Genomic DNA, 72,089 nt, shown 5'->3' on the forward strand with positions numbered 1-72,089 from the left:
GTTTTTGACATTAGAAGTGAAAGCCTGACTACATTTTAAAACTTTTTGCCAAATACTAAAATTACATTGATATGGCCAAGCTTAAACTTTCTATCTCCTTACCAGGTATGAAGACTACTACCAAACAGTCTTACCAAAACAACATTCTGAATTGAGGGGGTGAGATCCTATAGGGTAGTGAAAATCACTGTGAGTTAAAGTATCCTGCCTTCAAAAGAATTTTTCAATAACTGCCACTGCTCTTCTTCTGTGAATTCTTTGTTTATATATTCATTTTGCAAAGTCTTCAACAACTAAGTTTCATTTTTGTCATCAGAATGTAATTTTGCTCAGACCACTCTGTCAATGAAAACTAACCAGCACATAATCTTTTTGTCCACTGAACTAAATTGCAGATTCTTTTTGTGTCGGTGTGTATCAAATAGTGAATGTTTATTAACTGTAAATATGACACCTTCTCTACTCTGAAAAATTTTTGTTCAAATACTGGGGATTTTAAATACAGTTAAATACTATAAAGCACTTTAACGTATCACTTTTGCCTAAATGGGGTCAGTGATGAAACATGTCTAACTCTGGATTTCTGTATCTAGCTGTGGAATTCAAGACAGTAAATCACTCATGAATTTTCAATAGAAAATTACTATGAGTTTTTTTCATATAAACATTTCCTGCAAACAAAAAGCTGGATGGGCTGATAGACTTTTTATATATATTCCTTCCTGGGTATCTGAGGGGTAAATTACAGATGCGAAAAACCTGAACTTTCACTTCTTTTGTTTCCTATTGTGGAGGAAGTATCTGCTATCATGGCTGTTTTTTAGAAGTGTTTTTATAATTGATTGTATTTTTTTTAGTCTCTCTCTCTTGCTAATTTAATTCCTTCATTATTGCTTTGTGATAACATTACATCACCTGTGCAGGATGTACTGGAGTGGTCACAATGGGAAAATTACTGCAAAATTGTTACTACTCAGCTTTATGTCAGATTATAATACTGCCTTGTTGAAGAGATGGGCATGGGAGGGTTTAATCATTATGTTTTCATCTCCTGCACTCTGATCCAAGTCAGGAACAGAACAAATTCACAAGTACGGTGAAGATGACTGAATGTGAAGACACAACATATCCTTGTATTTGGAATTATTCCAAACCTATTTGGAAAGGTTTTCTTTCTGAGCATTTTAGTAGCTAGCCTCGTGATTGTAAACAGCTCTCTTTAGTGTCTCTCCAGTTTGCAATGCTCTGTGAAGCACCTGGAGATCTAAAGAGTAGATGCTGTCTTTGTCATAAGAATGAATCAGAACATTTTCTTGCAGCCTAGAAAGAAAGGTTTTAATGAAATCACAAGGTATCATTAAAGGAACTGCAGAGGTTCTGGCAGAGATTACATGAATGTCTAGAAGAAGTTCTCTGTGAAATGAATGATTGATTAGATGAGAACTTTTTACATCCATGTTGTTATGTAGGCCTTTGGTTTTTTTTCCATGTTATAATGCAACAGAACTAGGATTTTGGTCAGCATGGTGTTTGAGTCAGCTTGCTACAATGAGTAGTGATCTACAGAACTGATACAATGTGTTTGTTTGTTTGTTTGTTGCCCAAAAAGCAGAACTGCACCTGACCACAGTTTTGAACTTTTATTTTTCTTTTTAACAGGCAGAAAGTACAGCAAAACATCATTTTATCAAGAGAATTGATAACTTTTTTGAAAATAAATCACTGCAGTGGTGGTTAATGATTTCTACACAATGGCTGATACTTTATCATTAAGAAAAAAAGACATTCCGAAGAAGTGTTTCTTCCTTTAAAGTGGATAATTTTTTTAGTCTATTTTTTGTTTCAATTTTCTTGTGAAGTGATACTTCTATTTTCGGCCCTATATATTTTTAAAGTTTTCCCATTCTCTATGTATGCTTGTAATATAAAATTTCCTTTTGTTACAGTCATCAAGAGGATATTCTGCTTCTCAATGTGAGTCCAGTTACTTCCTTCAATAAAAAAGTGATCAGAAAAAGCAGCATGAAGATGTGCTGTACCAAAAAATTGCCTTTGGCATTCTTACAACTACAAGAAAAAAGCATCTCACAAATTCTTCATCACACAGGTGTTCATATATTGACAAGATCTCTGTGCTGTTAGTGTCCCATTCATGCAACTACACTAATAACATTCCTTTACAGTATAAGAGGTACTGTCTTTTCTAGTATAGATAACAGCTAGAAGTATTTGCAAGACTGCAAAGTGTGTTCTACCTCCATGAATTTTTGACATTTACTATGCCAAAAATTTGTGGAGGCAGAACATGTTTTGCAGTATGTGGCATAGAAATTGGCAAAACCCTAGGCTACAGAAAGTGAATTTATATTTTGTTTGCTTAACTTCCAGTTTTCTAACTTACGGCTACTACACATATATATATATCTAAACATATATGCATATATATATATGTATCCACATATAAAAATATGCTGATTGCAGAGAAGAAATATTCTGCTCAGTGCAGCTGTCTTGGTCTCCCACAGACTCATGCTAATATGGGAACATGTATAGCTCTCTGTGTATGAAAAGGGAACTACTCATATCCCTTTTCTGCTTTGTACTACAGATATTTCACAACTTTCAAGTACTAGTTTCTTTCTTTCTTTTTGCTTCTTTCTTTCTTTCTTTCTTTCTTTCTTTCTTTCTTTCTTTCTTTCTTTCTTTCTTTCTTTCTTTCTTTTCTTTCTTTTCTCTCTTTCTTTCTTTCTTTCTTTCTTTCTTTCTTTCTTTCTTTCTTTCTTTCTTTCTTTCTTTCTTTCTTTCTTTCTTTCTCTCTTTCTTTCTTTTTCTTTTTTTTCTTTGTCTGTTATGTCAACTATAAATAAGGAAGCTGTCTTGTTTTCAGAATAAAGCTCTTATTTGGGTATCATTTGTGTATCTGTCAAAGTAGTGTTTAGTTTCACAGTGTGATTCTATAGGCCCATAAAAATTTATTAGTATATGTGCATGCGTGTGTGTGTTTGAACGTCTGAGGTGGTATGCCCTCTGTTGAAATGGCATTCATCTCTGAAAGCATACTCTATAGATCAGACATTCAAGGCATCTGTCCAAGCCAAAGACTGCAGTTTTGATAACGCAGTACATACAGTAAAAGTTCCTTGTGATATAACAGTTATGAAAATATTATGACAGCTTTGAAAACATTTTGACAACCAAGAAAGCTATTTAAAAGAGAAGAGACAACCTGATTAAATGAAAAACTGAGGATGGCCAGCTTGACAAGCTATGCTGAGAGCTGTGCTCTTATTGCTTTTCTTTTGTTTAAAGAAAAGGGAGTGACTACAGAGATGTTCAGCCATATTTTCTCTAATGAAATATCACACCACTGATGAAATGACCAGAAATGAAGTCTGGGGTTAAAAGAGATGAAAAGAGGAGATATTTTGTCTTTGTAGTGCTGACTGGGAAAGGAGTATGAGCTGGGTGCCAGTTGCTTGGCTGTCTTTCAGATTCACCTGTAAGAAATAGAACTCAGGAAGAGGACACCAGAGTCCCATTTAATTGGCTTCTGTATATTTAATATCTGTAACCTTTTTTCAGACACCTAAGAAGAAATTAGTTACAAATTTTAGGTATACTCTGAGGACACATTTTGTTGTTTCTAATTTTTCTCTTGCAATCTGTTTCCAATTGTGAAATTACAAATCTGGTCTTTTCTTTGCTAGAATGACCTTTCAATGTTTTCATTTTCTTAAACTTGTCAGATATTAAGTGTGAATTCAGGTGGCAATGAAAACACTTGCATTCTGAATGCATTTGTTAACTTTAATAGAAAGAAGTCATGGGTGCAAGCAACCCCTTTGTGGGGAACACCAGGGGGTCCTGGAATGAAGATGAAGTCAGCAACATGGAATTTGTAGTACTTTCTGTATAAGAGTTACTTCAACAGCTTTATTTCTGCTCAGGAAGGAGGTCTGAGAAATGCCCCTTGTGCCTATGTTGTATAGTGCACTTTTGTGCACTTCCAAGATAATCTCACAGATCAGGGCCTAGGAAACTGAAAATGTGACAATTTAATTTTTGACTGCCAGTGAGTGCTTAATTTATACATTCTTCTGCCTGGTCCTAGTCCAGATCTTTTACCAGGGATGCTGTGATTCACGAGAATGCTATCTAGATTCTGGGTTCTGGTTTAGATCCTCAGTTTAAAGGATCTGAAATTTGCTTCAAGCAAACATCATCACAACTTATCAGTAGATATTTTTCTGTTTCAGCTAAACTGTTCATGATATTTTTGGTGATGAGTATTCCACACTGCCAAGAATAGATGACTAAGCAGAGAAGAAACAAAGTCTCCTTACTCAGGGAAATTTAATACTCTACATATAGTCCATTGAGGACATTTTTCTTTTTCTCACCCAGTCACAGTCCCACTGCCAGGTCTTCTTCAAAGCTCTAATGTCCTTCTGCTTACCTTGAGGAGCTCTTGAGTTCCTGTGACATCCTCTACTGCATAACAATAAGTCATTTGTGTTTTTTGTTTAACAAATTGGCTAGACTGTTAATGCTTTGCATCATTTCCACTCTTACTAGCATATGACAGTTTTGTTCTTACTGCCATTTATTCAGATGTCTTTTCCCCCTCCTTGCAGCTTTCTGTGATCTTCTCCCTCTGCTTCCTGATTTTAGCAGTAGATATATAATCTAATTCATGTCGTTCTGTGTGCTGTAACATCCAAAGAAAAAGTGATATTTTAGAAATTTTATTTCAGTGGGAATATAAGCATGAACTGTAATTTAAGATATATTTGTGTATACATGCATTTTAAATTAATTTCAGTCTGTAAGTACACATGAACCTGTTGAAGAGAAAACTACAGTAAAATGCAGTGTTACTGTATTGCCATAAGACTATAGCATACATATATTCAGATATCTAATGATACAGTTGAAACTGATTCTGACACTTACTATTAAGCCATGTTTGGTTTTTTTTTTTTTTGGTGGCTGTGTGAACTGCTCTATACATTTGACCCTGTTCTGAGTGAGTCTGATGTGTGCTCCTCCTGAAACAGGAAGCTACATTTGGCAGGGTAACAGGTATTCTTTTTCCCCCTTCCACTTGCAATTTTGCTTAGTGCCTTCCATGTCTAATTTAACATTTATTTTAGCTCATTGTGATAGGATCTGTGCTTGACAGATTTGTCACAGTATTTTTCCTACTTCTATCAACTGTCAGACTCCTTTTCTTTTTCTTGTTTTCTATATTTCTTTTGTCTCAGTACGTGCTAGTCACAATATTTGTCTCACCAGAATATGATGACTTGAACTAAGATTTGTCTCATCACTGGAACTGATCTTATTCAGAGTATATTTTTTTTTTCAGAGCACTTTCACAGTATAAGCTGTATAAATAACTACTGGAATATCAATCCTTGTCCTATTATTTTACCTCTCAATTTAGTTAGAATATTGGGCTGTTTAGGGCTGCCTTTAAAACGGAATTAAAAAAAAAAGAAAAGGAAAAAAATATACACCCACAGCAAAATACTTTTATTTTGTAATTTCCAGCAAATAACCTATCCAGTTTAGACAGCTGAAGTATTAGATGAACAGATTCAGATTTTATTGTATAGCTTATTGTGTATTGGCACTTTTCTCTTCTGAAACTAGAAATGCCATGCTGGTTATTATGTGAGTGTTTGCTTTCTGTCTTTCTTTTTTTTTTTAGATAATTTTTTTTTCCTTTCAGGTCATGGTTTTGACCTGTAAATTTAGGTTCCATTTCTCTTCCTCTCTTAGTGACCCATAAGAATAATTAATTTTTGCTCACTGACTGAAAAAGCCTGAGTTTTACATGTATCTGCACGATGTTGTGCAAAGTCAGAGCTGCAAGGCAACATGACTGAATGTAAATCACAGAATCATAGAATAGTCCCTAATGAAGCATCCCTCTCCAGCACCCTTTTAGGCCCCCTTCAGATACTGGAAGGCTGCTATGAGGTCTCCATGCAGTCTTCTCTTTTCCAGGCTGAACAGCCTCAGCTTTCTCAGCCTATCTTCATACAGAAGGTGCTCCAGCCCCTGATCATCCTCGTGGCCCTCCTCTGGACTTGTTCCAACAGTTCCGTGTTCTTTTTATGTTGAGGACACCAGAACTGCACACAATACTCCAAGTGAGGTCTCACAAGAGCAGAGTAGAGGGGCAGGATCACCTCCTTTGACCTGCTGGTCATGCTCCTTTTGATGCAGCCCAGGATACGGCTGTCTTTCTGGGCTGCGAGTGCACACCACCAGCTCATGTTAATGTGAATATGTGAGTCTTGCTCTGAACTCTTGTAAGTTCAGAGAGGAAGCTTTAGAGCAATGTGATCTCTTGCTTGTGGAACCTCAGTGTGGTTTTTCATTAGTGTTCAGATCGAGAAGAAGCTTCACCTTCAGTTATAATACCATATTGTTTAAGTAGACACTTCTACTGCTTATGTTTTAAAAGGTGTTTTAAAACACACTGCCTGGGAATCATGTTGCAAGGAATAAATGGCACTTTTACCCTCCCATGCAAATGATATTTTATTTACAGGAAAGATCTGCCAAAAAGTATCACTGTACATATTCTACTATTTAGAAAAAGGAAGTTTTAGAGTACTGGCATAAGACATTCACTAGGTAAAAAAGATAGAACAAAATAGGTCATTGGGAAACAGCTTATCTCTAACTATTTATGTCATGGATATGTACTACTGGGCAGAAGCAGCTCCAGCATGAATGGGATATGGAGATGAAAAGTATGATGAGGACATAGATTATGTGCTGTATTATAGTGCATATAGGGATTTCTGTGTTCTTCAGACTTATGTTTTCCACACTCAGAGGAATATTTATGCCTGGTATTCCCAAACACTTGATAAGGAGGCTGTTTCTTAGACCTCCACATTTTAAAATATCTTGTAATCTTGACCAGGTTTTGTAAAATCTAGTGGTTTTTAAAATTTAGGTTTCGTTGTTTTCCCATTTTTTTTCTTAATATCTCTGTGCTCTTGAATGAATACTGTCAAACAAAATGCTCAGAGGGAAATGAGAAATAAAAGGAATCAGATCTTAAAATGAGGTAACTTAATGCTACCAGAAGAGGCGGATAGTTAGAATTCAACTATTTATCAACTGAAGTTTGCTTCTGACTGCCAAATAAACATTATTCTATCATAAAAATGGTGGTGTAAGAAGTTAGCGTGTATCAACATGTGTTTCTTTCTCACTCAAGGGCAATAATAACATTTCAAGACTGACTTGATCTAGGAAGGAGACTTGGGTGAAAAGTTAATTGGATTCACTCTTCTATTTCTTAAAAATGTGCCTGTAGCCTATGGTTCTATGCTCCTGACAAACTTTGTAGCACTGATGTCTTGCCATATGTTGATGTGTGAATATGCCTGGGAGGTCCTTTAGCACATGAAACTATTGTTGTCATAAAATGTAAAGTTGTATGAGCATGTGCTACTACACCTTCTTCTTATTCCTTGCCTGAGAGAGAAAAGGAAATTCTAGTTAGCCAGTAAGATACAAAAGAAATCTTAGGGGTTAATATTTGCAATCACACTAACTGCTTATATGTGGCTTAGATTTACAAGACAGCAAGTTAATGTGATTTTAGCTGGTTATCTTTTTAGATGTATTAGCCTCTTTAGGATAAGAAGCATCACCTCCATGAATTCAGTGAGTTGTGCCTCAGAAGTTATAAGCCTTTGAAAATACGAACTTCAGAATTAAAAAAAACAGAGGACAAATAAAAATGCAAGTAGTGTTATTTTTAGCCTTCATGCTTGAGGAATATATGATTATACATTAAACAAAGAAAAACAGAAACACAGATACTTCTGCAGTCAGAGCCTTAAGAAAATATCAAGTTTTATGATTTTATGATACCCAGGATCAAATTGAGAGGCTAGCAGAACAGGCTAGGTGTTAAAAGACACATTGGATTTGTCGTGGTTTAAGCCCAACCAGTAGCTCAGAGTCACGTGGCTGTTCGCTCACTACTCCCCTTCTTCCTTCCCCCACTCCTGGGGGACTGGGGAGGAGAATCGAAAGAATGTAACTCCCACGGGTTGAGACAAGAACAGTCCAGTAACTAAGGTATAACACAAGCTACTACCGCTACCACCAATAATAATAATAATAATAATGATAAGGGAAATAACAAGGGAAGAGAATACAACCGCTCGCCACCTGCTGACAGATACCCAGCCCAACCAGGCCAGTGGTCTTCCTTCCAGGTAACTGCCCCCAGTTGGTGTACTGGGCATGACGTGTTGTGCTATGGAATACCCCTTTGGTTAGTTTGGCTCAGGTGTTCTGTCTCTGCTTCCCCCCCAGCTTCCCCTCCTCCCTGGTAGATCAAGAGCCTGAGAAAGTCTGTGATGGAAGTAACCATTATTTAGGAACAACTAAAAACAGTGTTATCAGTGTTGTTCCCAGGCTGAAAGTCTTAACCACAGCACTGCAACCAGCACTGAAGGAGAAAAATGACTGTCTACTGCTGAACCCAGGACAGGATTATACTGAACATGTTTCCTTTCTGATTTCTAAAGTCATTGGTTTTCCTAGTCAGCTTCTAATTTTGGCAGTTCCTTAAGGAGATAAAAATTAAGCAAGATCTCGGTCTTGCTCAGAAAAAAATCCAAAGCCATAGGGACTTCCCTGATAATATGATTTTATTCTGAAGGTTATTTGTGATTCATTTGAATCAATACTTCAAAAATGTGTGTGTGGAACATCAGATTTACAAGAAGTACCTGTATCTCTAACCTGTAAAACATATATGGCTATTTTACTTTTGTGTTATTCAATCTCAGATGTCAAATTACCCACTAAAATATCTGCTGAAAATGAAATCTGAAAGCAGAGAAGTTGGTTTGTTTCTAATTAAAAAAAAAGAATTCTTTTAAGCACTGAAATTAAGTCTTTTGACACATTTCTGATCATAAAAAGGAAATTCTTAAAAAAATTTACTTAACCATAGTATCACAGAATGCCTCTATTATATTTAACCAGTTATATTTGTTTTTATTTCTGCTATTGCTTACAAAAAGTAATAAACAGATAAAATATGCTTTAATAAAATTAGAAACAACTAGTGGGTTATATTTTTGAAATACCTGCACACATGCATCCCAGAATCTTTAATAAAACTGAATTTGAAGACAGCTCTAGCATGGAAAACATGGTATTAATTACATATACATAGCACGAGTTACCAAAGGAACATATTCCTTGACAGGCCCAGTGGTTTAACTGGTCATAGTGTCACTGTCTTGGTGGCAAAGTGAATATAAGTGTTCATTTGGCAGGTGTCTTGTGGATACCAGTATCATCTTGTCAATAACAACAATGAAAACTAAAAACAGTGTTTGAAAACACCAGCAATCTCTCTTTGATTTTTACCCATGATTTTTACCATGAATTTTCCAAAGATTTTCTGCTTTCTAGTCATACACACAAACAACTGGTTTCTGAGCATAATCTGTCACTTACAGAATTTACATGCTTTCCATCTAAACTAAACATCATTTGGGACTTGAGCACTAGTCAAAGAGGAAGAAGGATGTATGAGAAGGCATAATGCCAGTGGAAAACAAGGGCATGAGTGGAGGCTGCCAAAAGACCATGAACAATGAACATCAAGCATTATTAGCGAAGATCGAAGTCCCAAATGGGGATATCCAATCTGATCTTCAATTTTAGCTTCTGGCCCTATCCATTCTGTCCAAAACATATGTGCAGGCATGTATCTAGATGTGTAAAATTACATAAATCTTCTTTTACAATATTTTGATACAACTCGGCTCTCCATAGCATAATGTATTAACAAAGAATAAACTTTGCTTAATACAGTTAATTATTATAATTATCTACTCATTGTTATTTTATTATTTATTTTTTTGTTTGTTTGTTTCTCTTAAGGCAAATCAATATCAGGAAAGAGAAAGAAAGAAAACTGTAGGTTTACATTTTGCCAGTGTACGACAACCAGCTTCTCTGACTATCACTGGCTTGTATGGAATAGTGTACAAACCTATGGCATTGTAGCTTGCAGATATTTGTGATAAACATTGTAGGTTACTCATGTTAAGCTGTCCTCCTTCGAGGATACATAATTTGGGCCTTCATAAAAATCATGCTCTCAATGACCTTGCTCTTTATTTTACTGCAGGAGATTTATCAGTTCTTCAGGGGATTAATAGCATGAAGGGGAGTAGTAGTTTCATTCTTTTCTTATGATCCTAAAAATTAATCCACTTCCAATGCATCAATCAATAGTCACTGTAGTGGTCTGGCTGTTCTCATTGTAATAGAAAGAGTCTCATTTAAATTGATTGATAAACTGAGAAACTTTGATAAAATATGGTCTGCTTTTATTAATCGCTTGACTTAATAATGAGCTGTCTGATTTCTTCTCTCCATTCACCCACCCTCTTCTTCCCACTTCTCTCCTTGACATATACTTCATTGCAAGATGTGTGACTGTGTGACTGTGCTTGAGGATTTTTTAGTTCCATAGCTTTTTTGGTTATAATTTTATTTTTCCTTGTGTGTTTGAACATTGTTTCTCTGCATTTTTGTCCTGAGTGCAGCAGTCATTTTTTCTCCTTCTTGGTAGCTGGTGCAGTGATGTGTTTTGACTCTCGGGTTGGGAATGCTGCTGATAGCATGTATGTTTTGAGTTACTGCTCAAATGTTTGGTTTGTCCAAGGCCTTTCCTGAGCCTCATGCTCTTCCAGGAAGGAGGGAGGCTGGGAGGAAGGAGAGACAGTACACCTGACCCAGGCTAGCCAAAGAGGTATTCCATACCATAGCACGTCATACCCAGCATATAACCGGGAGTGACCCAGAAGGGCGAGAGTGCTCTGGGGGGATGGAGGAGGTATCGGTCGGTGCTTGGTCGGGCAGGGTGGGGTGAGTTTTGGGTCGGTGGCTGGTGAGATGTTGTATTCTCTTCACTTGCTATTTGTTTTACCATTATTGTTTGTAGTAGTAGTAGCAGTAGTGATTTGTGTTATACCCTAGTTATTAAACTGTTCTTATCTCAACCCGTGGGGGCTACATTCTTTGGATTCTCCTTCCTAACTCTCCGGGAGTTGGGGGAGCAAGAGTGGGATGAGTGCACAAGCTGTGCGGATTGGTTTAAACCACAATTTTATGTACTGTCATTCTGCTATATGTTGGCTTAGCCATGCAAAAAAATCATATGAATTACTACAATGAATCAGATCACTGATATACCTGCACTGGTATCACCTCCTTGGCAGTGTCTGAAGCACCAGTCCTCAAGATCAAATTGAGGGAGCTGGCAGCACAGGCTAGATTTTCACAGAGGAATGTTCAAGAAAGACCCCTTCCTGCAACTTCATTTGAAACGTGAGGATTATTCTTGTTGTAAGAAAATAACCTTTCCATATTTTCAGTTCTTCTTGTACTTCGATTTTTTTTTAATATGTATAATTATATAACAATTTATTTTTAATTCTCCTAAGCTTTGGTCTCAATCGTATTTTGAGAAAAATCATAAGTTGCTGTGTCACTGTATTCAAAATGAAGACTTTGCTTTTTTGTATTTTTTGCCTTTTTTGTGTTAGAACTCAAGAGATAGCAAATGTAAACATCTGATTGACTTCTTTATATCAAATGATTGTTTTTTCTAGTTTTGACCTAGAGCTTCTTACATATTTTCTCTCTGAGAATTCCTTTTCATATTTTCTTATTTACAGAAGTTTTTCTGTTTCTACAGCCTTGAGTTGTTTAGTTAGACAATTGGGGCACTTCAACTATTTTGGTTTATTAGAAGCAGGCTCTATTTACTACTTCTTTGCCTCTATTCTTCCACAGATCATCAGTTCTACCCCTGACAAATACTGCACATAGTTGAGTGCATTGCTTACTCCATGGTCTGCTGGGTGGAAAAGTGTCTAGATGGGTGACCAGCAAAGTATGACTATCTAATCTCTTCTTTTGGCTGCAGGAGGGCCAAAAATATTTCCTCAGTCACCGACATAACTCACTGTTTAGCTCCATGCTGTTTTTAGTTCCCTTGTGTGTGCTTGTGTATGTGTGTGTGTGCACATCAAACAGCAAATAAGTTCAACACAGAGCTCAGTCATTTTGCAATTGAATTTCTTTTGCTGGAAAGAATTTTATGGCCCAGGAACTTGAACCATTGGTCCAGATGAAATAATATCATTGATTTATGTAGTGATATTATAATATCTTTCCCAGCCCATAAATAGCATTATATTTCATTTGTTTCTTAGAACTTCAGCTGTCATCTGGGGTCAAGGACACAAGTAGTTTAATTGGTGTGACATACCTCATTAAACAGAAAAGACTTAATAGATGCAGGTGCCAAAAGGTACAACATGGTGATAAATGATGTGTCTAAAACTTGCAGGTGATTTGGGCATCTTGCATTTTTCGAATTCGATAGAATAATTTCAAGTTTCCTTTCCTAGTGATGTTATCAAAACAGTTTGCATATCCGCACCTTTTGAAAGCTGGTGAATAGATTTATCTGAACTCCGACCTTAAAGATCTATAGTCCTGGCTTTGCTTTTGTACATCATACAATTTCCCCAAATGTTTCTGAGACCTGAACTGTGCTGTAAACTTCTATGACAAAGAAACAAAACTTTACAGGTTTTCCATCATATTAATTATCCATCATATTCATTTTTCTATCATATCAATTTAAAAAAACCCAAAATTTTATTGATTTCTGTATTTCACAGATAATTTCCTAGTGAAATAATATATCTTTTCTAACAAATTACCAAATACTGTGAGCTTTCAACTGCCAAGCCCCTATCTCCTGAAATGAAATCAGATAATTTGTTGTACTAAAAAAGGTCAACATGTCACTTGATGTTAACCAGCAAACATGTAAATGTATAGATTTGCTGACCTTGGACATTTGATTTCTATTTTTGATGTTGGTGTTTCTGGAGCTAATCTGCCAAGCTAATCTAATTCCTTATATTTTGCTTCTGGCAGACTTCAATTCCATTTGTTAACCTCACTTTACAAGAGAAGGTTAAGCAAATAGAGCTGTGATGTATTTTTCTGCCCTCCAGACATATTTTGCAACTCTCAAATTTGACTGTGTATGCATATAATTTAGATGACTAGTCTTCTTTCTTTATATAGTTGACACCCTTTATATATATACAACTATATATTTATTTAGATTCCAGCGTATTATGATATAATGTTGCAGACATGTAAAAAGTATAGGTTATTTACTCAGAACAAGTACAGGAGCTTTGAGTGAAAATCCCACATCTCCCTTTTCTCTTTGACATTTTATGTTCATTTTTTTGCATCTCTGCTTAAATTTTGAAGTTAAAGGACATTTTTATCAAGGTCTGTAATTACTTTTTTTGCTTTTGAACTCATGGCCTTGAATATTACAGCTACACTTTCCTCTTACAGTCATGCTATGTAGTTGTTCTGTCTTCATTCAATCTCAGATATGGCTATTAGAGACGTACTTGGTGACTCCTTAAAGATGACAAGGGGATGAAGAGAATTAATAAAACCAGCAGGTGAATCCTGCCAATTCAGTATCAATTCTGCAATGACATACTTGAGCTCAGCAATGAGCATAACCTGATGGGACCATGTTGTGATGCAGATCTTTGATGCCCGCTGTTATTTGTGAAAGTTGCAAGTGAAGGGAAGAAAAGCAGCCAGAGCAGTGGATTGCCTCCAAAGTAAAGTTCACCTCAGTCCTCCAGCACATCAATGAAAGAATGAAATTTAAAAAGTACATGGTGAAAACTGTGTGAGTCAGGATGCTGTCAGTCATAAAGCAGGTGGATGAACATTTGTAAGTGCAGTGGTGGCATAAATATACAAGTTCACAAAAACATCACTGGTATTTTGTTGAGTGAGGATAAAAGTATGACAATATATAAGGAATATAGGCTACAAAGTAAGAGGCTTCTTGAAATCACAAGAGATGGCAGGTAGCATTCCTGCCCATTATAAAACCAGGTTTGCACAGAAGTCTACATACAGTGGATTACTGTTAAACACGTGAATTGTTAAACACATGTAACGCAAGTAGAAAATTCCTACTATTCAACCTTGTTGTGTGCCCAGAAAAATTATATTAGGTGTAATACTTACAGTTAAAGAAGGTTAAAGTCAAGGTGTCCTGGTTTGAGCAGTAGCAGTAATTTTTTCTCCTTCTTGGTAGCTGGTGCAGTGCTGTGTTTTGACTTTTGGGCTGGGAACGGTTGCTTTGTGAGTGGTTAAAAATCTACCCAGGGAGCGCGGTTAACAGAGTGGGCAAACACAGCAGGTCGAGGCAGTTTGTGCGGCAGTTCGCGTGGGCAGGCGAGCAGGATGGTGAGCACTTGCTGTATGACCAGGGTCCGGTCTGGGAGCTCTGCCCCGGCTGCCCCAGTGGTGGCCAGCGTAGACACCCAGACAGAGCCGGTAAGTGGGGAAGTTGCGGTGCAGAGCTTAGAGTGTAGAGAGTGCCTGCACTGGTCTTGTGAGGGAAAGGTGCAGAATGGGCAGGCCTGCGCTCGCTGCTGCCTGATGGAGGTCCTCCTCCAGCAGGTGGCTGAGCTACAGCATGCTGTCAGTAAGCTGCAAGACATCAGGAAAGCTGAGAGGAAGCAGGACTGCTTGTTCCAGGCCGAAACAGCACAGAGGCCTCAAGATTCCCCTCTAACTCATGGAGAAAAGAAGGGGGCTGTTGATCAGGGAAGCTGGGAATTAGTAACAAAAAAAACCAATCAAAGGAGGAAGAGAGCAATTAAAAGCCAGGGGCTTCCTCCTAAATCGGCTGTACCCACCCAGAACTGCTTTGCTGTCTTGCAAGGGGCTGATGAGGAAATGCACTTGCATCAGAAACAGTCGGCTGGTGCACTGGTACAGAAGATCTCTACTGGTGCCGCCAGGAAAAAGAGGTGGGTTGTAGCAATAGGGGACTCTTCCTTGAAAGGGACAGAAGCGCTCATCTGTCGGCCTGACCCGGTCGCAAGGGAGGTGTGTTGCCTACCTGGGGCATGGATCAGGGATGTTGCAGAGAGGCTGCCTGCTCTAGTAAGTCCCACGGACTGTTACCCGCTTCTAGTGATACATGTGGGTGCTAGGGATACAGATAGTAGTAGCCTGAGGAGTATAAAGAAGGACTACAGAGCTCTGGGAGAGGTGGTCAGGGGTTCTGGAGCTCAGATAGTCTTTTCAACAAGTCTCCAAGACACAGGGGAGGACCTTCCAAAGGCAAGGAAGATTGGACAGGTTAATAAATGGTTAAAAGGGTGGTGCCATAGTCAAGGGTTTGGGTGTCTTGGACATGGGGCCCACATTTGTAGGCCAGGCCTACTGGCGGCTGGTGGAACTGCTCTGATAAAGAAAGGGAAGAGTGGCTTTGCTGGGAGGCTTGCCACACTTGTCAAGGATGCTTTAAACTAGTTGTGTTGGGGGAGGGGGGATCATTCCATCCCAACACACCCAGTCAGTTGCCAGCACCTATAATAAATACTCTGAGCAATGTAGTGATATCCTAGCCGCTCCAGGCACTGAGCTGGCTTCATTTGGAGCTCGGATCAGATGCCTCTATACAAATGCCCGTAGCATGGGGAATAAACAAGAGGAATTAGAGATGTGGGCACATCTACAGGACTATGATATAATAGGCATCACCGAAACATGGTGGGATGGCTCCTTTGACTGGAGTGTTGGAATGGAGGGTTATAGGCTTTTTAGAAAAGACAGGCCCAGTAGGAGGGGAGGGGGAGTTGCCCTTTATGTTGGGGATAGGCTAGAGAGTATGGAACTCTCTCTGGGGACAGGTGATCAGTTAACAGAAAGTTTGTGGGTCAGGGTTAAGGGGAAATTGGTGATGGGACGCATTACTGTGGGGATATGTTACAGACCGCCTGATCAAGAGGAACCTGTGGATGAAGAACTCTACAGACAAATAGGAAAAGCCTCACGCTCACAGGCCCTTGTTCTTATGGGGGACTTCAACCACCCTGACATCTCTTGGGGCAACCGTACGGCCCAGCACAAGCAATCCAGGAGGTTTCTCGATTGTGTGGAAGACAACTTCCTTCTGCAAGCAATAAAGGAGCCGACGAGGAGAGGTGCCCTGCTTGACCTCGTGCTCACCAACAGGGAAGGGCTCCTTGGAAATGTGACTCTCCAGGGAAGTCTTGGATGCAGTGACCACGAGATGGTCGAATTTGAGGTCCTCAAGACAGTGAGAAGAGCGTGCAGTAATCTCCCTGCCCTGGACGTCAAGAGAGCAGACTTTGGGCTCTTCAGGAACCTGCTTAGCAAGGTTCCATGGGATATAGCCCTAGAGGGCAAGGGGGCCCAAGACTCTTGGTTAACATTCAAGGATCACCTGCTACAAGCTCAGGAGTGTTGCATCCCGACCAGAAGGAAGTGCAGCAGGAGGGCCAGGAGACCTCCTTGGATGGATAAGGAGCTGCTGAGAAAAATTCACAAGAAAAAAGAGGCTTATAAAAGGTGGAAGCAAGGACAGGTGGCCTGGGATGAATACAGGGATGTTGTCAGGGTATTTAGGGACCAAGTTAGGAAAGCTAAGGCCCAATTGGAGCTAAACTTGGCAAGGGATGTTAAAGATAATAGGAAGGGATTCTATGGGTATGTAGCGGCTAAAAAACAGACTAAGGACAATGTAGGCCCCCTCCGGAAACTTTCAGGAGAACTGGCTACACAGGACTTGGAGAAGGCTGAGGTTCTGAATGGCTTCTTTGCCTCGGTCTTCACTGGCAAAGGCTCTGACCGCAGCACCCGAGTCTTGGAAGGTGGACGCAGGGACTGTGAAAACCTAGAACTTGGGCCCACTGTACATGAGGATCTGGTTCGAGACCATCTTAAGAACCTGAATGTATACAAGTCCATGCGACCTGATGAAATCCATCCGCGGGTCCTAAAGGAGCTGGCAAATGAAGTTGCAAAGCCACTGGCCATCATATTTGAAAAATCATGTGTCATGGTTTAAACCAAGTCCCCCTACTCCCGGAGAGTTAGGAATGAGAATCCAAAGAATGTAGCCCCCACGGATTGAGATAAGAACGGTTTAATAGCTAAGGCATAACACAATAATAATGATACAGCCAATAACAAGCGAAAAGAATACAACACCCCACCAGCCACCGACCCATAACTCACTCCACCCTGCCCGGCCGAGCACCATGTGCTCCCTCCTCCATTTTCCTCCAGAGCTCTACCCCTCCTGCTCTCTCTCTCCCAGTTGCATCCTGGGCATCACGTGCTATGGTATGGAATACCTCTTTGGCTAGCCTGGGTCAGGTGTCCTGTCTTTCCTTCCTCCCAGCCTCCCCTCCTCCACCTGGCTGGGGCACGTGCTCAGAAAAAACCTTGAACAAAAATACCCTCAAAAAATGCTCGCTATCAAGCAACTGTTCCCAGCCCAGAAGTTAAAACACAGCACTGCACCAGCCACAAGAAGGAGAAAAATGACTGCCATGGATGAACCCATGACATCATGGCAGTCAGGTGAAGTTCGTGATGACTGGAAAAAGGGAAATATAACCCCCATTTTCAAGAAGGGGAAAATGGATGACCCGGGGAATTACAGACCAGTCAGTCTCACCTCTGTGCCTGGCAAAATCTGAGAGCAGTTTCTTTTGGAAGGCATGCTAGGGCACATGAAAAAGAGAAATGTGCTTGGTGACAGCCAGCATGGCTTCACTAGGGGAAAATCCTGCCTGACCAATTTGGTGGCCTTCTATGATGGGGCTTTGGAACTGATGGACAGGGGTGGAGCAGTTGACGTCATCTATCTAGATTTGTGTCTCTAAATTGGAGTGTCATCAATTTGATAGGTGGAACGCTCGGTGGATAAAGAACTGGCTGGATGGTCACACTCAAAGAGTTGTGGTCAACAGTTCAATGTCCATCTGGAGACCAGTAACGAGTGGTGTCCCTCAGGGGTCGGTGTTGGGACCAGTCCTTCTCAACATCTTTGTCGCTGACATGGACAGTGGGATTGAGTGTGCCCTCAGCAAGTTTGCCAATGACACCAAGCTGTGTGGTTCTGTTGATATGCTAAAGGGAAGGAATGCCATCCAGAGGGACCTTGACACATTTGTGAGGTGGGCTGATGCCAACCTCATGAAGTTTAACCATGTCAAGTGCAAGTTCCTACACCTGGGTGGGAGCAATCCCAGGCACAGCTACAGGTTGGGAAAAAGGAAATTCATGGTAGTACTGTGGAGAAGGACTTGGGGGTGTTAGTCAATGAGAAAATGAACATGAGCCAGCAGTGTGCTTCTTTCCCAGAAAACCAACCGTATCCTGGGCTGCATCAAAAGGAGTGTGACCAGCAGGTCAAGGGAGGTGATCCTGCCCTTCTACTCTGCTCTCCTGAGACCTCACTTGGAGTACTGTGTTCAGTTCTGGTGCCCTCAGCATAAAAAGGACATGGTACTGTTAGAACAAGTCCAGAGGAGGAGCACCTCCCATATGAAGACAGGCTGAGAAAGTTGGGTCTGTTCAGCCTGGAGAAGAGAAGGCTGCATGGAGACCTCATAGCAGCCTTCCAGTATCTGAAGGGGGCCTACAGGGATGCTGGAGAGGGACTGTTCATTAGGGACTCTAGTAATAGGACAAGGGGTAACGGGTTGAAACTTAAACAGCAGAGGTTTAGACTGGATCTAAGGAAGAAATTCTTTACTGTTAGGGTGGTGAGGTACTGGAATGGGTTGTCCAGGGAGGTGGTAAATGCTCCATCCCTGGCAGTGTTCAAGACCAGGTTGGATGAAGCCTTGGGTGATATGGTTTAGTGTGAGGTGTCCCTGCCCATGGCAGGGGGGTTGGAACTAGATGATCTTGAGGTCCTGTCCAATCCTAACTATTCTATGATCCTATAGCAAGCATGTTTTGAGTTACTGCTTGGTTGTTTGGTTTGTCCAAGGCCTTTTCTGAGCCTCATGCTCTGCCAGGGAGGAGGGGAAGCTGGGAAGAAGGAGAGGCAGGACACCTGACCCAGGCTAGCCAAAGAGGTATTCCATACGATAGCACGTCATACGCAGGATGTAACTGGGAGAAACCTGGAAGGGCTGGAGCTCTGGAGGGATGGAGGAGGTATCGGTCGGTGCTCGGTCGGGCAGGGCGGGGTGAGTTATGGGTCGGTGGCTGGTGAGGTGTTGTATTCTCTTCACTTGTTATTGGCTGTATCATTATTATTTGTCGTAGTAATGGCAGTAGTGATTTGTGTTATGCCTTAGCTATTAAACCGTTCTTATCTCAATCCATGGGGGCTACATTCTTTGGATTCTCCTTCCTAACTCTCTGGGAGTCAGGAGAGCAAAGTGGGGGAGTGTGTGAACGAGCTGTGTGGACTTGGTTTTACCTCGACACAAGGGTAATTGAAGCAAATCAAAATAATCCTTCAATATTTGCTTATCACAAAACCGCAGTCTACTATCTACAATAAGAAAATAATGGGTCTTGAACTCAATTCAAGTCTTCATGTTGTCTTCTGTTAAAAAGTGTTGGCTTAAGGAGTGTGTCTTTGATCCTGGCTTTGATACTTGTAATGTAAAACAGTATGTCTTTTTAGATATTACAGTAAAATTTCCAAATAAAAAGGACACTCAGTGTTTTTAATCCACACCCCTAAGAAATGTCACATACTGATCAACCTTTGAGACAGTCTATGAGGATGGAAGGCTGGCTTTTTTTGATTAGATGCAATTACAGATTCTTGCTCTTATCTGAAAATTTCAGTGTATCTTTCTTTGATTTTTGTTTTTCACTTTCTAGATGTCAAGCTGTGTTCTGAAAAACTAACCACCTTGATTATTGGTGTATGTTTTGCAAGGAACAGAATTTTTGGAACTGAGTTCTCCAAAATATGTTGCTAGTAGAAGTTAAAATTTAATGTATTTGAAATTGTATTTCTAAAAGCCTTATACTGACTTCTAAATCAGTATGATATTTTATATTTGACTAAGGTAGCATTAACCTAAAATTTTCTTTAGCTTTTATGGCTTTGATTCTAATTCCAGCCAACTGCCCCTTTAGCCTGCTTCTCTGTGATAGTGGAGCATAGTACAATATCTGAAACTTCTCGTGAATGTCAGAACAAGTGGCAGCAGTAAGATTTGGTGCGGGGAATGTCACATTGTTGAGTTTAAAGTGAAAATAATTGATAAAAGTTACAATGAAAAAGAGATTGATTGGTATTTTTTGTGTTGCATCTGAAAGAAATATGTTAAACTTAGAAGCATGGGAGAAAATCTTGAAAAAATCTGAAGGAAGCTAGTAAGTTACCTCTTATGTAAGATTGCCTTTTTTTTAATAAATATTGTTATAAGTAAAAATGATGTTATATGAAAAAATGTAAATATTTGATGGTGTGATAACTGTTTACTAGCTATGAAAAGCACTTTTTTATTTTAGATGGATGCTTTAGCAAAATTAAAGTAAAGCAGAAACCACTGGCAAGCTGTCTTAAATACAGAATATATCTGTGAGTGCAAACTTCCCTAATTCTATGTTGAATCCAAGATGTTATCATGGTGGCAATGAAGGAAAATGTATTGAAGTTCTAGCTTTCACGCAGAAGTAGCACTGGAGAAGTCAGCTTTGTTTATTTCTTACAGAAAATTTCTGAAACTTTAACCTTAAAAACCACGTTGAATTTGAACGTTCACTTGTCTTTCATCAATTTATTCTGAAAAATTTCAAGTGTAAATATTTTTAGCGACAGTTTTACAGGAGTGCCTTGTGTGCAATCAGATTTGATATTCAAATACCATTCTGTGCTACCCGGGAGAAAGGTTAAAAACGAAAGAAGTCAAGATCTTAGTCAGACACTTGGAACCTACTTCCAGAGAAGGAAATAAAGCTCTACTACAGCTGCATCAGTTGCTCCAGTATCTCCAAGCAAAACACACTTCAGACAACACCATTAGCAAATAAACGGGTTCCGTAAGCCAAAGTACCATCTACATTATTATTAAATTCCCAAATGATGGCTCTAGCATTCCTTTATTTTTGCCTGTACTTACAGTCATGCTCCACATTAATGGAAAAATTTTAATATTTAACAAGTCTGACATCTAATTGGCATATGCTTAATTTCTTGATCATGTTAATATAGATACCGCTTATTTCACTGTGTTTCTGAGTGCTGTCAGGGGAAAAGTTGATCCTGTGATATAAGAGGATTTGCCATACTGCAGAACCGTGTTTGACTTTGCTCAAAGGATGATGGGTGTTAAAGTGGTCTCAGAAGAGCTAGGCACAGAGTCACAGGACTTTTTTATTTTTGTCTTCTTTCTCCAATTAGGAATACTCTCACTTGGTTCATTAGCGTCATTTTCAGACAGTGAATCAATGAAAGTTGCTAGTGAGCAGCTTGTTTGGAAGAGTCCTGCCTTTGTGTCTTTTAATATGAAAATGAATGAAAGATTGATAGCAATTCTTCCCAGAAAACAAGAAAAAAGGAGAAAGAAACATCTTTCCTCACATACTTTTTCTTCTTGCAGGAAAATGAAAATGAGATAGAATGAAGTCTATGCCTTCATCAGCAGTGCAGTTGGGTATACACAGATGAAGAAGGTTAAGAGAGCCTGATGGCTGTTACTACAGTACATGCAGGAGAAGAGGACATAGGAAGATAGATGTGTGATATTCCTGTCTTAGTATGAGGAAGTGTTATGAGAGAGAAACTAATTGTAAGAATGCAAAATTAGTAGAAAAATTTAAGTAAGAGAAAAAAAGTGAAGGGAGCTTATTATTTTGAAAATAAAAATGAATTAGCTGAAATTAGTGAATTGGATAAACTCAAGGATGATGACACACAATTGATAGTCTTTCATGATTTGAGGTAAAGCTATGTTTATCTGAAATGTCACATATAACCCAACATAAAGCACTGTCTATGCTTTGGCTATAATGGCTGTTTCCTAGCTCTGTCTATAAATGTAAAGTTATTAATAATTTACTTGTTTACCTACAGGCAGTCTATAAAAGAGGTCTCCACATCTTCAAGTTCTAACTGTAATTAGGCTTGAAGGCTTTATCTGGTAGTTTTACCTACCTAATTTTCAGACCAGACTCTCATTACTACCTTTTGAAGCTTAGGTGAACTTGATTTTCTGACTGACTTTTTTTCAAGGCCTTGTTCTCAGCTTTTTTTGTCTGAATTTTCCAGATACTCATCATTCAGTTTATGATGTTTACTGTGGAAACAGAGGGTCCTCTATCTTTGATCTGTCTTTGCTGATATCCTTACTATTCATGTGTACAAAGCCCAAGCAAACATATTTCAGAAGAAGGTATTTTATATATTACACTCAAACCTCTATAAATATTAGTGCAGATTTTTCAAAAAGATAAACACATAGTCCAGTCAGGAATATAAAAATTCAAATCTTCATCTGTACTAAAAAAAAAAAGGTTTTGAGCATGAATACTGTAACTATTGTTAAATCAAACTCTCACAGGGCTAAAGCAAACCAGGTAAAGCTTGTACAGATGCTTACATCTACAAGGAAGGTATCCACAATTCCTTTATTATTCCTGTTCCTTCTGCTTATTTCTTTGGTGGTTGGTTTAAACTTTGCTTTCACGTAATCAAAAAAGCTAGAAGGGCATCCCTGTTGGTTATCTTGCCCAATACCCCTGATCATGCAGAATTAAGACCTTAGGCCAATTGTAGGAGGAGATCTGGCTCGAGACCTTCTTAAGAACCTGACTGTATACAAGTCCATGCGACCTGATGAAATCCATCCGCAGGTCCTGAAGGAGCTGGCGAATGAAGCTGCAAAGCCACTGGCCATCATATTTGAAAAATCGTGGCAGTCAGGTGAAGTTTCCAATGACTGGAAAAAGGGAAATATAACCCCCATTTTCAAGAAGGGGAAAATTATTGGTCCAGGGAACTACAGACCAGTCAGTCTCACCTCTGTGCCTGGCAAAATCTTGGAGCAGATTCTCCTGGAAGACATGCTAAAGCACATGAAAAACAACAAGCTGCTTGGTGACAGCCAGCATGGCCTCACTAAGGGAAATCCTGCCTGACCAATTTGGTGGCCTTCTATGATGGGGCTTTGGAACTGATGGACAGGGGCAAAGCAGTTGACAGATGTCATCTACCTGGACTTCTGAGTGTTCAACACTGTCCTGCATGACATCCTTGTCTCTAAATGGGAGAGACATCAATTTGATAGGTGGACAACTCAGGGGATAAAGAACTGGCTGAATGGCCGCACTCAAAGAGTTGTGCTCAACAGTTCAATGTCCATCTGGAGACCAGTAACGAGTGGTGTCCCTCAGGGGTCGGTGTTGGGACCAGTCCTTCTCAACATCTTTGTCGCTGACATGGACAGTGGGATTGAGTGTGCCCTCAGCAAGTTTGCCGATGACATCAAGCTGTGTGGTTCTGTTGATACGCTAAAGGGAAGGAATACCATCCAGAGGGACCTTGACAACTTGTGAGGTGGGCTGATGCCAACCTCATGAAGTTTAACCGTGCCAAGTGCAAGTTCCTACACCTGGGTGGGAGCAATCCCAGGCACAGCTACAGGTTGGGCAGGGAAGAGATTCGGAGCAACCCTGAGGAGAAGGACTTGGGGGTGTTGGTCGATGAGAAAATGAACATGAGCCGGCTTCAGTGTGTGCTTACAGCCCAGAAAGCCAACCGTATTCTGGGCTGTATCAAGAGGAGCTTGACCAGGAGGTTGAGGGAGGTGATCCTGCCCCTCTACTCTGCTCTTGTGAGACCTCACTTGGAGTATTGTGTGCAGTTCTGGTGTCCTCAACATAAAAAGGACATGGAGCTGTTGGAATAAGTCCAGAGGAGGGCCACGAGGATGATCAGGGGACTGAAGCACCTCCAGTATGAAGATAGGCTGAGAAAGTTGGGTCTGTTCAGCCTGGAGAAGAGAAGGCTGCATGGAGACCTCCTAGCAGCCTTCCAGGATCTGAAGGGGGCCTATAGGGATTTTGGGGAGGGACTCTTTATTAGGGACTGTAGTGATAAGACCAGCGATAATGGGCTAAAACTTACAGAGGATAAGTTTAGATTGGATGTAAAGAGGAAGCTCTTTAGTGTAAGGGTGGTGAGGCACTGGAATGGATTGCCCAGGGAAGTTGTGAATGCTCTATCTCTGGCGGTGTTCAAGTCCAGGTTGGACAGAGCCTTGGGTAACACAGTTTAGTGGAAGGTGTCCCTGCCAATGGCAGGGGGGATGGAACTGAATGATCTTAAGGTCCTTTCCAACCCTAACTATTCTATGATTCTATGACTTGTGCTGACTGAAGCAATCCTAAACACACTGTTATAAATGATCACTGGTCTGCAGTATCAGAGTGGAGAAGTGTGGAAATTTTATCCCTTTAACTTCTTCCAGGTTTTTCTCCAAGATTACTATAATATTTCCACACTTCTATGTTCTCACTGCACAATCAGAAAGAATTAATGTTTTAATATTGAAAAGTGCCAAACCTCACCCTCTGGCAGCTTTAGAGTGTATCTCTCTCCTTATAGAAAATTATGATATGTGGAATATGAGCCAGTATTGTTACAGGAGTTTCAGATAACATTACTTCTTATCATAGAATAATAGAACACTTAAGGTTGGAAGGGACATCAAAGCTCACCTCGTTCCAACCAACCTGCTATGTGCAGAAACACCTTCCACAAGACCAGATTGCTCAAAGCCTTGCCAAGCGTGTCCTTGAATGCTTCCAGTGATGTGGCAGCCACAAATTCTTTGGGCAATCTGATCTGGTGCCTCACCATCCTCACAGTAAAGAACTAAATCTGCCTTCTTACAGTGAAAAGTCATTTGCATTTGTCTTAACCCCACATGCCCTTATAAGGAGTTCTCCTCCAGCTTCATGTAGGCCACCTTAAGTACTGGAAGGCTGCTCTGAGGTTTCCCTGGATCCTTCTCTCCTTCAGGCTGAACAAGCCCAACTGTTTCAGCCTGTCTGAATTGAAGCGGTGCTCCAGACCTCTGATCATTTTCATGACCCTCTTGTGGACTTATTTGAGAAGGTCTACATTCTTGTTGTGTTGAGGACCTCAGAGCTGAACAAAGTATTGTAGGTGGGGTCTCACAAGGGTGGAGTACAGGGAGAGAATCACCTTCTGTAACCTGCTGGTCACCCTTTATTTCATGAAGCCCAGAATACGGTTGGCTTTCTGTGCTGCAGGTGCATACTGCTGGGTCTTTTTGAGCTTCTTGTCAGTCAACTCCCCTAAGTCTTCCTCATGGTTGCTCTCAATTGATTCTCCTGCCAGCCTGTAGCTGTGCCTGGGATCGGCCTGACTGAGGTGCAGGACCTTGCACTTCTCATTGTTGAACTTAATGAAGTCGACATTGGCCACCTTTCAAGCTTATCAAGGTTCCTCTGGATGACATCCCTTCCCTCCAGATTGTTGATCACACCACACAGCTTGATGTCATCAGAAAACTTGCTGAGGCTGAACTTAATTCCACTGTCCATGTTGCCAAAAAAGATGTTGTACAGGATCCTTCCCAACACCAACCACTGAGGAACACTACTTGTCAGTAATCTCCACTTAGACATAGAGCCATTGACCACAACACTATGAGTGCAACAAGCCAGCTAATTCCTTACTAAGTTCATCCATTAAATCCATGTCTCTCCAGTTCAGAGAGAAGGATGGCACACAGAACGTTTGAAGTACACTTTCTAAGTTTGTGCAACTTTGCAGATATTTGATTTAGAGCATGTTTCTTTCAAGTGGTAATGTTGGAAACACCAGCCCGTTTGTCAGGAGACACACTGAAAAATGTCCTCATTTATCCATAAAAAGAAACATTAAAATAGACTTCCTTTTTAGTAAGAAGTTCTTTCCTGTCTGGAAAGGATCTTCAAAGTTCTCAAGGATGTTGTGTTAGCCTGATGGGTAGAGAGATTTTTGGATTTTATATTTGTCTTCTACATGGAAATCCTTTAAATCACAATAAGTTGCCCAAATTCTATGATTTAAGAAAACAATGAAGCCCCCCAAAGTTTTCCATGTGATTCATGAAGGCTTCGATTGTTGAGTGTGGAATTTAGCTTTGTGAAAGATGGTCTCTTCCATACCTGTTCCAGCTTGGGATTTTTTAGGTTTCGGTAAAAGCTTTGCTGCATTTTCTTCTTGCAGCAAGGGACTGGAGCAGTACAAGGTACTGAAACAGAGACCAGTGAATTATCTTCCCTCTACTGTCCAGGTTCCTGCTGTCATAGCTCTATAAAGGATACCAGGATGTAGAAAGACAGGTAACTGATAAGGCTTTGGAAAGAGTTCAGCAAGAGCTCCGAGGTGAAGATACCGAGGTGAAGAGCTCAGCAACAAGTAAAGACTGGAATAGCAGTGCAGCACTGAGAGAAAGTGAGAACCAGTACTGGGATCTGAGATATAGGGGTTGAGCTGAAGATAGTAACTGACACAAAGATCAGAGGTGACAGAGGAAGAAAGGTGTGTAATTGCTACCTTGCATCCCCAGGGATCCAAAAATAGAATCTGTGATTGAGCACCCTGTCAAATGTCTGTTATCCCCATTATGCAGATAAGACTAAATGACATCCAAATTTGAAAGAAAACAAAAATTGTTAGTATTGGTAGGGAGAGAAATTGCATGGTTTGATCCCTACAGCTACGCATTTGCATTTACTTTCCAGTACCTTCCCTGCCTAGGTGTTAAAAATTTCATCTACCATTTCTAAGATCAAATTCAAGTTGTGGTTAAAGGTCCTGAATTTTACTGAGTAATTGTGGAAAAAGTCAGGAATTGTGGATATTAGATTTTGATTTCCATTATCATAGAAAGACAAGACATATTGTTGTGGTTTAAATCAAATCTGCACAGTTTGCTCACTCACTCCCCCCCTTGTTCCCCCAACTCCTGGAGAGTTAGGAAGGAGAATCCAAAGAATGTAGCCCCCACGGATTGAGACAAAAACTGTTTAATAGCTAAGGCATAACACAAATCACTACTGCCATTACTACGACAAATAATAATGATACAGCCAATAACAAGCGAAGCGAATACAACACCTCACCAGCCACCGACCCATAACTCACTCCACCCTGCCCGACCGAGCACCGACCGATACCTCCTCCATCCCTCCAGAGCTCCAGCCCTTCCGGGGTCTCTCCCAGTTACATCCTGCGTATGACGTGCTATGGTATGGAATACCTCTTTGGCTAGCCTGGGTCAGGTGTCCTGCCTTTCCTTCTTCCTAGCTTCCCCTCCTCCCTGGCAAAGCATGAGCTCAGAAAAAAGCCTTGAAAAAAACCAAACATTTGAGCAGTAATTCAAAACACGCTTGCTATCAGCAAACGTTCTCAGCCCAAAAGTCAAAACACAGCAGTACACCAGCTACCAAGAAGGAGAAAAATGACTGCTACTGCTCAAACCAGGAAACATATAAATACTATTTCAACCTACAAAGTGTATATAAGAACTAAATATTGTAAAATCAACATATGACATACACATATGTTCAGATGATATTTTCAGAGCTTAATGAGTGTGACTTTAACTGAATTGGATATTGGTGATTCTTTTTACGCTGACTCCTGTGCACTTGTTTGTAGGAGTGGACTGTTTGATTTGCATGAGGTGGGTTGAATGAACTTAGGTGTTGATGAAGAAGGAAATTCCAGCTACAACTGAGTGTACGAAAAAGATCTATGGGTGGTGCTAGACAATCTAAAAAAGTCCTTTCTAAGGCTGAACTACTCTGTGATACTGCAACACCAAAACCTTCTAAAAAAAACACCTTCTTAACATGTATGTATGCATGCATAGAATACCTGCCTGCTGCTTAGTAGTTTGATTCTTATGATATTCAAGACAAGTACTTTTCTAGTGTTTGAATGAATAGCACAGTTTTGTAATATTTGTGGGAGAGGAGTTCGAAGCAGGGGTTAAGTAGGACAGACTATTCAGTTGTCAGACGTAGAAATATATCATTCCTCTGCCATCAGTAAAGATGTATATTGTGTTTGCTGCTCTCCTCATTTCATTTGTCAGCACTATTGACTTTTTTCCTACCTTATTTTGCAGTTTATTCTGGCTAAACTTGTGTGATATAGACAATACTTGCAGCCTGATGGATCATGGCTAAACATTGGCTTTGTATAATTATTTCATTGTGCATTTTCTCCTTGGTTCCCACTTTTTAATAGAATTGTTCCAGCATTGTTTTAGTGACAGTAGTCACAACCTGTTGTTAGTGATTACCAAAAGCATGCTTTCTCTCTGTCCATGCCAAGTTTACACCTTCTGTTATCTTAGTAAGCCATTCCAAAACAGTGACAGATGCACATACTCAGAGTTTGAGAATTCTGTGTTTTTTCAGTATTGGATTCCTGCATTGAAAATTTTGCAGTAGAAATCTTTCTATGAGAAATCTGAAGAGGAACTTTTTATAAGGGCATGTAGTGACCGGACAAGGGAAATGGTTTTAAACTGGAAGTGGGTAGGTTTCAATTAGATATCAGGAAAAAATTCTTCACTATGAGGGTCGTGAGACACTGGCACAGGGCTCTGAGCAACCTGGTCTAGTGGAACCTCCCTGTCCATGGCAGGGAGAATTGGAGCTAGATGATCTTTAATGCCCTCCCACCCCAAACCATTCTCTGATTCGGATTCTATTCTATGATTTTATGCTGTAGACTCTTCCAGGAATGCTTGGGTGTCTATGCTGTGAGGTATGAAACCTCAAATGGACTCCTTAATAAGGAGATCAATGTTTAACTGAAAACATGGTTTGATTTTGATCACAGAATATTGAAGGACATTTTTAGCACCTGATATATACTTTGTCACATGAGAAAGTTCCTTGAAATAAAGCTAAATAAACCATTATTTTTATTCATATCTGATTCCAAGCAGTCAGTCCTTGTGTTGAAAGCTGCTATTATACACTCTTATCAGTGTGATTGTCCTATTTTCCTTGAATTATCTGCTATTTTTATCACCTAGAGTAGAACTGGGACATTTTTTTTTTCCCCCTTTCCATTTTGGTACATGGAACATTAACACTAAGCAATTACTATTATTGCATATTATTTTTAGTACAGGTGGCATTTAGCAATATGTATTAGAACCCCAAATTTTAATCAGAAGGTAAACTCTGTAAAGGAAATGAAAATTTTATGGGGTGTGAGACAAGGCAAATGCTTACTGCAGACTTCTCAGACAAATCTTTTTCAAGGGTATGTCCACAGATTGAGGACTTGCTCTTTGCTGCAGTTTACATTCTTAGGCCTATAAATGTTTTATGACCTCTCTCTGTGAGCACTCACAGGCACTCACAGCCAGAAGGACGTAATGCAAAATTGATCTGTGTATCAAAACCACTGAGCCGAGCAGGCATCTCAGAATTACAGTGATTGTGCATTGGTAATTCCATTGGCTTTCATGGAAACATTATTTGCAAAAAAAATCTGTTAAATGTGAGTTTCCATGGCTTTCTTCTAGCCCTGTATTTTTCACCACCTCGCATCTGAGATATCACGACTGGGATAGTAAGGGAAACACTTAACTTTCTGTAATGATGTTTTGCAGTTTCAAATTAAACTCAGCAACACCATTGCAAAGTAATGGGTTATGTGGAATGTCCTGGGGACCTTTGTTTTTGAGAGGAATTTTTGTAAATTCTTCTACTTCCAAACATCACAGTAGCATTAATGAGATAGAGATATATAGTGGGTAAAAACTGCTACAAGAGTGAGATTGATTATGTTAATTCTGAACTTGTCTTCATTTCTTTATATAATAAAGGAACCAGATTAATTTTTGTGTGTTTTGAGTGTATCTGACATTATTTTACCACAGAAAATTGTCAATCTTAAAATTTTCAAAAACTTTCAAGTCTGAGGTAACTTTTTATTACTTTCCGATAAAAACATCACGAAAGTTTACAGCACGTTCTGTTGAAGATTTGAAAAAAATTCTTGGAGCTAGCTCTAATAAACCCCTGATTGTTCACTTAGGTGATCTTCTAAATGCCCAACACTAAGAAACTTATACAACAAATTGGATTTGATGCCCTAAAAAAATTTTCTAGACAGTTTTCAGTTACTAGTGTTAACAATAATATATCCATGCATGAAATGCATATTTATGTATTATTATGTAAAGTTACATATGTATATCTATAAAGGTATATAAAATATTTTATGCTGCTTTTAGGAGCAACATTAACCAAAAAACCTCTGTAAGGCAAAATCAGCATTTTTGTTGGTCATGATTTTTGCTATTTCAGTGTAACCATAATTTTTGTGTACAGAGGACTTTAAAAAATGCTAAAGTCTGCAGTTAAAATCCTACATTTAGGCTGCTTTTTTCCTACCTTTTTCTTTTTCATTTTTTTTTCTAATGAAATATGTGCAGAAAAAAATCTATTTCCTAAAAAACTAATGGGGAGAGGCGGAGCGAGCTTTGTACAACATTTTGTGTTATATGTGAATCTTTCAGTCACATAAACTTTTGTGTTGAAAAAAATAGAGCACTGGATAGAACATAGACAAAGCCACTGACTCCATGAAAATTTTTAGTTAGATATTAAAGGTTTACGGTCTTGTTAATCATGAAGTTTTCACCGCAGTGTCAAATCTGAGTCTTCTGAAAAGGTTAACTTCACTGTAGCTAAAATTCTAATTTTATAGTCCCTGAAAGGCACAAAAAAAAAGGGGGAAAGAAACCCCTCTAAAATTTCCTTCAGAAAATATGGCAGTAGAATTAATCAGCTTTGCTTGCTTTGAGGAAAAATAATTGTATTGGTGTAAAAGGCAGCAGAAACATTTAGGTGTGCTGTTTCCAAGGTGTCTGACACAGAGCCAGCTCCAGCTAGTATTCCATTTGTTTAGATTCAATCTAGCTGGTATGTCCTTTCCTACTTTTTTTTTTTTCTTTGAGAAATCACTGTACTTGAAGAAATTAAAGACATTTTTATTCTTTGGGCATAGGACTTTCCTCTCTGTGTGGTTCCCCCAGCCCCCTAAATTTTCGCAAGTTATAAATAAAGCAAGATGAGTAAATCAGAATCTACTGAGGAATTTTTCTAAAAATCAAGTTGTCATTCTTCTATGGATTGTAGTATTTTCCCTTCACTAATATATTTTTAATAAATTATATAAAAATCTACTATTACCCATCCAAGATCCCTGATTTCCAATACTGAATCATTGTATTCTCTATGTGAGAAACCATAGCTTTCTAACTAAAAGCCTGATCAAGATGTCTCTCTCAGAAAGACTTGCAAGTAAGCAGGGTTGCAAGCTCTTCTAATATTGAACATGAAAATTAACCAAACCCTAAATGACAGTGGCAGTTTATTCTCTACACTCAGTCATTTTTTTTCATTTGTGCTGAGGATTCTAAACTTTTTACCCCTTATTCTTTTCTGTAGAATGTATTTTCTCTTGTAAATGAGTGCTCCTTACTGCTCTGAGGAAGTCATTAGCAAAACCAAGTTAAAAATATTTGTTCTGGGATTTCACAGTGGTCTTTACTTGATCTGTCTGTGAACTACTGTGGGAAAGGGTCAGTGGGGATGGAGTTTGTTCCTTCTTTTTCTCCACACTCAGCTGCATTTTTCCATCCTCTTTCTGTAGTTTTGTAGTTTATTAAACAACAGTGCTTAATATGGGGATTAACCCCCATAATGTCACTAATCTGACCAGTCTGATCTAAACTATAGTATTTGTTTATTTTACCTATTAATTTTTTAATTTATTCATTGGTTTGTACCTTTTCAGCAACTCTGCTTCATGATTGGTATAGTGCATTGAAGGACCTGTCTGAAGCATGTTGCAGGAATGAAGAAAAACAAGAGAAATATAAGAGAAGATGGAAACTTACTTCAATATGTTTCATAATTTAAAAGAACATAAAAGACACATTGTGGGTTTTCTTTTCATTCTTCTTCAGTTCTCCCAGAATAACCTGGAATAGAGAGAAAACTCTTTTGCAGCGTCCCAAAACAGTTTGCTCATTTCTAAAGATAAGTAAAACTGCAAAAGCAATTTCTTATTTCTGATCAATTTTAACCTGTGTTATCACCTCGCTCACATTTTCTTCTATTGTTTTGCTGCATCTATACCAAGAAAAATTGAAAACCACCAGTGAGATTATGTTTTCATTACTACTTTCCCTGTTGATTCATTATTCTAAGTAGCTGTTTGTTTGTTTTTTTGTTTTTTTTTAAGACTGCAGAGTTCATAGGCAGATTTTGAGAGCACAGGGTCTCACTTCTTGTGCAGCACACATGCATGTACACAACATTAACAGAGTGGAGTTTGAGACAAAAGATCAATAAGACAGTAATGGAATAGGTTGGATTCTTGAAAAAAAAGTCTTTAAAGAGATCACACGTTAGCATGGCTGTAGGATTGTTGGACTGGTTTTATGTTCCTTGTACTTGTGTCTCTGCCAGTGGGAATGCTGCCTATTGAATTGTCATGGGATGAGCTTCTAAAATTCCTAAGGAAGTTTCAGAGAGCTCTGTCATTCCAATCTGATTCATAAGACCATATAACATGAAAATTCTTCTGTTGTCCACAGTATTTTTCACATTCACATATCTATAACCTTATATCTAACATCCTACAACTAAACCAGCATTTATTGACACAAAAAGCATTTTCTTTTAGAGAATTTTATCCATTTCTAGAATTTCTAGTAACAGATTAAAAATGGTTTATCCACTTGATTCAGAGTGACAATGTTTTTTGGTGATGTACTCTGTATCATCAATATATTTGCTAGATAATGTATCATATTTTCTTATCAGCTGGGTAAATATTATCTGTCCATTCTCTTCTGTTATGAAGCAAGTTAAAATTGCAAAGCTAATATAGACAGCATTTCATAAGTTTAACTAATTTGAGAAAAGCTGAGTCTGTGTCCCAGACTAGACGCAGACAAATCTTTTGACCTGGTAGTTCAGGGATTAGGTGCAGGTGATACTAGACATTCTGCTGTTGTGGTTACATAGATACATTTTCCAGCAGTGAAAATCTGCATTAGTCTTTCATACCCTTTCTTTCATACTTCTGTATTTAGCTCATCAGACCCTCACAGGGGCAGCTACAGCTGTGAAGAAAATAGAATGCCTCAGGAAATTAAAATCAGATCTCTGATGAAAAGGAAGCGGTTGCCATCCATCTGTGTTTAAATATCTGAAGGGAAGGTGAAACTAACTAGTGGTGTATCTGGTATTTAGCTGGGATGTAGGTATTTCTCCTCTCAGCATCTTGTATGGTGCTGTGTTATGTGCTTGTGACTAAAACCATCAAGATAACACACCAGTGTTTTTTGGCTTTGGTGAGAACTGCTTGCACAGTACTGGGGATTTACTTTTTTCCTATTTTTTCTCCAGTCCAAGCAGGTTGAGGGTGGGCAAAACCTGAAGTAAAGGATCAATTCTTAAGAGGTACTCGGGTTATTCCTGAATCCTGTAGAGAACAGACAACAAAAGAAAACTAAAGCCTTGGCTTATGACATAGATGGCTTTAGCTAAAATATTTAATCTATCATTCTAACTTTTGGTTGTAAAAATGCGCATGCTTTTCTTCTATAAACACAGGACATTATTTAAGACTACTAAATAGGTGATTCAAGCATACAGTTGGTCTTTTAATTATAATTCAGCTTGATGATATATGGAATCACAGCGAACTTCTAGGCTTTTATGTTTGCGAATAAGTAGTCTTAACAAGCTTGACTTGGAAGAGGATGTGCTTGTAGAAATTGATCTCTACCTGTGCCTGAAGAGAGTATTCAGTTCTGGGTCACTTTTTTACTGTACATCGTGGGAAGTTCAGAGCTTTTAAGACAATTCATAATACAAGTTTCTTTTCTCTGAGAATTCCTGGGTTCTTCCTTTGATCTATGTATTTGTTTACTTGCTGTGTTTTTCTCCCTCATGTGGATCAGGGTACAGGCAGTAGCAACAGCTCACCTACTGATGTAAGCTGGACAAACCTCAGTCTTCCTCAAGCTCACCCCAGCAGTGAGGAAGAAGTTATAGCACTGTGACAAGTTTTCTTCTACAGCTCTGCAGTGCTAGTTTTTTACTTGTGGTGAATGATTCTGCATGATAGTACTTACCTGGTTCAGTGTGGATGGACTTCAGCATATAAAAGGGAAAAAAGATGATGGGCATTATCTTCACAAAAAAATGTCAGTGGAATTCTTTAAAAAAAAGCTGCTCCAAACAGTATCACTTGAAAAAGTGAGTTCTCTGTTGTTAGTTCTTTAAAGCATTTGGCTTCACTGCTGAGGCTAATTTCAGATACCAGAAAAGATATTGGAGCAGTAACACTAAATAGTAACAGAGCAGTCCATAGCTGGAACTTGCTGTGGAAATGCTGTTTTGGACAAAGCCCACTTTGTTCTTTGCACTGCTACACGTCAGAGATAATGGAAGAAGTATCAGGAAGAACTGAACTCTTTCAAATTTTGAGTTTCAAAAGTCCATTAACTACATGTTTTGGTTTTCTCATTTCATTATAATGTCTTCTAACACCACCACAACCTATACCATCCAGTATGTTCTACTTGGTAACTAAAATTTCTGTGAGATTACCTCTGTGATATTTCTGTTGGGATTAAAAGCCCTTAAATATCCAAAGTATTTCTTAAGATGAATGTTTATGTTGCATAGTAGTTTGATAGTTACTTACTAAATTATAGTGAAGATTAATTTATTTATTTTTTTACTTTTATTACTGTGGTAAAAAATAGATCAGATTTCTAAGGAGGGATTTTTTATTCGTTCTCCTTCCAGTCTCAGCAGGATTTCTGGAAAGCCTACTAAAGTGGAGAGGTTTCCATATTTAAAAAGTAAGTTAACATGAATTCCCTTAAATTTAAATATTTAAATTTATAGCCATTACAAATATTTAAATTACATTTAATTAATAAAATTATAATAAATGATTTAGTGTGTATTTTATTTATTATATTAATTATAGAACTCGTGTTATTAAAAATAAAGCATACTTAGTATGAACAAATCCTCACTTAATGGTGAATTCGGTGTAAAAAATACTGTATAACACACAAAATCTGTATACAAATAATTACACTCATGCTTTTCTCCTTACTATCGCTCTAAACTGCTTAGACATAATCCAATAAACTACTATTTTAACTGTAGCTAAAATACTTATTTTTAAGTATATTTAAATTTATGCATATGGCAGATGTTATTTAAATTTAGGGATATGGCCGATGTTATGCTAGTAGCAGAGCTCAAGATATGGTCATTAAAAGCTTTACTCTTACAAACAAAAACAAGTATGATTGTTAAGTTTGAGGACAAGATCCTACCAACCTTATTTAAATAAAGGCTAGCTCTACAAAAGGGAAAATTGAAATTTATTAGAAAACATCTGAAGAAAGTTTCAGTTCAGTGCAAGTGAAAGGGGCACAACACAGCTTTAGAAATGGACAACTAAGCAGTAGCTCTGGTATCCTGGAACAGAGAAGTAGTATACATATGTTAAAAACTTTCAAGAGATATATGTCTATGCATTTGTTTTCTTGTTACATTTGGGGTTATTTCTAATGTGCATTGTAAAAATTTATGGTTTTAAATGTGAATTATATTGCCTCTTTTTCGAGAAATCTATCATGACTATTTTTACTGTTTTTATCAGCTCTGTATATCTTCTGCAAGAGTATACGTCAGCTATTCTTTATCCAACCATTACTTAGTCAGCGCTGAGCTATTTGGATTTGCACCAGGAGCAGAAGGCATGTGCTTGTGTAATTATGGCTATTTGATCGATGCTCATGACATTTTTAAATTTTATGTGTTGTAGACGATGGACAAAAACCTCTTAAGATTTGCCCTTTGTGAAATTAAAGAATGAAAAATTAATCTGACAGAGAATCACACAACTGCAGTAAGGATTTTTCAGTTATCTTTTCACCCAGTAAAGGGCAATAATTTTCCCAGACCTTTTCCCCTCCCATGCTGTGAAACCAGATTTTATATTTTGATAGTGCCTAGAGATAAAAAGGTAAATCTTGTCAAGAATGTCCAAACATAGTTGCTTGGGCAATAGGCTCTAACACTGGCCAATCTTTCCTCCATGTATCTTTGGAAAAAAATACATTAATATTTGCACACCTGGCAAAAATGGATTTGCTTCTCTTTTAAAAAGTATACATGTCAACAGTTGGTTATGGAAAAGCTTGCATACTAGCATTTATCCAGTTACCTAATCTCCCTGTGACATAAAACATGATCTTAGCTGAAAGCCCAGTGCCAAGACTTAACACTCTCCCTGAACCACTTCTTTTTTTTTGCTACATCCTTTAAATATTGCAGCACCTTTATCTCCTTTTCATTGATGTCTACTGTAGTGCAGTTATTTCCTATTCAGGTTGCAACTGCAGGAAAAAGGGAGAACAAGATAATTTTTCTCAGATTATTGCTCATGTTGTCCGTCACATGCTGGAGAAAGTTTGGTGTTCAGTCTGAAAAGGTGAATGCAGACGCATGATTATTCATTCCTGGTTTCTCCTCTCTTTGTCTCTTTCTCATTAATATCTTGAAAGGAATTCTCACTAGTTTGTTTGTGCTTTTATCCATGCAAAATGTTAAGTAATGTGAACAAGACAAAGGGGAGGTTGGGGGAAAAAAGAAAATATGCTCACTAAAATTGTTTTACTTTCTCCATTGCCAGTGATACACGGGTAACCAATGTACAGGGGGGTAATACAGAAAAATTGTACAAGGGAGTTAAAGGAATTCCTTTGCTTAAACAAAAGTGTTGTCTGTCTTAAGTACCTGCCATTGCCATCTTGCCAAGGCATTGATTACTGCTGGAGGGGAAGAAACAGATGCTAATTCTACTGACAAAAGCAGATGAAAGGTCCTGCTGATAGGCGGCAGGAGAGGCAGACTGGGTGACCAAGCCTTAAGACCATGACAAAAGCACAGGTGTTGGGTCCTACTGATAAGCGGCAGGAGAAGCAGACTGGGCGTCGACTAACCCTAAGCCCATGTCTAAGATTAAAAGGTGTAAAGGTTAAGAAGAGGAAGACCTCATTTACTTCATCTTGAAGACCCCTACCCACAGGAGGAAGACTCATTTACTTCATCCTGAGACCCCTGCCCATGATCAGAAGGGGCACTGCGCAAGTGCAAAGGACCTTCTGGCTCATTATAATACGAAGCGGGGATAGATAATACATATGTATAGGCGGATTGAGCAACCTCATGTCTATGTATACCTTAAGAGAATAAATGTAAAGGGACAACAACCCTGAGGTGTGCATGCTTTGCAGGAGCTATCCCCATGCACCTCAGCGCTGAATAAAAGCATACCTACTTTACAACTTTAACTAGTTGTGGAGTCTATCCGCGCATCAATTTGGCGAGCCAGGCAGGAGGCCTCTGTCCGGCTGCAGGATCGGCCAAGGGGTGGACATCCTCGGCGCCACAGGCTGTTTGCCTGGAGGACCTCCACTTTTCGTCTGCTCACTGCGGGGGACAGACAACAACCTGTGCCGGCTGCGGAGAAACGGTATGCTTGGGGTTTTGGTAATTTGGATTTTGGTGATTTGGGTTTTGGTAATTTAGGTTTTGGTAATTTAGGTGGCCTGTAAGGCGTACGCGTGGCCCGGGGCTGCTGGTAAGGCGCGCAGAGACGTCTGGCGCACAGCGAAGTTCCCCTTGGTTGGTATGGCTTGCAAGCGGGGGGCTCGCCGACCGATAGAGCGGCTGCTAGCGATCCTGGGAGCGGATCGGGTGAGCCCGGGTTTTCGCTGTATCCCAAGTTTTGGGAGCCAGGACGGACCTGCTAGCGGGGCAGGTGAAGGGTAAGCGAACCCACCAGGTTTCTGCTGTATCTCAAATTCTGAGAACCGTGAGGAGGGTAAGCGGAACCATAGTATGAGTGGGGGATCCCATGTGTAACTTTGTGTTTCTGTGTGACTGAGACGTAGCATAGCTACGAAGCGAGTGTGGAGTCCCAATCCGCGGTTCCGTGTCTCCGCGAGGAGAGCGGCCGGAGACGGACGAAGTGTCTATGTTTTGTGGTCCTGTCTCTGTCCTGTGTATAAGATTAAAAGAAAAAAAAAAGAGAGAAAAAACACAAACTGGAAAAAAAAATTGTAAAAAATGTAAAAAAAAAAAAAAAAATTAATAGGCATGATTGCAAAGGTTTTCTGTAACTGAAACTTGTGTAGGTGCTCTCATATTTTCATAAGTGCATTTGCAGAGCACTGAGAAGCTATAGAGATCTGTAAAAGATTGACTGAAATGGGAGCCGGTCAAAACAAGGAAATTCTGAGGAAAAGCCCATTGGGTTACATTTTGGCTCATTAGAAAGAACTGAGAGGATCTTCTGGGGCCTCTGTAAACAAGAAAACGTTGGTAAATATTGTAACCAATGCTGACCTTCATATACTTTGGAAGATGAAGGAAAATGGCCCAAAAATGGAACTTTGAATTATGATACATTGTTATAATGAATGTTGTTTTGAGGTGACAAGGAAAATGGAATGTATGCAGATGTGACAGTGCAAAATTAATATACCTCTTCCTGATCCCTTAATTTTTGCTTTGGAAAAGAACAGGAAAAACTAAAAGCTAAAGAAATGTTGTTCAGATTGTGATACTGGGGAAAGATGTTTAAAGTTAAGGAGGGAGCTCGAGCAGCTCCTGTGTTTGAGTATGGGATGGGTGCCGGGATTGACAAACAAGTGGAAACAGACATGTTGATAAATGCGGACTGGGAGTAAAGGAGGAAACATGGAAAGTGGATAAAAAGAAAGCGGTTGCTTTGAAACTGGTGGAGAAGGAATGTTGAGCAGACGTGGGGGAGTAGGCTCTTCTGTGGAACCGGATCTGTGTGTGTGCTATGGGGAGTTTGGACCCTGGAAGTGAGACTGCCCTGGAGGGGGATGCCATGGGCAGCTCCAGTGAATGAATTAGAACAAGAATGACATAAAAGCTGGAAAGAAGAGAGTTTATCCCCTCGTTGGGAGGGACCATTTCTTGTTCTTTTAACTACAGAAACGGCGATAAGAACTGCTGAAAAAGGTGGACACATGCGTCATGGATAAAAGGATCCATAAAAGAATGGAAAAGTTGTGACTGAACCCGGAGACACCAAGCTGACCCTCAAGAGGACTTGGATAAGTAACTGAGAGAATTCATATTGACTCCTGTAAATTTGATATGGGAAATGCAGATATAGTTGAAATTATTTTAAGAGCCAAGTGTCCCAGTTGTTTGAAGTATATTATTACTGGTAGGGGAGACCACGAATAGTTTTTGAGAAATCAATTACAGTTCTTTTTGCATTCGGTGTGAAATTACCACCTCGTTGGAATAGTTTGTTGTGGGGTATACCTTTAACCTACCAGAGAGGGCAAGACCGGAGGGAGTCGGTGCTGCAGCTGAAAAGGTCTGCCAAGGGCTGCAACCCCTGGGGCTGTGACCGCTGAGCACTATGATCCTGACCGGACCTCTTTTGGTGTCGGTTCTGATAGGAACCATATGGGAAAATGCCGTGGCTTTTAAAAACATTCACAACAACTGTAGTTGAATGCATTACCACAACTAGAAGAAGGAGGATAACCTCTAAAACCTTGGTCTATCACACTGTTTATTGAATGCAAAGGAACAAAGATAGGCAGTTGCATATATAATCAAACTCAGTGAGAACAAATTCAGAAGAAAGAAGGTTAATTGGAATAAGTTATAATGAAGTTATAGCCAATTTGAGTACCTCACTGTCAATAATTTTGATGCATGTGATATTATAGATGATAATTTAGATACTAATTGTGGAAGTTTAGAGTGGAGGTGGTACTATAGTAGCCAACCAAAATATATTTGCCCAGGTGGATACCAATGTCACATAAATCCTGATGATGTACCTAGTCAAACGGCTAGATATCAGTCATCACACCTCTGTGGAAGAAAAGGGATGGTCTTGTGTATGCTGGAAATACTGCAGGCTGGAGATATGACTATCAATGTAAGACTCTATGAAATTTAATAGCAGGAATAGCTGTACAACCCGTGCCTGCAAGCCAGTAAATTTAACTGAAATTTAACTGAAAAATTGGAAACAAAAAAAAAAAAAGTAACTAAAATTGGACTTAAACTGGAGAAGACCCAAATGTGATTATTAGTATTAAGATCAAAGAAAAATATAAAGAGTCAATACAACATCATGTATTAAACTGGAGTCCAATATGAAATTCCCACAGTTGCTAAAAAAATCTCTTTGTAAAGCACTGAATGTAACTGTTGTGTTTTTGGGGGAACTAACCGGGGAGAGAGATGGCCCTGGGAGGCAATGGAGAGTAATATAAGTGACCCTGCAGTCTGGAAAAATCTAAAAGGGAACAAATGGACCAGGCCAACAATGGCAGATTGACTTTACAGAACTGCCAAGGAAGGGGGGTATAGGCATTTGTTACTAAATTGAATAATAATCAAATGGTTTGCTGTCTTGGATTTAAAGGACTCTTTCTTTGCTTAATATTGGCCAAAGAAAACCAGAATTTATTGGCTTTTGAATAAGGAAAATCCTGGCACTGTAAGGAAAACTCAACTAATTTGGACAGTATTACCTGAAGGGTTTAAAACCAGTCCCACGAGTTTTGAAATCAGTTAACACTGGAACTAGAAACATGGAATCCACCACTCAGAGGGACTCTCTTACAATATGTGAATGACCTATTAATTGCTACAGGAACAAAGGAAGAATATGTCTCGTTAATGGTGGGATTGTTGAATTTTCTGGGACTGAATGATTATCAGGTATCCAGACAAAAGGCCAAAGTAATTCAAACCTGAGTTTCCTACCTAGGATATGAAACAACAGGAGAACATAGAAGTTGGAACTGCTAGAAAAGAAGCCATTTATCAAACACCACGACCATCAGCCATCAAGGAGTACGTACCTGGGAATGACTGGATGATGCAGACATGGATACATGATTATGGTGTTCTGGTAAGACCACTATATGAACTGTTAAAAGAAACCTCTCTCTTTGGAATAGACTGATTCTGTAGAGGAGGGCTTTAAAACAGAGCTAATGAGAACTGCAGCTCTGTGACTTCCGGATGTGACTAAATCATTTTGGCTATATTCCTATGAAGAGGGAATAGCTTTGGTCCTTGCTCAGAAACTAGGACCCTATAAGAAGACAGTGGTGCATTTTTCAAAACAGCTGGATGAAGCAAGCAAAAGATAGCCCAGATGCCCAAGAGCTGTGGCTACAGTTGTCATGAACATTGAAGAGGCTTGCAAATTTACCTTGGGACAAAAGATTACTGTACTAGTGTCTCATGTTGTATTAGCAGTTCTGGAACAGAAAGAAGCCCACTGGTTATCTCCTTCATGGTTTTTTTTTTTGGTTTTTAAATTTAAGCTGGTGACTCTGATCAGGAAACTGGAAATAATTTGGCCAATATTGAAGCCAAACAAGAAGCTGAATCCCTGATGGCAAACTAACAATTGAGAAATCTAAACCTAGATATTCACAGGAGGATAGAAAATTGATTGAAGATCTCAAAGGACAGGAAAAAAGGGGGTTGGGTTCAGATACATGATGGGCAAATTTTAATTCCCTGTAATCAATTCTGGAAGATACTTCAGGAGGGCAAATAAATTTTCCCGAGTTACCGAGAACAGGTTACCGATATTTGTTGGTGTTAACTGATACTTTTTCAGGGTGGTCAGAAGCATTCCCTTGTAGAATAAATAATGTAAGACAAGTAATTGGAACATCGTTGTATGATATACCTTGTTTTGGAGTACCAGAGGCAATTTCTTCCGACCGAGGCTCGCACTTTAGAGCAAAATAGTTACAAGAAACTAGCAAAAATTAGAAGCTGATTGGCAACTACATGTACCATACAGGCCCCAGGTCAGTGGGCAAGTAGAAAAGATGATTCATCTGATCAAAACATCAGACTGGTAAAATATGTCAGGAAATAAATTAATATTGGTACCAAGCCTTACCACTGGCTCTATTAAGGCTTTGAACTAAACCTCGGTTGAAAGAAAAGGCTAGACCATGTAAAATTTTATATGGAAGACCATATGGGGTCCAACAGGGAGTGCCTCTCCAAGTGGGAGAAGAAAACCATGTGGCTGGAACTCGAAGCAGAGGACTGGAGAGTCCAGTACATAATATACAACCTGGAGATTATGTACACATAAAATCTTTCAGACCACAGAGGAAGAATATCTCGAACCAAGGTGGAAGGGGCCGTTCCAAGTATTACTCACAACTTGCACTACTATCAAAATTAGAGAACAAAGCGTCTGGATTCAAAAAAGGCTCCAAAAGCTCCCTGGAAAATCACATAGAGTGGTAATAACAGACAAATTTGTTAACACAATGTTGCAATTGTATTCAGAATATAAATCCAGGTATCATTTACTACCTGAATGAGATAAGGGCAGTACAAGTGCTGCGCATACTACATGAAGCTTGGCCTAATTAGGTGTATACCTGACTGCTAGTGTCCATTTGGTGTACACCCACAAGAGGCAACGGGCATCCTGTGGTTTACAGTCACAGGGGACAGTGAGCATCTTGTGGTTTGGGTCCGCAAGACACAGTGGATGTCTTGTACAAAAGGTTTTACGCACGAGAGGCAGCGGGCGTCCTGTGGTTTACAGACACAGGAGGCAGTGGGCATCTTGTGGTTAGGGTCCTGCAAGACACCGTGGGTGTCTTGTACAAAAAGGTTTTAGGTGTAAAACAAGAGGCAGCGGGCGTCCTATGGTTTACAATCACAGGAGGCAGTGGGCATCTTGTGGTTAGGGTCCTGCAAGACATCATGGGTGTCTTGTACAAAAAGATTTTAGGTATAAAACAAGAGGCAGCGGGCGTCCTATGGTTTACAATCACAGGAGGCAGTGGGCATCTTGTGGTTAGGGTCCTGCAAGACACAGTGGGTGTCCTGTAGAAAAAGTTTTGTTTTTCAGGCAGCAGGCATCTGGTGGTTTGAGTCCTGCAAGATACAGTGGGTGTCTTGTAGAAAAGGTTTTGAGGATTTCAAAGGTATGTGCTGCATGAACGTAATCTGACCATTCTGGGAAGTGGATTGGATGAGGAGTTACTGGATGGTTCAGAGATATACTTAACCAAGGCCTTCTCCAGGTATAATTTTAAATCAATAGAAGGAACATGGATAGGTCTGTCATAAATAATAGAGTAAAAGAATTTACTCACTTTATAGAAAAAGGGGGGACTGATACACGGGTAACCAATGTACAGGGGGGTAATACAGAAAAATTGTACAAGGGAGTTAAAGGAATTCCTTTGCTTAAACAAAAGTGTTGTCTGTCTTAAGTACCTGCCATTGCCATCTTGCCAAGGCATTGATTACTGCTGGAGGGGAAGAAACAGATGCTAATTCTACTGACAAAAGCAGATGAAAGGTCCTGCTGATAGGCGGCAGGAGAGGCAGACTGGGTGACCAAGCCTTAAGACCATGACAAAAGCACAGGTGTTGGGTCCTACTGATAAGCGGCAGGAGAAGCAGACTGGGCGTCGACTAACCCTAAGCCCATGTCTAAGATTAAAAGGTGTAAAGGTTAAGAAGAGGAAGACTCATTTACTTCATCTTGAAGACCCCTACCCACAGGAGGAAGACTCATTTACTTCATCCTGAGACCCCTGCCCATGATCAGAAGGGGCACTGCGCAAGTGCAAAGGACCTTCTGGCTCATTATAATACGAAGCGGGGATAGATAATACATATGTATAGGCGGATTGAGCAACCTCATGTCTATGTATACCTTAAGAGAATAAATGTAAAGGGACAACAACCCTGAGGTGTGCATGCTTTGCAGGAGCTATCCCCATGCACCTCAGCGCTGAATAAAAGCATACCTACTTTACAACTTTAACTAGTTGTGGAGTCTATCCGCGCATCACCAGGAAAGTACATCTCTCCCTGGATATACATAGCCATGTGTTATGTATTTCAGAAAATGGGACAGGTACAGAAGTACTATGAGTAATAGTCCCTAAAGAAAGAAGAGTATTTTATTTAAAATACACCACAGCATTATTTACTAAAAAAAAATTGAATTCCTTATATATTCCTTTCACCATATGCGTATATTGCTAAATATACTACTTGAGAAATAAGTCTTCTGGTTTAACTTTGTATTTAAAGTTCAAGAAAAAAAATTAAATGCTTAGTTCTACTTTATAACCTACCCTAAAAATCAGAATAAAAACTAAAAAATATTTTGGTTAATATTTTCATATTCTTAAGTTTGATTCAGCAATCCATTTTTTGTTCACTTTTATTAATATTATAGAGGCTAAGTTTCCATAAGTAAATATTTTACATGAGGCTCCTGCACAAGGAGAACTAATTTTCAAGGTCATGGTGATTACAGCATATTGTCAGGAAGGATTTATTCCCAAGCACATTAAAATTAATTAAAAAAATCCATTTATTTTCAACTCTTATTTTTTTCATGATAACATAACTGCAAGTAATGTAAGAATTTCACTCTGAATTCAGGGGTTGATAATTATATTCTGATGTTACAATCAAAATTTATTAACACATTATTATTCACAATGCTTTATCCTCACTAAATTGCTAGGAGATGAAATGAAGAGTGGATACAACAGTTGAAAGTCTGAGATTTCTCCTGGCAGAGTATCTTAGTTCTTTAGTGTAGAAGAGCATTTTCCTTACAATTTTTATTGTGATTTTTGCTGCTTTACTCACTATTTCTACAACTTTTAACTTGGGTGTAATTACTAAATGAGAAGGTATAATATTTCATTCAGCTCGGAGTCGCATTACTTAGTGTGCTCATGCTTAGACAGTTAAGATGATCTCAACTGAAATAATTTTCATTCTGGACTTAATTTTAAGAGTATTTAATCAAAGATTTTAAAATCATTATTTATGACAATAACTGTTTTTTAAAGAGAAGTTTTGTAATAACACAAATGGTTTGTGCCCCACACAGTAAGCAGACTTTGATACACTACGGAAATTGTAAATCCAAGGTCACTCAATATCAGATTTTGTACAAAAAGTAGAAGCCATTTCCCATATCTGTTTATATGCCTGCAGATGACCTAACAGTCTTGCAGTCCCATCTAAATTTATACGCAAGAATACTCTCTCTTTCACCTTCTAATGGTGAGATTGCACAGATCAGCAAATGCCAGCTCTGTAATTTAAAGGTATTAGAATTTCTGTCAGCCTCCATGTATGCTAGTCTGAAAATCAAAACAAATATTTGAAAGAAGAATAGAGAATTGGAATGTCTTGCTGGTCTTAATATCTTTCATACTTTCAGAACCCAGCTGGATTATTCTGCTGTCTAGATTGCATTGAGGAATGCAGATAATTCTGAGACCTTTTGTCCAGATTTCTAGTTACTACATTACCCTCTTTACTATTTGATAATATTAGATGTCAAAATAGAAGTGTAACAAACCTTTCAGCAGTTTGCAGCTGATTTCAAATGCAGGTTTTTGTGGATAGAAGCTCAGATTCATGGCTAGAAGAGAGAACAGAAATGTATAAGGAAGAGGAGACATATGGGAATAGTCCTTATTGTCTCTCCCTATTTTTCACTCAATTAAACAGGTTGCATGTCTTGCCTAACTAATTTGCCAAGGTGGGAATTACAAGAAATAATGTTTGTTTGTGTTTGTTGTTGGGTTGGGGGTTTTGTTTGTTTGTTTGCTTAGCTTTGGGTTTGGTTTTTTTGTTTGTTTGTTTTGGTTCTTTTTTGTTTGTTTGTTTTGTGTTTTGTTCCCCTGCAGAGCTGATAATATTGATACTGCTTTTCTTCTGCAATCCATACTTGTAAACTTCCAGTTACTGCTCATCTGTTGGCACTGGAGTAGAAAATATTGTGGAAAAGTCTTTCAGAAAGGAGTCTGTTGACACTAGGAGAATTGAAAAGCTAGCATCATGCCAAAAGAGATATTATGGTTTTCCTTTACAGGGCTATTTCTGAAGGAAATTAGTACCAAACATCAAGTCAACTGGCCCAGAAAAAATACTCTTTTATGTGTGAAGGGAACCCTGTCCTACCCTAAAACATTAAAGCTTTGTATTTTTATCTTCTTTCTTTGTTTTTTTAAGCAGAAGCAGAATGCACGGTGCAAAATACTTCATGCTACTTTGAAGACTTTTATAGTAAGAGCTAGGAAGTTTAGTCATATACCAGATGTCTGTTGTCTAAAGGGCTATACTTGGACATATAGGATTTGTTAATTTATTTTATATTTTCTTCATCTAGGAAACAGCAATAAAAATCTGTGAATTCACCAGGCAGTGCTTTTTTGCAGATTTGAATGTTGCTTTTTAAAAATTTGTTTGCAATTTTTTTCTGCCTTTAGTTTCCTCATCAGACAAATATAAACATGTTGAGGTAACAAGATTTTGGCAAGTTCAAAAGTTATATGTGATAAATAATTTAAGAAAAACTCTTTACTGCAGCAGAGATTCTGTCCCAATTTCCAGACTTGCTCCATGACTGTGCATAAATTTTAAAATGAGAAAGTTAAATCCATCATGTAAATTTCTTAAGCACTAGAAGAAAGAGACCATTTATGGTTGTCTGCTGTTGTCATATAAAACCAGATAGATTTAGCTTTCTTTTGCATTTGCACTGTGCAATCCTTTTTACACAAAAACATACTGCATGTCTTAAGGGAAAAATGTCACTGTATTTTAGAAATGTACAGCCACAACTCTTCTGTTCCTGATCCTGCAATATTACAGCCCTGTAAGATTTTGTACTGAGCTGATGCAAAATGGGAAATACAGGGCTGGTACCTATCACAAAACTGGTATCTTCAAAGCTACCAAACCCACGTCTTTCCACTTTGGTGGCTGAAGAGAGCCATCAGGACTCTGCATGTGCGAGTGTGTGTGTGCACATGTGCATTTTGCTATAAACTGTTGTCCCTTCTCCCTGCCACTCAAAAGCTTTTGTTTTCAGATTTCTTTTCAAGTTGCATGGACAGGAAGCTTGGAGAGGGTTTAAATTTTATCTAAACTAGTGTTTCATATCTTTTTCAAAATCTGGTGGCGCTGAGACAAGCTACTACTAGATATGTGTGCCTGCAGTTAGTGCTATTGTGATGGACATGCAATCTTGACTTATTGTAGGTTCTCCAGTTCAGAATGGTCACAAGGAGGATACTGAATGACACGGTTTGTACAGCTTGGGTAGTGTTAGTGTCTGTGTGGTGGAAAATAACAACCTCCTAATCTGTCAGGGTTAACATGAGTGATCTGTATATAGACTTAAATCGATGAGGCACATGTGTAAATTGATTAAGCAGGTTTGAACCACCATACTATTGAAATTTAGCTAAACTCAATATTGTTAAACATTCGTAAAGATCAGATGAATTATTCATAAAGTATATGGATTATTTGTCCGAAGCAAACAATGGTGACATTTCTGTCTGTCATTTAGTATGACAAGCTTAGAATGTTTTAAGCAGTAAATGATTTGTATGCATTATTCTTTCATTGAACTGTTAAGGAGAGCAGAAAGAAACAGTTATTCTATGATGCAAAGTCAGATTTTGTATTAAATAAATAAATAAAGTCACAAAACAAGATTATTCCTAACACCTCTAAAATTCATGCTGAGTTCTCTTGTCATCCGGACACCAAAGAAAAAAAAAAAAAAAAGAAAAATTAAGAAAGATGAAGAAAAACAAAACAAGGCAGGATCCTCATCCCCCCTTGCAAGATTAAATAATGAGCAACAAGGTAAAAAAACTAAGATACCTTGCTAGTAGAGTTCATGACTTTGTATAAATTAAAAGTACTTGCTGGAACATAAAATGGAAAGATGTAATATGAAGAGAATTTTCTGTGTTATATGATATTTAAAAAATAGTAGGGGAGAGAAGCCCTCCTTCTTTAGTCATACCTTAGAGCCTAAAGAAGCGTTGCTGTTTGGGATTTCCAGTTCTGCCTTCTGAATTCAGAAGTCCCTTAACCTTCAGAAACACTCTCTGGGACATCTTTCTTTACTGTCACTTGTTGAACCTTTTCCAACTGGAAAATAAAATTAATTATACCGTGAAGCAGAGAACAGAAAAATGGGAACAACTTTTTATGCCTGTTGTTTGTGAATTCTGCAGAGAACAGGGAAGCTTCATTGAATATCTGCTTTGGATGGCAGAAAGGAGTGATGGATTTCCCATGTCCCAGATAAATGACTCAGTGTTTGACAAATTCTGTTCACTGAGATGGAACTATCAGCTTCATTTGTTTCCAGACTTGCTACTCAATTTATCAGCACATCTAACAGGAATCAAACAGGGCAGGTGGGACTGCATGGTACCTACAAGGTTTTGTAATCACAGGCAGAATATGTTTCGGCCTTTACAAAGCATCCTGAAGATTGGTTTTTTTTTGAAGTCTTAACATCATTACTGGTTTCTGCATGTTGTCATTAAGAAGGACTCGCATCTATGATTGTCATGGCATTACAGATATTGCTAGTGTTATACAAGGAGCACACATGGTTCAGTGATAACACAGAAGACAACCTGTTGACAAGAGTACTCATCTCTTTATGACAGTCAAGAGCATAGAAAGAGTATCACAAGATTAAGTAATGAGCCATATCATGTAATTTAGGATTTACTTGTCTAGTATCTTGTTTCTGACAGTGGTTAGTTTCAGATCTATTAGTGAAATGCAGAGATCTTTTCCTTCATTAACTTCAGTTCCAGTTACTGACGTTGTTGGCCACATAAATTCTCAAGTTATAGTCTGATTTTTCTTTTTTTTTTTTTTTTTTTTTTTTTTTGCTTCAATGACATTGTGCTGTAGAAAACTCCAAAGCACATCCATGCATTTTGTGAAAACAGTTGGTTTTGGTTGGTTGTTTTTTTTTTTTTATTTCCGTAAACACTGTTGCTTGAAATTTTGAAGTTTGATTTATGTTGATCATGACCTTAAAATTCAGATAAAATATCAAACATAGATAAAAATTACTTGGTTTTAAAATATCAGATGATTTAGTGGATGATTAGTTTTATTTACGAACAAGAATTGCAGGTGCACTTTGGCAACATTTCTTAGCGTTCTACCCCCATCTCAAATACGAAGTGGCAAAAATTGCTATGTTTATTCAAAGCTCTTTTTTGACTCTTTATATCTTTCATTATTATGTCTAAACATTTTAATTACTTTAATTTATATCTGCACATATTAACTGGATGGTCATAAAACTAAAAATGGATTTTATATAGTATGGAATATGGTAGTCTTTCAGACATATGTCACCTGCTTCTCTGCACAGTTATAGTTTTTTGTTCTGTGTCCTGTAGTTCTTAAAATGTTGCTGTTTCCTATGATGGGCTGTGTCCTTAACTAAGAATTCGCACGTCACTAATACATGATCTGACTGTGCATTGGATAAGTAAAACATGTAAGCTCCATGCTTTTAAATTAAGAAATATGAATTTGATTTCAAAGTTTATTCATAAAAATCGTCTTTGGATCAAATTCACAGCCATAAAACCAAATTTTTTTTGTTTAGCAGCTGATTACTTTTAATTTTCTCATTCAGTTCTTATGAGATATTTTCCACTGTTTCAAACTTAGTATCAAACTTCCTTGAATGAACAAAACTCATTTTGCTACCTGTAATGCTTCGATATTTTAGTTGCCTTAATTTGCTCTAAAAGAAAGTGGTAAAGAACAAAAAGGTAAATACTTTTTCTATATGTGCTGGTTGTCATTTGTAGTTCTTTGTGATTTTTTTGGGTCCACAGATTAGAATTCTTTAGAAAAGTGTTGTCTTGCATATTTGGAACATGAAATAGTTTTATGCTGCATCCTTTTGAATTTTAAATTATTTCTTTATTTTATCACTGAAGTGTGTTGAATTTCAGAAATATTTATTTCAAAAATCTAATTTTCTTCATTTTGTGTGTCTCCATTTACCTGATTCTTCAAGAGAGTTAAATAAAACCTTGTGTTTCTAGATGGAGACATTATTAATTTGTCACATTTTTCAAAAAGTATTAGAAACTTATTAAATATATTTTGATGGCACTCACCACTCAGGAGCACTGTATGTGTCTATTGTGTATTATGTATTTTGTCTTTTCAAACCTCTCTATATCCTGTTTTTGCTGGAAAGAAAGCTGGTAAAATGTAGCCCTAATTGGAAGAGTGAAAAGAGGAAAAGGGTTGTGAAGTTAATCAGTGCAACCTCATCACATGATATTTGAATATTTGCTTGTAGGCTGGGGAATTTGCATTGAATTCCCCTTAAATTTCTTTGTAAATTTCAGCTTAAGCTGAAATTCTCCCTACATTAATCCTGAGAATGGATTTACTATGATCCTTTTGTGTTACAGGCTACCACATAACAAAATAATTTGTTTTCCTGAACAATAAGTTGTTTGTCTCATGCGTTGTATAACTTCTCTATTTTTATGACTTTTTTTTATGATAGAGAAGATACAGTTACCTGACTCTTAATTGAATGCATTAGGTTCCTTGTTATATTATGCCCCATAGTTAGTGTCTGTAATTGATTAGAGCCTCATCTGGATTCAGAAGATTAAATAACGCAAATTGTTTTACAGTTCTGTAATAAAGCCTGCTCAATGAGACAATCAGGAGATTTCAAGGCTTACACTCTGTTTGGAGTTACACAAAAGCTGTGACTATGGTTGAGATCTATTGCTACTAATACTAACTCCTATGCTCAAGGAAAATAACTGCCATCTGCATGTGTAAATATTGCTCTTCTGTTAATTTATTATTAAAAAAATTAAAAATTAGTATAATTAGAAAAAAAAATTTAAAAAAAGGAGAATTAAACTTGTTCCCCACCCACCTCCCTACCCCCTAAACTCCTTCCGTCTCTGCTTCTATTTTCTCTCTAGATTTTCTGCACAGCTCCTGAGAAGTACGTAAAGTGATACTATGTGCTCTGAGGGAATTTTCAATAAGCCTTTACAAAAATGGCCTGGAAATTCATCTGATTGTTTTGCAGTCCCACCATAACAATCAACTATCCAAATAAATAGAATAACCAGGTGCACAATTCATGTTCACCTGTGCCAGTGCAATGCCATCCTACAGGTGTGTCTCTCCTAGAAATAACATCATACTGCCAGGACACTGGCTTTGCCAGCATCATGTGTTTCAGAGGTTGTACTTCCAGGAAAGGCAGTCATGCTGGCTAGCTGTCAGGGCTGATAGCCAAATACCCTTTAATTATGTGAATTAAGTTCTGAAGTACATGTGCAACTACTTAATCTCAGTTTGTTTTGTGTATTAAAGACAATTAAAACTTGCTAAATATTTCGGGCACCATTCAAAACTCAGTAAACTGGTCTGAAAAAAATACTGAATCCTTGGACTTAGATGTGTGAGGTGTGAGGACAGGACTTGACATTCACTGAGACCAGGACTGGTAGAAGGAAGGGGCTGACAGGACCCCTGTGCACTTGTGGCAGGAGCACTGTATTACCCTGCCCCAGGCAGGGAGATCCCTGGTGGAAGTGCTAGTGGGGTAAGGGTAGCTCTGCGAAGGAGGTCCAGGTCCCTGGCAGGCAGCAGGCTGAGCAGGGCCAGAGAGACTGGAGATAAGAGAAAGCATTCAAGACCTATGTGTGGTGTACAAGAATACTGTTGAAAATTTTGCCCTCAAGGAAGGAAGGTTTAATGATGTCTGTCAATGTAGAATCATAGGATATAGGTATTCCAGAGGGATGAGTTTTCAACCCATCTTATTTTGTCTCAGTTCTCAGTGAATATTTGTATATCTACTTTTTTGATAAGCAGGTTTTGATAGTTTAGAGATGAATTCACACTATATAATGTTTGTGATTAATTTACTAACCACACAAACAATTTTTCATTTTCTCTGTGTATATATACTCTAAAGTTTTGCATTGTCATTTGCACATTTTGATCTTGATGCATTTTTAATTACAGCAGGCCAGTTATTTTTCCCTGGTGTAAATCTAATAAAGAAAGCTGGTTCCTGGTCCATCTGTAGCCTGTGTATCCCATTTCCTCTTCAGTCATCAATTTAGCTAGGAAGATTAAATTTAAAGGGCCCCATTATTCACTGTTTATATGCCCTGATCACTGATTGAGTTATTATGAGTAGAAAAGGAAAGTGATGCAGAAAATCACGAATAAGCTTTGTCCATGGTGAAAAAGATTTTCTTATTTGGCTTTAAATGTATGCCATTCAGCATGGCTACGAAACACTTATATTCAGGGGATTATGTAGTGTTTAAAACAGACTGGTCATACCAATAGCATGGAAATATCAGTGTCAGAATGAGTGCTGTGTTTCTGAAAGCTATGTAATTTAAAGCTGTCATTGTTGTGCTTCTTTAAAGAACATGCAAACAAGTTATCTAGAAAGGGTGCAGAAGAAAACAACAAAGGTAGAAAACGCAGTATGGATGATTTTGGTGAATCTTCACATATACATACTTGCATAGCTAATATGTATATACAATTTGCACGCAGAAGTATTTATATAGAAACCTATATTGCTGACCCTTCCAAAGGCCATTTGCCTTTCATTTAGATAGCTTGGAGCTATGAGGGGTGCAGAAGGCGATGAGATAAATAGCCAAGGAAGAAAGCTAACAAACATCAACAGTTTTACTAGATCATATATATATTCTTCTGTAAACTTTGCAAGCATTTCTGGAGGATAGTGCAATTAGAGCGTACAGATGACATAGGACAAATATGAAACAGCATGATTGGAACCTTAAAAAAAGGCAGAAATGTGCATGAGAAAGGACATCATCAGCATGGATGATACAGGAATGTATTGTCCATCTGTGAAGGGGAAAAGGAAAATGGAAACCTCCATTACTAAAGAGGACAGGAATGAATATTAATCTGAGTGGGTTTTAGATGTATCTAATAAGGTTTGTTCTTCAGAAAAGTGTCTTTGTCTGGGTACAAGTTTTCTCAGCCCTCTGCCTTCATATACAAATTATGTGTCTATTGAAAAGGGTAGGGAAAATAATAAAATGTCACTGGAAAGATATTCTGATCTTTGAATGTTTGTCTCAGCTATGAAAGGGCAAAAAGATGCAAGAGCCTGAAAAAGGTCTAAAAGATCATTCATACTTTAGATCATTTATGTTTATCTGGACCCACTGTTGGTCACCGAACTCTGACTCACTTTACCTTTCAGTTCCTAAGTCCATACTTTGGAGCTAATCTAAGACAAATCAAAGCATTAATATCTTTGTCTTGCTATGCCTAGGCTGTTTATTTCTACTTAAGGTACTACAGATGTTCTTATAAAGTTCCTTCTACAAATACATGGACACATATGGCAGTGCTTTTTATTCTGAAGGTCTATCAAACTTCAGAAAAAAAGAAAAGGCTTTACACACAATTTATATATAGGTATTCTCTGAAGAAAAGACTCAAAGTTATTAAAATACAACCAATTGGATGGTAATACTATATTTTGGAAGGAAAGCTGTGACAGAGAGATACAAAGAAGGGAGAAGACTAAAGAATGATTTGTCAATAATCATCACAGCAATAATAGAGAGCAGTGCAAGTTTTCTAACTTACAGTGTCCAAATTTATTGATCCCAACAAGCTTATCTATGCCCTCCTGAACTGCTGGCATCCATATGTAATGCACTCTCTATCTAAAAGCTTCTGCCACATGTTTGTCTTTTATGAATGTTTTAAAGGGTAATTCATTATGAACCCTGTGGTGTTCTATTCAAGTCTGTGTTAAAACATCTCCCGAGCACCAGCAGAGCAGCTTGAATGTGTGCTGGGGCTGCATTTTCCAAACTCTGACTCCAAAGCCTCCTATACTTCAGCCCCACCAGTTAGAGCACCGAACAGTCTCCCATTTGATAGCAGCTTCCTGCACTCCACTTGCAACATAAGCAGCCTTTGTAGAGAAATTCTTGGGAGGGTGAGATAAGAGACAGTGTCTGAGTTGCTAGGGCCTGTGTCTGGGGGGCAGTTAGTGAGCCTGCCAGTGTCAGCAGCCCATACTGTGCTGCAAAGAGGCCCCAGCATCCTAGTAAACAGAGACTGGACTCAGGAAATAGGCACACAGCAAACATCCTGCCAGGAAGCACCAGATTCAACAATACCAGCAGCATGGACAGAACAGCCAGCTCGAGTAACCTTATGATACAGCATACACCCACAGAAACACATGCACATCAAAAGCCCCTAAATGTGTGTCCTACACACTCCTGCCTATGTGGGCTTTGCACATACATAGATCGTTCCTTATGAGCATATATTAGAGCACAAGCACACACAGCACCAAAGCACACCCTGAACACACATGCCAAGTAGGAGTCTGGGGCACAGCCAATTTTTGTGGCATATTCCAGCTACAACTTTAGTTTGGTGTGCTCTTCTCCTGGATGTGTCAGGGCTAAATTCTCAGGGTTATCCTTCAGTGTATGCTTCTCCACTGAAATTCTCTCCAGGTCCTGAGCTTGACTTAGCTTCAGTTAGAGGAAGTTCACTGCTAAGAACTTCAGGGATTGCTGTTTATGTAAATCTAGCTTGGCCAAGTGGATAGCCAAGGCAAATCCACTTATTTCAACCAAGCTACACCAGCCTCCACCTGTGCAAGTGTTTTGCCTGAGCTCTGTGAGTGGCAGCTCACAAGTGAAGGATCAAAAAAAAAAAATAAGGCAGTTCTGCAAGAGGTTTTTTTATTACTACTTTGGGACAAATTTCCACCAGGGATCTGCCAGTGGCTGCAAAGGGTTATCATACAGTCCTTAGAAGAAAAGGGCTTCAAGTAAATGTGGGGCTTAAGAGACAGTGTTTAGGAGATTATTCTAGTCTTGGGGTTTATGTTTTTGGGGGTTTTAACCACACAGTCTCCCCAGGCATCAGAACCAAGACAGCACATCGGCTGGGCTAGATACACTGCCGGAAGGAAGAGTGTGTTCATGCAGGCCTTGGTTGTTACAAAAAGGTGTTGGCAGTGATTAGTAGGGCCTTAAGACTGATGCAGTAAAGATACTAGATGTCAAGATGAAAATACGTTGCCATAACTACGCAATAGTTGTCTTAATGTATCCACATTAAAGTATGCATGAGTGGTGGTGGCACAACAGAGAATCCACAGCATTAGCAGTGACAAGCAGATAACGCAAAACCATTGAGGTGTTAATGCAGGAATCACCATATTCCACAGTGACTGTCTTTTCAGCAATTTTGCCATACCTCTGAGGAGCTTCAGGAGAGGGGAGACTGAGTACAACCAGAAGGCTGTGTTGCCATTCAGCGTGACCTGGACAGGCTGGAGAGTTGGGAGGGGAGAAAGTTGATGAAATTCAACAAGGGCAAGTGTAGAGTCTTGCATCTGGGGAAGAACAACCCCATGTACCAGTACAGGTTGGAGGTTGACCTGCTGGAAAGGAGTGAAGGGGAAAGGGACCTGGGGGTCCTGGTGGAGAGGAGGATGACCATGAGCCAGCAATGTGCCCTTGTGGCCAAGAAGGCAAATGACATCCTAGGGTGCATTAGAAAGGGTGTGATTAGTAGGGCAAGAGAGGTTCTCCTCCCCCTCACTCTGCCTTGGTGAGGCCGCATCTGGAATATTGCATCCAGTTCTGGGCCCCCCAGTTCAAGAAGGACAGGGAATTGCTGGAAAGAGTCCAGCGCAGAGTCACAAAGATGATGAAGGGAGTGGAACACCTCCCTTATGAGGAGAGGCTGAGGGAGCTGGGTCTCTTTAGCTTGGAGGAGACTGAGGGGTGACCTCATCAGTGTTTACAAATATGTAAAGGGTGGGTGTCAGGATGATGGAGCTAGGCTTTTTTCAGGACAAGGGGCAATGAGTGTAAACTGGAGCATAGGAGGTTCCACATTAACATCAGGAAGAACTTCTTTACTGTGAGAGTGGCAGAGCACTGGAACAGGTTGTCCAGGGAGGTTGTGGAGTCTCCTACGTTGGAGATATTAAGGCCTGCCTGGACAAGTTCCTGTGTGATATACTGTAGGTTACCCTGCTCTTGCAGGGGGGTTGGACTAGATGATCTTTCGAGGTCCATTCCAACCCTTGGGATTCTGTGATTCTGTGACATATCCTTTTAAAAGCCTAAATAAATTATGCTCTTTTCAGCCACATAAATACTTTAAGTGGATAAAAACGAATTATCCAGGACATATAGTGTTCATTTTTCTGTGTCCATATGGGAAACTTTATTTCAATCATATTCTGTATGCCCTTGGCTCAGTTCAAAAAAGCTAGCTCCAGCTCTGGTAGTCTTATTTTCTAGCAGCTTGCCTACTGGTAGTCTTTTAATTGGCAGGATTTTGAACAAGATTGTACACTAAGTACTGTAACCATATCAACAGCTTGGATTGATACATGGTAGACTCTGCAGTGCGTTGAGAAAATGGTTCGTTTAGAAATCTATATCCTACGTACATGAATCACTAATTCCTTGATATCACCTATTCTCTTCCGTACTATTTTCTGTGCCTTCTGCACACAGCTGCACTCAATTGCTGTGAGGTAAACACTTTTATCTTCAGAGAAAATTATGAACATCAGTCTACTGCTGTTTGTGGTTTGTGATAAAATTTGAGATGAAATAGGGCAGAAGACTGTACTTGCACTGTGGCTGCTTGAAGTGTGCCTGAGCATCAGAACTGGGACATTTTTCTTCTGTTAGACCCCTTGTGACAAAGACAATAGCAGAATTTTAAAGGATGTTTCTGAACCATTGCACCTGCTAGAGTCCTGTTCTTCAAGGTGCTAAGTGTCCTTATTTTTTTTAATAAACTCAGGGTTTATGGAGAAGGTGTTTATTCTAGACAATATCAAGAGAAGTGGTGGGTTTTGTAATGGTAGCCTACAATTGAGGAGTACTTTCATCATCCTTGTTATGCATCTGATGCCTTCAGTAAAATAGGACAGAACCAAAACAAATGAAAAAGCTAATACACACTGAAACTGATATTCACAAGATTATCCAGCTATTAAAAGAGCACAAGGTAGTCACAGATACTACCATACACAAAACAACCAAATAGTTACTCTTTGGAAATATTCCATAATTCAAGTAGAGATGTCCTTCATGTTTAGATTTTTTTAACTAGTTTTAAAATATCTAAACACAAAGTGAAGACACAAAAATAAACAGTATTTGTTCTAAAATTTCTTTTTATATTTTTGTGCAGTAAATGTTCTACCATGTTTTTTTCTCATAGTTATTATTAAATAGTCCACTTATGCTACTTAAGTTCATTGTGCATATGCAGAAGGGGAGCACAAGTAGTGGAACAGAAGGATTTCACTAGGAGAAGAGTACTTAAGTGTGCAGAGGAGAATGTAGTGGATATATTTCTAAACTATCCTTGACTAAACCACTGCCAGTTCTAATGGTGGCATTAATCCTATGTTTATACATTTTATTCAATCAGTCCAATGCTTTAATAGTTACTGAGCATGGAAAGCTCTGCCTTGCATCATTTGACATTGCAGTGCTTCATGCCCTGCACATCCTGTGTAAATCTAAGAAACTGAAATGTAGAGAATGAAATTTTGAAGAAAGCCTTAAGAGGAGAACTGCATTTAACTTCTGTCATTCATGCCTGACACATGTGCTTGCATGTTTAGAGGACAAAAAGAGCTTTTGGAAACTTGTGTCTGTGTGCAAAGGCACACAAACACATGCTTGTGTATTTTAATTAGAGTTGTGAATCACAGTCTCTGGTATCCAAGACTTTCTTCCTCTCTCTTGATTAAGTTTTGTAACACTTGCAGGAGGAACGTAGTTCTACTTGTACAACTTCAAGTCTCCAGCTCTGGAAGATCATAATCACAAACCAATATACTACATCATTTAACACTTTAATTGCAATTCCATTGGAAAGGAAATTTGTTGGTACATCCTTTTCAGTGTGAATACAGGAGAATGGGTCCTAACAGGGGTGAGTCTTTCTAGCACCACTTTGGTGTTACAGAAACACCTCATTAGTCTGTTGAGTTGTATGAAACACCTTTAAGAAAACAAAGGGGAGTTATTGCTTTAGACAAAGATGAGGAGCTATTAGGGTACATAGCACACCATTTTCTTTTAACTTCAAGTAATTTTTGTCTGTTAATTACAATGACTAAGTTTCATTTACTCTCACAACTTAGTTTTCTATTAGATTTATCCCAGAGCTTTGTCTGTTGCAGCTGTTAAAGCATGTGAAGCTGCTGAAAGCAACTATATTCTGCGATGAATGTTGAGATTTCAAAGTTACTTTTCATTATGGGGTATAAAAATTCAGGATCTTCTGTGTTTTGGAAAAGGATGTTAAAAAAAAGGGAATAAACCAGAAAGCCCAAGGTAAGCTTGCACAGAAAGGTGCTTATGAAACTCACCTGAGATTAGTGTAAACTGAATGCAATAGAGAGGCTACTTAATCTGAAATTGCTTTTGTTTCAGGTGTAAACTTAAATATTAGCTGCTGACAGCTCTAGATGCTTTCTCACTCTTTTGCACAAGATTACAAGAGCTACAACAACAAAGGAATTATTTTTTTAATTATAACCTTTTTTTTTTTAAATTGAACAGAACTTTCAGTTGGAGCATTTCATAAGAAATATTTTCTTAGCTTTAAAAATATGTTGTGGCTTTCATTTTTTCATTTTATTTTTAATAGTTTTATTCTCCTTTATATAATAAAATATTCAATTGTTTTCTGCAAGATTGTCTCTCACTCTCATGCTCACACTTATTTGTTATTTCTCTATGCTTGTTTTTTTGACATCTTGTCAGACATTTCTTAATTTGTGAAGCTGGAGAGAGTTGTGAATGACTATGGGTAGAGACAAAAAAACTCCAGTCAGCATATATCAGCTGTATTTCAGAAATCAAGGGAGAGAGATGGAGTAATATAAATGGAAAATTAATTAAATCCTGATTTAATTAAGAATTTATAGATACTGCCAGTACCTTTTGTTGTGTAGTGATATAAATAAAATGGTAGAGAATGTAAAGCAATAGTTTCCCAAGCACCTGCCAGTCTATTTGTCATCCAATAATCATATTTATTATTTGAAATGTTTCGTGACTTTAGTACAAGTTTATCAAAGTTAGAGGAAAAGGCAGAAAAAACTGAATAGAGATTAAAGAGAATGTAAGAGGACTAAATAACAGAATAAAAGTGCCCATCAACTGAAATATAACACTGAAAGAAGCAGTCAGATTAGACTAGCAGGAGAAAATATTTTGTTTGAGAAGATGCTGATTTGTTCTCAGAAGAGCAACCTTGGAAGAATCTGATCAGTTTTGCTGATCATTACCTTAGACCCAGACAGTGAAGCTTTATGTTTGTTGAATAAAAGTAGAAAAACCTCACCCACCTTTATTTACTATGTTGACTTTGTTGTAGCTGGCCAGATACAAGCATATTGATCCCAAAGTTTGGTCATCTAAGGCAAGACAATGAGACTGACAGATCACTCTTAGAAGTAGGAAGGTGAAAAACTAAATTATCAAACTAAATTCTTCTCTTGCGTCCTCCAGTACAACCTTAGCAGAGCCATGAATAGAACTGCTCCAAAGTGCCTCAACAAAAAGTGCGGACTTGTTATACAGTTTGCTGGCTTATGCGTACATTCAAAAAAGAACTTAAATCCCATTATTTTTGGAAGAGGGAAGGCTTCTTGACAAAAATGTAATGAAATTACAAATGCAAAAATACCTAATTTACTCGCAAAAATTCTCTTGATCTCAGTGGGCTCTGCAACACATTGCAAGGTGCTGAACAGCCTCAGCTCTTTTTGCCTCCCAGGGCTGGCATCACACAAATGCACAGTCAATACAGCAGCAACATTTTATTGCTGCACAGTCAGTATAAGTCCAATTAAAACTGTTGGCAGAAGTTGTATCAAATCGTGTGCACTGTGAACAACACTGGTGGAAATGTAAGAGTAAAAACATTGTACCAGCCAATGCAGACAGACTGTGTCTTGTTGTAAAGACTGCATCATACAAAGAGTGCTGCAGGCCATATCATCAGTGCAAACTTCCTTCTTTCTCTTTTCCTCTTCCATTAAGAAACATATGTTATCACTCTTCACAGATTTTTTTAAACTTTTTTTTTTTTACTATGGAAATATTTCTCCACTCTCATAACACAATATGTGTTTCAGTAGTAAGCAGTAATTCTGGAATGATTTCTACTTCAGTTATTGAGTGTAACTACTTTCTTAGGTTACTAAGTGGATCAGATATTTTGTAGCTATTATCTGCTCACTGTAATGGGGCTGCCAACACAAAACATGTATTATTCTGTTCTCTAATGAGAATTGTGGTATCTAAAACTGCAGTGGCAACTTGTTCTTATCTCTCATCCAAAGCCTTGTGGAAAACTGACCTCAGATGGAACATTCATGTGGTACAAACAGATGATCAAGCCAGGAGATTCATGAGAAACAGTGGGATGTATTTTGAGAAAATGAACCAACTGAAGTGTCTAAGGCAAGTTGGAGAAGTCTAGAGTAATCTGAGATGGAGATGTTTTAATTGATTACATTCTTTTTATTTTCAGCGATTTGAAATATTGAGATATGTGACAATGTGCACTTGAAGCTGAGTGTTATGCAGCCTAGACATCTCTCAGGGCTTGCCAATTTAGCTTTAGTAGCAGAAACTCAAACTAAACTCTTGAAAGCTCATGCACAAAAGGCTCAGCTTTTGATATATGGGCAACTGTTGCATAACAGCCAGACAAAATCAATTCTGCTATTAGATGAAGACAAGGAATTTTGGGCTTGAAAAATAGAACTACTGGTTTTGTAGACATCATTTGGATTACATGGGTAAAGAATAGGAAGTCTTCCTATAATTAGAGCACTTTGTTGTTTGTTGTCTTGATGGCTATTTGTATTTCTTTATTGTTAATTTTATTCTTAATGCATGAGAGTATCTGAATTCCACATACTTCATAGAAATACGGTGTGTTGCATTTAGCAAAAATATTCCATTTGAGCAATTGCTCTTGCAATTAGAATCACTAAGTACAAATTATGATTTAAGATCAGTGTAAAAAGATTTTCTTACTTTATTCATAAGAAAAAGCAGTAAGATATTCTATAGATTGGAATCTATGAATATGAGAGCTTCATATAAATTTCATGACTAATTTGAGAAAAAAAATAATATGTAACACAATGTTCTTTTTCCTTGTTCTTTTCCTATAACATCCACATACACACTGTTTTTCACAGGATGAGTTTATCCTCCCAGTCTTCAAAGTGTTTGGGTTCTATAAAGAGTGTAAGAACGCGCCATTCAGAAGATACAGTGACCAAGTTCCTGTTTTTTTTTTTAAATATATGATGTCTGTGCTACAATGTACATAAACAAGTCAAGTCCTGTCACTAATACAGAAAGATTAGCAATGTGTTGCAGATCCAGTATCATTCACAAGCTTGCCTTTACTTTTCATTCTTTTTCAGGATTGTGGCCTTTCCTATGCTTGTTGTGACATGTGTATTGACAGATACCATATCTGGTATATTAGATAGAGTATTAATTTCTTCCTCCATAATATTTTATTCTAATTTCTTGGTTTGTTCACATCTCATGAGAAATAAATTTTCTTGTAACTGATTTATTCTGGTAGTAGTGCCAAACAGATATTCCTGAATGTCTATATTTTGCCAAATATCAGTGAACACATCCCTCTTCCAGAAAATGTTAGTAGCTGGAATGAACTCAAGAGGCTTAGGGGCTGGCAACACTTTAATGGACAGATTACTTTTATTACTATAGCTAGGTAGGGGATTAAAGGTTAGTCAAGAATGCTGGGGGAGAAAGAGTATCTTTCTTGTTGACCATTTGTGTTTGATAAATCAGAAGAGAAGGATATATCACTTGCTGATTCAGGAAAATTTATAATCATTAATACACAATAACCTTAAGCTGTAAATCATGTTGCTTTTGCCAGTTTTTCATCCTACCTAGACAGCATTTTGTATAAACTGCAAAACCCTTCCCCTGCTTCCATCAGGTCTCCTGTTAGAAAGGCTAGGTAATGTCTGCTGATAACTTCTTGGAGTCAATTGGAATCATAACATCCTTGCTTCTTTTGGCAACAGTGAAGCTCTAATTTCATTCATAGTGTTTGTTACTTTTTGAAAATAGGTGCTCTTCTGCTAGCAAGCATTTAGTTATAAGAAAATCCTTATTATTGTTTACAGAAATTACTAAAGGACCTGCCATTGAATTGCAATGCAAATACAATTCAATATGTTGAAAGCATGATAGAAGTCCTTAAATTAATATTTGCAAGAAAATTACACATATCTACTTACAAATTAGCTATAATTCTACTTAGTTCAATAGATTCTACCAGTCAGGCATTTAAAAAGTACCAATGAATATCCTTTAATAACATCTGTCTAATATTTTGCCTGTTAAAATATTAATGCAGGGATTTAAACACAAAAACAGACATCTGTGTAAATAGCAAACAAACAGCAAAACCCCCAATCCTGCCATAAATCCAAAATGAAGATGCTAAGCTTAATGTATGCCTGATGACCAAGCCAACCTTAGAGCACTCTTTGACATTCTTTCTTAGTTCTAGTTGCTTTTCTGACAGTAGATTTTCAACAAAAAAAGATTTTTGATTTTGCTGAATTGAAAGATGAGGGGCAACACACAACAACTGAAAAACATAGATTGTGCAGTCTTCTCTGGAGATATTCAAAACCCTGCCTGGATTCAATCCTGTACAACCTGCTCTAGGTGAACCTGCTTTAGCAGGGGAGCTGAAATAAATGATCTCCAGAAGTCTCTTCCAACACCCAATGTTCTCTGAAAATTGTTTCATATTCCCCATCTCACAGTAGGTCTAGTCCAGACATTGAACCTCACTAATATCAAAGAATCAATTTCCCATGCTCAGAAATGCATGTAGTCTGAAATAATGGAAAAAGTTTATCTATATGATCAAACTATAAGCAAATAAGGTCTTCGCTGCAAAGAGTTAGGTGTTAGCTTAGAGAGATCTAGGCTGACTACATTTGAAGTGATTTACCAGTGTTGTCAAATTGTTTTAGTGTACAAAAAAAGCACTTGAATGTAACTTACAGGAAATTGAGATTTTGCCAGCAGAGTATGTTCCACATTCCCCTGAATGAAATAACTTACAGGAGAAAATATATTCTAAGTTGTAAGATGGATTGATGCTAAGCCTTTTGCCTGACAATCTGCCCTTTTTCTTCATAGTTTATTTAGTTAACAAAGGCTGTGCTGCCATTTTGCTGTGCTGCCCTGGCCTAGCTTTTGTGAACAAATTATAAACTCTCAACCTGTAAATTCATTCCCAGTAATAACTTTGTCCACAGCATTTAATAGCTCCATGACTACTATGTAAAAAGTCTCTTCAGGCACCTGAAAATTCTGGGGCAGATTCAGTTTTTCTTTACCTATGCAACTTTCTTTATGAAAATTGCAAATGACTATGGGTGATAAACACAGCTCAAAATAGATAGTGGGAGGGGCCTTGGCTGTTTTCCTTGCAAACTGTTAGATAATACTGGGATGCTTCATTAACATGCTGCTGATGATCAGGAACAGCAATGAATGGTGGACACAGAGGGCTGCTTCTGCCCAAGGGTCATCTCTCCCAGAGAAGTTGAGGCACCATGGCCTTTCTTCTACAGTAACTTTTTCTACAGGATGAAGGAATAGGCCAGTAGCACAAAAGCATGAAAGGAGCTTATTTCAAGAGATTATCAGAAATGATCTAAAGCTTTTCACCAAAAGCTGTAAAGGGAAAAATGTGAGTAACCCTGACAGAAAAGCCAGGGATAGCAAAGACTGCATGCTGCTGTATTTCATGCATGCTGATCTTTCACCAGATCAGAAATGGGCACTAATGACACGTGGATAGGGGGGATAAATCCCAAAACATGTGTGAATCTGTCCTGGGCAGATCACACCTGCCTCTGTCAGGTAACTAAGGGGTTTGTTTCTTTTGAACTCTGGCTGAACTCAACATGCACTATTGAGTGCCCATCAAGCCTGACTGTATTCTTTCCAAGCTGTTGTAGACATTGATTTGATCCTTCACAGCCTTGTGTAAACACAAGTACTGTGTTTTGCAAAAGAACTAAATCTGTAGTAAATATCTCATTTATCTTTAAAGGTAAAGCATTTTTAATTTTTTTCTTTTGTACTGTGTATTTGTTGCATTTATGTTAAAATTAGAAACCCTGCATGCGTCATTGCCTAAGAAAGAGAAACCTCATTTATCAAAGTGTTCATTTCACAGGGATTTTTAGAATCTTGTTTTTCTTTTTATTTGAACTGCCAGTTATAGGTAAATTTTGGTGCAGTGCACCATTTCCGTAGGAGTTTACATATGAGTGGAGGGAATATGGAAAACCAAATACTACTTTTTAAAAGAGATATTGCTTACTTACAGTACAATATGCTTGTTTGTGTGTGAGATGCTGCTTGCTTAATACTGTAAATCAAATTTAACTCTTGTTGGGTCATTCATGATGAATAGAAGAAGCTTTTTAGTGGTCAAGAGAAATATTCTTACATTGACCCTTTACCTTCCTTGTTGCTGAATCTCAAGAACAAACTGCAACTTCAAAAAATATTACACGTCATTCATCTGATTTTTATTGCATACCTTGTGTAACTTGTAAAATGAAGAACTGTCTTTCTTCACTTCACTGCCTTTTAAAAATTGTTTTCTTCCATTTTAGTATTTGTTGCTGTTTGCTGTTGCACTTGTTCTATTTTTAGTTGCTTATGAAAATTAAAAGATTGGAAACAATGTGTGTTTATATCTCCCTTTATCCATAGATCAAACCTCTCTGAGGGAAACTTGTATACTGAAGATCCGCTTTTGTGGTATGACATAGGTCACGTTATAGGTGGCCTACGGTCATGCTATAGGTAAGGGAGAAGATAGTCCCTTACCAGTTTTGTGCTGGCTTCTCATGAGGATAGGTATCTCATCAGGATTTTGGTATCAAATTTTACTACCTTTTTTTTTCTCAATGAACTGAGAAAAAAATAATTTCTTATTAAAAATCTCATGTCAGAGCATTGGAATTTGAATGCTCAAATATCAGAAATGTGGGATTAATAAAAAATGTTAAATACTGCTTAATATATCTGTTGTGGACTCACTTTCAAGGGAAGATTTTTCTTCACACTTGGAAGAATAGCTATAGTCGGTTACTGTCTAAATTTCAGCTGTTCTAAAGGATTGTGTAGGTACTCAGTGAATGCACCACTAAAGAAGACAACATGGCTTGGCTGAAAGTTGAATTATGAAAGGTTAGCTGCAGGTCAGAGGTTGCAAGCAATGAAAAGGCTCATGTTTCAAACAAACTCCACAGGAGGTCACAGTGATGGTCAGTCTGACCCAATAGTCTCCTTCCAGCAGTGGCAGTGGTGCTGGTGGTCCTTTCCCCTCATATGTAATTCATCTGTCACAGTCATTCCAGTGTAAGTAGGTTATCTGGTACCTGTCTACTTAAAAGGCTGTTTTGAAGACCTGTTATCCATAAATAATCCAAAAAATTTGATAGGCATGCTAGGTAATGGTTGTAGGCCAGAATCTTGCAGGTATAAGAAAGGAATAAATAAATTTGGGTTTCCTTATTCTAAAGTTTCAAACTTTAAACCATACTTGCATGCTGCAGAACTATGAAGAGACAAGCATAAAGTCTGTTCTGTTCTTAAGAAGTTCTTGTCTGTAACAGATATTATATTATATATTATTATATATTATTATATATTATATTTTATATTATATATATAATAATATAATATGTATTATATTTTATATTATATATCAAGCAATTAGATCTAGAAGAAAATAGAAGGATAGTGAAAATGGATGGAATGCTGGTAGAATATTCCTTTTGCTAGAGAAAAAATATAAGAATAGGAGACATGCTGTGGAGAAAACAGCTACTATTTACACTTGAACACTCTCTAAAATTACAAGAAAATAGGAAATTTTATACTTCTCCTCCACAAAATACACAGCATGATCATTAAAACAACTGTGTTGTGAAAGAAAATGACAATTTTCATGCCTGATACTATTTATATAGATACTTTACTAATGCCAAATTTAACCTTGTTAATGACAACATGTTCTTGGTCTTCACCTATAAAAAAAGAAGGCACAGTGGCTTTGTAGGTAAGGATGAAGGAAGGGGATTTTCTATTGTCTAAGCAGTGGTCATAAATCTGATATAATTCCCACTGGCCAGATAAGCACAGACTTTAGCTGTTGACCTTCAAGGCTGGTCATTTTACCTAGCTAGATGTAGGCTGAGGTGACAGAGATGGCTGGTTATAGAGTTTCTTTTTAAGGTAGGTTCACATCCCACTGTTGGCAGCCCTGAGTATCACAGGCATTTGATTTGTATCTTTAATATTTGTACCAGTGCCTAGAGCTTAGCTGGAGTTCTTTTAATAAACCTAGATAGATAGAAATAAGTATGACAGTCACACTGTTACTTAAGCTTCAGCATGGTACTTTTAAGGACTATGTCTTCACTGAAAGACTTTCATAAACACCAGGAAGAAGGCATCAGTATATCAGTAGCAAGATAGATATAATCTTCTGACAGTCAGCCCTACCTGTTTCTAGACTTACATTTTGCTTTTTCTTTCTCTCCTTCTACTGTTTCAATCACTAGTCACTGTGTGCTCACTTTATTTTTTGGAATAAACATTATGGAGAAAAACAAAGAGACATGGTGTCTTGCTGAGTGTCTTCTTATTACACCTCTTCCTGAATTCAGATCCAGTAGGGTATTGTTAAGTGTTTATATACACTGAATATTTAATTTTTTTTTGTTTGGGTTGGGTTTTGTGTTGTTGTAGTTTGGGCTGTGTTTGGTTTTGGTTTTGCTGTTGCTGTTTTTGTGGGGTTTTTTTGTTTGATTTGATTTGGTTTGGTTTGGTTCTTCCCAGGCTAAATATGTCATTAGAAAACTAAACCTATTTGTTCATTGTCTCATAGTGCATGCTGAAAAATTATTTATTTTCTTCTGCTGCTTTTCTGTATAATAAAACTCTTGGTTTTTTTTTCTTAAACATTTGTCTGTTTTCTCTGAACAATTGAAAGCAACTAAAAGCAGTGCAACAATATTCTTTTTGTAAGAAATGGAAAGGAGGGGAGCATACCACCAACATTCTGGTATAGCAGAGGCCCTTGCAGGGGGGGTGGACTAGATGATCTTTCGAGGTCTCTTCCAACTCTTGGGATTCTGTGATCCTGTGATTTTGCCACAGGAAAAATATGTGGTAGAAATATACCATTTAGACCTAACACACACACAAGAAAAACTTCACACCAACATGAATTTAGGAAAAAAAACCCTAATCCCTAAATGTTACCTGAATAAGATGCTTTATTAATTAGATTTAAATCTAACTTGGTCTGGAGGCATAGATGGTGCCAAACTTTCAGACCTTGAAGAAAATAGTCCTTCAGGTCAGATGAATTAATATCTTGCCCTTTTCCCACTGGTACTGGAGAAATTATTGAGGTAAAGTATCTTATCTTTGATGAAAATTAGCCATGGCAGGTTCAAACAGTCCTGATTCATCCCTTCCTATAAAGAGCACCTTATTTAACCACCTTCTCTGCAGTTAAATGAGAATACATTTTTTGAACTGCTCAGACTGTTCTTAAAATAGTGTTCTACAGTGCACATAAATTAAAATTAAATACATACTTATCTGAAAAAAAAAAAAGCTGCAGTTGCTTATGGATTAACACCATAGCCCATGAGGCAGCTAGTGCAACCTTAGTGATCCCTTACAGAGATGCAGATGATACACTTGCCAAAAGTGCAGCAAGGCAGGTCACTCCTCAAGATGTTTGAGGAACAGAGATTAAAAACAATTATTCCATAAGGATTATTTTTTCTCCATTCTGTGAAAGTTTCCCTTCACCTGGTACAATCACAGCCTGCTGCAAAGCAGTAGTTTCTATTTATTCTGGTTTCTTATTTGAATCCCAAAGGAATCCTATAAGAATGCTGTAGAATCACAGGTTATACAAAATGAAATGAGACACAAGAGAACCACAACAGAGACAAAAACAAAATGAAAAATCAACCTAGACTTTTCATCTGAAAACTGCCTATTTGTAAATATTTGCAAATCTCAGCTGTTGTGCCTGAGTACTGCTCTTCCTCTGGGTGTGCTTTCAAATCTGCAGCCAGTGTTATCAATATGAAACTGAAAACTTCACAAAATATCAAGTCTGAAAATGTCACTGAGGAAAGAAAGAAAAAAATAAAACTAGGGGAAGAAAAAAAGAAAAAGAAGAAAAATATAAAAAAATAGAATAAAAAAAGAAAAAGGAAAAAAAAATAAAAAAAGGAAAAAGAAAAAGAATTGGAAAAAGAAAAAGGAAAAAAGAAAAAGAGAAAAAATATAGTGTGACAGCACACTAAAGGCAAATGAAATAAATATGCTTCATTGGTAATGAGCGGTGGTTTCTTAGGATATATGATTTCATACATTTTGCATCCTATTAATTTTCATCGCATTGATGGAAAAATATTAAAACTGTGAGAGTAGTGAAGTCAAATTAACTCATCAATTGCATGTATGTGACAGTAGAGACTGACTTTATTTCACCATTTACAATTGCAATAAAACTGTAATTACTAACTCATGGAATCTTCATGGAAATCTGCATTCATTACCACTTAATTTGAAATCAATAACTGCTGTATACTTAACTTTTCAGACAGCTAAGGCAGAGGATTAGAAGGCAGATTAAAATAAAACAGCCTTTCTTTTCAGTCCTCATAGCAGTATTTTCTCTGCACTTGTCCAAACCAAATGTTGCCTGTGACAGTAAAAAAATTGATTTAGATTGAAACAGTAAGAAAAATTAAAATTAATACATCTGCTCAAGGACATTTGTGTCTCTGTCCTTTTTTATCCCTCTTATATGTTTGTATCCTGAGGCCTGCATTCTCTCAGAAATAGATTCTGCCACCATTACACTGAATATTACTTTATTTTGATAGTGGTCTCACAGAAATTGTTCAATGATACCTTATGTGAACCAGTCTAGCTTGTTATGGCTGTAGGGAGGCGCTGACACAAACCGGTTTCTTGCATCCATTTTTAATGTAAAAGAAGTACAAAATCCTTTTTTATTTCTTAAAATAGAGGATGGGAAAAAAAAAAGAAACATTTGGGGAAAAAAGTGCTGTGGTTTGACTTGTTTCCTAGGAAAGATGTTTGTACTTGCCAAATTTTCTTTGAGGGCACAAGTGAAGGCAAGCTGTTCCTCCTTCTTACTCAAAACCTCCATAGCATGTGGGCCACTTGCAAGGGACCTTTTGGAATTATTACATCATAAGTGTCAGCCAACCAAATCAATCAGTATTTTACATTCAGAATTTGTACTACTTCATGCATAGTGGTGTGCTAGACAGAAAGCAAACCGAAGGCTAAAATCTGTCTTACAATGATCAGTCAAAAATGGCTACAGCTCTATAATTAATGCAACTGCATACAGAGGCATCATGGTGGTATTGTTAGCAACCCTTAAAATGAAAGTGGAAGTGCTTTAGTGGGAGGCAAAGTGCATATTTCTTATATTTCATTACTGCTAGAATAAAGTGAATAAATAAAGTAAAATATTTCATATTAAAAGTGTTAGATATTACAAGTATTTTTCCCAAATAACCCTTTTTTATATAAGATAAATAGTTTGGTAAAGCAGCTTGTTTTAATGAATTGTTTACAGTTTTTCAGAAACTGATCTTGTGGGATGGAGGTACAATTTATTCTTCTAGTATTTGTACACTTTTACTGGTGAAAAATAGAAATAAAAATATCTGGAGAAATTAAATGTATAATGTAAATGTTAATCTATTTTGACAACGACTTTAAAAATCTTTATCTTCCATTGCAAATGAAATTATTTCAAAAAATGTTATATTAAGAATGTACAGAAAGATCTATAAAACCAACAAAAACTATTTCTGAATCTTCAGATTTGTCATTGGTGCTGTGGGACAGAGAGGTAATTTATTCTTTTAAATCCTATACTATTTTAAATAGTATTTATGAAATAGCTGTTTTAAATCCTACACTTAAGCTTACTATAGAATCAGAATTATAGAATAGTTAGTGTTGGAAAGGACCTTATGATCATTTAGTTCCAACCTCCTTGTTATGGGCAGGGACACCTCACGCTAAATCATGTCACTCAAGGCTCTGCTAATCTGGCCTTGAACACCACCAGGGATAGAGCATTCACAACTTCCCTGGGAAATCCATTCCAGTGCTTCACCACCCTTACAGTAAAGCACTTCTTCCTCCTTATATCCAATCTAAACTTCCCCATTTAAGTTTTAACCCGTTATCCCTGGTCCTATCACTACATTCCCTAATAAATAGTCCCTCACCAGCATCCTTATAGGCCCCCTTCAGATGCTGGAAGGCTGCTATGAGGTCTTCATGCAGCCTTCTCTTCTCCAGGCTGAACAGCTCCAACTTTATCAGCCTGTCTTCATATGGGAGGTGCTCCAGTCCCCTGACCATTCTTGTGGCCCTCTTCTGGACTTCTGCCAACAGTTCCATGTCCTTTTTATGTTGAGGACACCAGAACTGCACACAATACTCCAAGTGAGGTCTCACGAGAGCAGAGGGGCAGGATCACTTCCTTCGACCTGCTGGTCATGCTCCTTTTGATGCAGCCCAGGATACATTTGGCTTTCTGGGCTGTGAGCGCACACTGAAGCCAGCTCATGTTTATTTTCTCATTGACCAACACCTCTGAGTCCTTCTCCACAGGACTGCACTGAATCTCTTCTCTGCCCAACCTGTAGCTGTGCCTGGGATTGCTCTGACCCAGCTGTAGGACCTTACACTTGGCAAGTTTAAAATTCATAAGGTTGGCATCTGCCTGTGCTTTTCACTACAATCAAGCAGGAGCCAGCATCTATTCTTAGAAAAAATTCTTTAGATTTCCTATGTATTTTCTGACTTTTGTTTTCTTCACATGAGCTAAGTACCTTTTCTTGACACTTGGTAATACTTTCCAGGCTGTTTAATCATCTATGAAGATCAAGCAAGCAAGATGTGATATTGTAATTTAAAACTTTACTTCACTTTAATAGTACATACATATTTTTTAAAAAATACTGAATTCTATATTAAGAATTAATATTCTGTATTAATGAAATACCCTGTTGTTGAAGCAGAAATGCTGTGATTGTTAATATCGAAATAAGAAATGTTATAATACATTAAGAAGGCTCTATCTTTACCAGAAGATTGAGGCAGTCTTTCAAAGAACTTTTTAGAGAATCTTTGCCTCCTCTGTACCTATCCATCTGGCTGTATTCAGATGTATGCCAGAAGCAGAAAATCACCCTCAGAGGAGATCTGCCTTTGACATGCTTTATGGAACAATAAGTATGCCACGTTGATGGCATTTAGATGGGAATTTTACATCTCATTTAATATGTAATTATTCTATTCTAATCTATTAATATTATATAATCTTTACAGGTTATTATTACTTAATAGTCCATGGAATAGAGGTTTGGAAGCTTAGATATCTAAAAACTAGCATTTTTTTTTTACTATTATTTCCTCCTAGCTTGAGAAATCAAACTTTTGAAGAATTTAAGAACACTTTTACATTACCCTTACAGGACATTTTCATATGTAAACTTGCAATATATGGTCTAGAGGAAACTGTTGTGTAAATGCAAGACACTGTACCACAGAGTGGAAACTGGTACTCTAATAAACAGAAGGATCTGACAGTCTGCAGAGGTGCTGCTTGGTACTTCTAGGTACTTGGATGAGGAAGTAAACCCTTGACTTAATAAATCTGCTTAAGAAAGAAAGTTGGGTAACAACTGCATTGTAGATAGAGTTCAGAACTGGAAATTACCTTGACAAATTAGAGATATGTTATGGAGAAATAAAGATTAAATTCATTATTATAAATATGAAGAACTCTGTATATACGGTAATAATAGGTTGCAGAAA

Source organism: Melopsittacus undulatus, chromosome Z (assembly GCF_012275295.1).
Source record: "Melopsittacus undulatus isolate bMelUnd1 chromosome Z, bMelUnd1.mat.Z, whole genome shotgun sequence".
NCBI lineage: Eukaryota > Metazoa > Chordata > Aves > Psittaciformes > Psittaculidae > Melopsittacus > Melopsittacus undulatus.